Source organism: Thunnus thynnus, chromosome 16 (assembly GCF_963924715.1).
Source record: "Thunnus thynnus chromosome 16, fThuThy2.1, whole genome shotgun sequence".
Lineage (NCBI taxonomy): Eukaryota > Metazoa > Chordata > Actinopteri > Scombriformes > Scombridae > Thunnus > Thunnus thynnus.
Genome location: NC_089532.1, coordinates 28764219 through 28825166, shown reverse-complemented (window position 1 = coordinate 28825166; position 60948 = coordinate 28764219). Strand labels below are relative to the sequence as shown.

Below are 60948 nucleotides of genomic sequence, written 5' to 3'. Positions count from 1 at the left end.
CAACTGAAACTAGCTTTGTCACTCTTGAGGGTCACTCACTACTAAGAGTCTCCCACTCACACTGCACGCACTTCTCAGAGCTGAAAAAGCTAATACAGCCTTCTCCAAACTCCTCAAAAATAGATTAAAAAACAGACTGTTTTAGTCAAAGAAGCCATGACATCATTGTGCCAGAAAGGAAGGATTTCACCATGAAGACTGAGTCACATACTGATTAGTAACAGGTCAGGTGATCTTTCAGTTCCTTTTGGTCTAAAAATGTACTGTAAAAAAAAAAAAACTGTTTCTTTTTTAAATCAGTTTCTGCTGTGAAATTTGAAAGAGCCTCTCTATGGTTTAATTGTGTTTAGTGTTAAATGGCATCATTTCAGAGGGTTCCCAATGCCAAAATAGATGAGGATGTCTTACTATAAAGTGTAAAATTTGCATAAAAGAATTTATGATGTACCATTAGCATTATGAATGAGTGTTTTCTGTTGTAAAGATACACAAAATACCTGCTCTGTTTGTAAAACTACCATCCCTACCAGGAAACAATAAAAACCTAGAACTGAAACAAAATCAACAATCAACACATGTAAAATATAATTCAAACTTGACTAAATGTAGTAAACCAACAATGAAATACCACTTAACCTAAACTGATGCTGAAGTAAAGCAGCAGACATTTCATTTAGTTCCATTCTGACCTCAAGTAAACTTAAGTCTGGCTGCATGCCAGCTGCAGTTTGTGATGTCCATAGATAGAAAAGGAAGGAGACAGGTGTGTTTGGAGGGAGAAGAAGGGCAGGCAAATATCAGGAGACACAAGAGGTGAATAAAAGGCTTAACGGTATATTTCTTTCTCCTTCTTTGCTGTTTTAGAGACACAAGTCAGGTTAATTCACTTTTCTTACTGTTACTCTTCTCACTTTCTTCTATTAGTAGACAGCCATGCACATGCATGTAACATTTTCAGACAGTTACTCAGGTGATCCACAGACCTTACTTTTCATTTGAACTACTCTCTCAAACTCCCAAAGAACCTACCTACGACCTTCTTTGTATTATCCAGAGTAACAGCGACATTGATTCTGGATAGAGATGTCACTTCCATTGTATTGGGGTGGAAGCAGAACTCTCAGAGACATACAGTATATCTAAAAAACCAAAACTATCTGCATGGCAAGATACCACCAGAGTAAGTAAATACATTGTGTTGTAATTTGGGTCAACTGAACTTTTAAACTACAACTGTTAACCAAGTTAATAAAAGCTGGTTACATTCTGTATAGTTCAACAGATCTGGACTGTCACTGGCTGTTAATATGAGGTTTGTAGCCAAAGATTTGTGTGAGCGATGCAGCTTGTTATCAGTCATAACACACACCTGTGAATTCAAATAAATTAACATAATAATAAATCCCAGCAATTAAACTTTGGTTTAATATAATTTACAGATGGCTGTCAAGCACTGCTAATTGATATGTAATTCAATTTTCTACATTGTTGTAGTGTGTTATCAGTGGTGATTCAGTTATTTCTGCTGTCATGAAGTGTTCAGTGTAACCTCTGTGTATTTCATTGAGAGTCAGAGTAAGTTCTGACAGACTGAATGGAAACTGCTGCTGTTCTTTCTACCAATAGGAACAAAGACGCGCCCTGAAGTTTGAATGTCTGGCGCGTGGCGCTCTGGATCAGCAGCTGCTCAGGATCCGTTCCTTCTTCTGGTTCAATCTGGTCTGCTGATGTGTTCAAGTGCTGTCAGAAAACACTGACATAAAATATGACTGCAATTTAGAATTAAAGAGAAGAAATATAGCTGTTATGCATGCTTTTGATAAATAAATGTGTTCAGTGAAAGTCTTTATGGTCACATAATTCTCTCATTTAAATCTTGTGACTACAGTACACAATCCATACTTAACCTTAGATATACCTTATGTACGCACTGATTTTGACAGAGCTGGTTTCAAATACTATTCACCTTTTAATTAGAAAACACTGGCCTCAAAACTGGCCTCAAACCAGATTCTTTCATTCCCCTTGAGGATTTTATAGCTTTATTATCTGATGCTTTTTTAATGACTGTTGTAACTGTTTTTATTAATTCTTTGTTGACTGAGGTTGTCTGGTCTTGTTTATGTTGTTTCTGTATGCTGCTGGTTGTGTGGTTGTCTGATTAAGAATTCTTTTTGTTCTCTGCGTCTCTCTTGAAAAAGAGACCTCAATCTTATTGAGACTACCTGATTAAAGTTAAAATAAAATCAATAAAAATAAATAACAGAAGCAGTCTCCTGTCTGAAGTTGGCATGTTCTCCATGTGTCTACTGAGAGCTTTTCCCTCCCATTTCAGTGTGTATTTGAGTTAGTTAAAAATGACATGAAATGAATACATATGTTCACAAATAAGTTAAATATTTCTTTTATCTCCTTTCCAGGACAGAGCTTTTGACAGATTTTTTTAAAAAAAATATTGTGCTTATCATGTTTTATTTTAGAAAAGTACGTTCTGGTGATGATGAGTAAATTACTGCCATCAATCCAGAATGTCAAGCAACATCCCCCCAAAACATTATTTCATTATTGTAACCCAGGATTCCTGAGTATGATGGTGCTATCCGTTTCTTACAACTTTTATTTTTATTACCATGTCATATTTTGCATGTTTACACAGATAACTGGATGAAAATATGCATTTTCACTCTCTCACTCTTTCTTCCATTCTTAAAGGAAGTCCTGAAATGCATCAATTCAGAATTTTCATTCGCTTTGTACATTTATTTCAAACGCTTTCTATCATGATATGTAAGTTCCTGTGAAAACTGCAGTATCTATGTGTGCTGAAACTTTTGTTCAGTAATAAAAAAGGTTGAACTTTAGTTTTCTCGGATAGTAGCGTAGTTTACGAGGAGTCCTTGAAGGAAGCATGACAGACTGGCTGCAGCCACCGGCGGCCTCGGCTCTACTTCCTGCCCGCCATAACTTCACAGTACACAACACAGCAGGACGTTTGCACTCACGGCTGCTCTCACCTGATGAACACAACACCGTAAGTGTCTTTACTCGCATAAAGCCGTACTTGACCAGTAAACCTACAGCGTTGTTCAGCTAGCTTAATGATAACAGGCCTAACTGTAGCTACAAACGTGGATAATCCCCTGTTGTCTCTTGTGTTTTTATAGCTCCACTTTAGATTACTGAACTAAAATAAGCTGCGTAACGTTATATGACATATGGGTTTGTTGTCTGTTTCTGCCGTGCATATTACCGTAAACTAATGTGGTCGTAACAACGAATCGTCACGTCTAATTTAGCACGGCTTATAGGTGGTTAAAACCAGGCTGAAGTTATATGCTTAGCTTCTGTTAGACTGTTAGTGTCAATGCGAGTTTACTGCTGGAGCTGTCAGCCTGACGCAGCACGACCTCCCCGCCGCTGAGCTCGCTGCTGCGCTCTCACGCGCTCAACGCAGCCTTCGATCCGGGGTTTGGAGGAAAGTTATGAGAAATATAAATAATCATATTTAGCGGCGGATTCTCCGTTTTTGCACCACTTGCACTTCTGAACAAGTGTTAGTCATCGTAGCAAAAGCCTGTTTAAACATATGGTTTAAATCCACTTTCATGTTTGTGAAACCTTTATTTTGCTTATGAAAACATAAAAAAGGGCCATTTCACTGATATATCTCCATCAAGACCACATCGGATCAGTTCTAGATCAAAAACCATTATACTTAGAATAATCAAATCTTAATAATAGTAATTTAGTCCAGATTTGACAAGTATAAGTATAGTGGTTTTAATCTAAACCTGGTCTAATGTGGTCTGGATGGAGAAATATCAGTGAAATCGCCCTTTTTTGTGTTTTCATAAGCAAAATAAAGGTTTAAAAAATCTGAAAGTGGGTTAAAGCAGCGTTAAGTCTTCTACTACGATGTCTAACATGCTTTCAGAAGTGTAAATGGTGCAAAAATGGAAACTCTGCCACTAAATATCATTATTTATCTTTCCCTTAACTTCCCCCTGAACCCCGAATCAGAAGCTGACTTGCTACAATTATACCAGAAAATAAGTTTACAGCACATAATGTTGAGTCATTATGACGCATGTTTACAGTATTCACTTGTTACAACAAACAACTATATGATGTCACAAAAAAACAATCAACAGCATATATGCTGTGAGTTTGTTACAGTTTAAGAAACAAGAGTAGTGTGTGTTGAGCAGCACATTTACATGCATTAATGCATTCAAGCTCTACTTTAGTACTACTGTGAACATTTTCATATAATGTATTTATAAATATAATGAAGGGTATAAAATGTTTTGGTTAGCTTTCACTGAGCACACAGAGGTCTAAATATTACCAACTTTCAGAGTTCTGAGGAGAAACATGCTGATACTGGGTAGAAGGAATGTTGTGGTGGGGAGAATGAGTCATCCAGGAAAATGGCCCATGCCGCCTGCGTTTTATTTCCCCTCTAAGAAATGATGTGGTGTGTCATTGTGCTCCTGCGGTGCCAGGACTCCTCCCTGCCGTACATATTATAGCAGACTCTTGACTACCTCTGTCATTTGTGTGCAGGATTTTTCCTCCCAGCTGCATCTCCTGAGGGCACACTGGCTCTCTGCACAATGCTCTACTGCCATTCCTGGAATGTTGCCCTTAACATGTTCTTGAAAAACAGGACATAAGACAAATTGTTTCTTTTTTTCCCCCAAAAGTATGAAATATGCATTTTATATATAGGAGGTGGATATTATGAATAATTACAAAATAAAAAAGTGGCAGAGAGCAAAAACTCAGGTGCCAGACATTTCTCTGTTCTCTGTTTAAAAGCAACTAAGATTGGCCCTAAAATAAGAATAGCTGGTCCACCTTAAATGTTAGTCCACCTTAAGCCTGGTCGGGTTAGGCTAACCTATTGTTGCTAACTTCAGAGCTAACCCCCTTGACTTTTCCAGCAGTTGGGGAAAGTGGAAGTGGTGTGCCAATGATTTTAGATCACTTGTTGACAGTCTGTACCAGACTGTTATGAATGATGTGTAGAGGAAGAGGAGGAGGAGGAGGAGGAGGAGGAGTGAGTGAGTGTTGTCTCACTCTGAATTTCTTCAGCTGACGTAAACAGAAAAGTCTTTGTTGGGCTCTTTTGTTGATGTGGTCAAGTGTTGAAATCCTATTTGAGTGTATTGCAGATGTGAATGCCAAGGATAAGGCAGTGATGGATATGTCGTTGCTGTTGATGAGTGTGTGAGATTTGGAGTGTGGTTTGAGCTGCAGATTATTGTGTGTGCATCAAGTAACTGCTTGATGAACCTGTTTACATTAGTGGGGGACAAATGAAAGGAAAAACTGGTCCAGGTCTGAATGCTGGACCCCTACAGTAAGGGGATCTGGGGGCTCTGTTATGCTGTGGGGGGCATTTTGCTGGCATGGTTTTATGGCCTTTATGTGTAAAGTATGACCTACGTATGGCGTTCATGTGTAACATGGGTGTAAAATGGTAGTTTTCCTGTTGACAGGCTTGGGACTGATCATGACTCAGCAGGAGGAGCAGGAGTTCATGGAGAACCTGGAGGCAGCCCTCTCCTGGATGCGGGCCATCCAGGAGAGGCTAAAGGCCAACGACAACACCCAGGGGCCCCGGGACGCTCTAGAGGCCAGACTCAGGGAGACAGAGGTGAGATGCTTTCTCTTGTTGTTTGACCCTTCACCTCTGACCCCTGTTGCTACTGGAGCACTCTGTCAATGAAACAATTATCTTACATTATATCCTCAGTCATCTGAAGACACTTAAAGGGGACATATCATGCACATTTCCAGGTCCACATATTATCATCTGGGGCTCTGCTGGAATATCTTTGCATGATTTACAGTTAAAAACTCTTAGCTCCTGTCTTTTTAAGTAAAATAAATACTGTTTATCAATTAAAAGGATCTAAGATTCATGGATACAGTGCGTACCAGTGTTTTTTATATTTTAACCTCTTTTACTTCAGTATATACAATATATGATGGCCATTCCCATGCTCAATTATGTCTCATAAGTTGTTGCAGCAATTTTTGGATTGATACCATTTGTTACACAGATTTGGTGCAAAATTTAACCATTTTTGACCACTTGACAATTGATAAAAATGGTCCAAAATGTTCCAAAATACCACATTAACACACCTTGAGGAACACCATAGAAAAGCTTGTCAGGAGTTTGTGGGACCTACGGTTCAAAAGTTATAGGCCAAAACGTAAAGTTCGTTGTTATAGCGCCACCATCTGGCTGATTGGGGTCATTTTTCTTGGGCAGCACTCGCACATAACTTCCAATCAGTTGGCAAAATCTCATGTCTCTCACAGTTTCCATCTCACAGGAATTAGCACAAACATTTCTGAAGGGAAAAAAAACCAAAGTAGAACAAAAACAATAAGGTTGCAGCCCTTCAGGCTTGAACCCTTAATTAATGAGCATTGAGAAGAAAATAACTTCCAGTGTGTATATTCTCTTCTGTCAAAGATGCTAGATGGGAAAAGGCCAGAGGGACAGGAAAGTAAAGGCAGTGTATGTAGCACTAACTACACATCCTGTGTGAGAAATCTGCTATCAATCTTCACAGCTTAAGTCTGATTTGTAGTTTGAATTGACAGTGTTATTTATTATTTGAATGTTGACTCTACAGGTACATTGTGTATATATTATATACGGACTAAAAATGCTACTTCTTGGGCCCTGTTGAACATGTAGAAAATCCATCAGTCGGAGCATGAAGGTCGAGTGAAGATGGACAAGGCGCTGGTGGCAGCAGAGAACCTTTTGCAGAGTGGAGATGAAGAGCTGAGGAACCACACCCACACTAAACTCAAAGAGCTGAAAAGCCTGTGGGAGGAGACCAGCACCTACATCATCCACTGTCACAGGTGCTCCTCTACTCACTGCTGACTCACTTCAAGTCAGGTGTAACATGTGGAATGATGGTTTCCTCTGAGAGCAGCTTTGGCTAGAATGCAAAATCAGCCAAACTGTAAAAAATGTTGACACATTTCTCAGCTGGATGATGTAAGATTCAATGACTCATGATGATGAGTGGCAGATTCTCAGGCTAGCACATGCTACTACACTTGAACTGCTGCTGTTTGTGTCAAAGGCTGCAGTGAATGATAGTTTTAGGCAACAAAATGTCAAAAAAATAATGAGAATGCCCATCACAACTTCCCACAGCCCAGCGGGACATCTTGGCAGTCGTTTGTTCTGTCTGACCAACAGTCCAGAATCCAAAGATAAGCAGTTTACAGTCATATGAAACAGAGAAACACAGCAAACCCTCACATTTAGCTGAAAGAAGGGAATGTTTGACATTTTCTCTGACTCTTTCTCTCATAAATGACTTAAATCATTCATCAAATTGTTGATTGACTAATCCATTAATTGACTAAATGTTTCAGCACTATTTGTGTCATTCAAGAAGAAAATGATTCTGTTTTACTGCTGGAAAAGTCAAGGGGGTTAGCTCTGAAGTTAGCAACAATGGGTTAGCCTAACCTGACCAGGCTTAAGGTGGACTGACATTTAAGGTGGACCAGCTATTCTTATTTTAGGGCCAATCTTAGTTGCTTTTAAACAGAGAACAGAGAAACGTCTGGCACCTGAGTTTTTGCTCTCTGCCACTTTTTTATTTTGTAATTATTCATGATATCCACCTCCTATATATAATGCATATTTCATACTTTTGGGGGAAAAAAAGAAACAATTTGTCGTATGTCCTGTTTTTTCAAGAACATGTAGAGATCTATTCTATATGGAGACTGGAGGAAGCCACAGTGGTTAATTATGAGTTATTTAATTGGTACATTTCATAATAGTTAATAAAGTTAAGGTAAAATTAGGGACTTAAAGGACAGGTTCACAGGTTCTGCTTAAAATATGCAGGGGGTCTAGTTGAGAAGCACTGGTTTAGCAGACTCAAACTGCTCAGCCGAACTCCTCTTCATGTTGTTGTTCTTCACTCCCAGTCGGATCGAGTGGGTGTGGCTCCATTGGAGCGAGTACCTGAAGGCGTACGAGGAGTTTGAGCTGTGGCTGACGAAGCAGCAGCGCGGCCTGGATGTGGGCGTCGAGCAGCAGCTAGGATTGAAGGAGAAGCTGTGGCAGGTGGATCAGCAGAGGGTGTTGGTGAGCGACATCCACGCCCAGGCGGCGCTGCTGGAGAGGCTGCTGGACGAAGCTGCCGCGCTGTACAACAGAACCCAAGACCCCAGTGTGGAGCCCGAAGCCCAGGAGACATTGCAGGAGGCCTACAATGACATCAGGGACAGAGCTGAGGTGAGGCGCTTAGTTATTGTACAAACAAGGTGTGCCTTTGTATTTTTTTAAAAACCCAACATGCTTCAAAGATGAATTTCTAGTCCATAAACACATTATGCATGATCAAGGTTATATTTCTTTTTAAAAATCTGTCAAATTATTCATTTAAAAGCCCGAGGTGATGCCATCAAATTTATCAAAGTAGGTATTCATTTCCTATTGATTGACTAATTGATTAAAAGTTCCAGCTCTTGTTTTACAACTCAGTTTTGAAACATGGTCTCTCTAAAAGATTAGTGTATAACCAACAAACTGTCAGTGTTCTGAATTCCTTAGAAATGTATTGAATTATGTGCTTTTAATTGACATGCAGAGCTGTGAAATGTGTTTGGATCTCCTATGAGGATGTAGGGCCCAACAGCACTGAGGCAGTCAGTTATGTTTGTGTACTGCTGGTGGAGGTGCTGAACAGTGCACACACAGATCCTATCTGCAGATTTATGTAACGTATTTCATTTCTTTACTTTTAATATTGAGCAGAAGTTGAACATTTCAGCGATCGGGGTCTTCACAAGTTTTGAACTGAGCCTCCCGCCCACCCTGTGATGGCTCTGCCTACAGCACCAACACAAAGGATGTACAACACATGGGCTTATGTAAAAGTGCACTCAGATCAGCCTCTAGCATACTGAAGAAAAGCACAGAAGAGGAGAAGACAAGGACATGAAAAGAACAAAATAAATACTTAAAAAAAATGCAGTTGAACCATGAAATAAAAGCATGTTAATCCTCTAAAATAAACCAAAAAAAAAAAGAATACCTGTGTTTAAATGAGGAAGAGCTGCTTTGTAACAGGAAGCGCAGGGCTTGAGCAACACTTGCAGTTGCAAAAGCAGCGGCTTGAAATACTGTCATTGTTTTTATTGTGCTTCATTCTTTGCTTCCACCACTACTGTACAAACACACACACACACACACACACACACACACACACACACACACACACACACAGTTCACATGCTTGATTAAGTTCAAGAGTATTTTTGCGGAGGATCCAAGTGAACAGAAATTGACCACAAGGTCAGATGGCTGAAATGTTTTGCATCTGTGGGGGAGGGTATTTGGTTGTCTACATGTGTGAGTGTGTTGGCTTTGTATCATCAAGGGACATTTTCAGTTGAACTGAGCGTATCTAAGAATGTGCCTACAAAGCCTTAATTTACATTTACAGCAAAGATTTCAAACTTACATTCATGTTTACTTCTTCACTTCACTTCACTTTTCTTTGTTCATGGTCCTGCTCCTACAGAACTGTACATAGATTTGAGGTAAATGAAAACTGTGCTGACATTTAGCTTTTCAGGTGGGAATAATGTAGAGATACTGCTGCATTAGTCAATATAGTAAATAAATACAAGCTGCTTTTCTCCACTGTTAGACACACATTCAGACTGTTCTTCCTCTTCCTTTTTGTCACACAGCTCTTTCACATGTCAGTCAGATTCAACCACAAACCCACATCAGTCTCTACCTACATCATGCATTCACATAACCTTACCGGTCTGCTGGTAAAGCTGAGCCATTGGCTCCAAATGGAAGGTAGTGATTTAAATAATGCAGTGTTTTATGGGGTAATCTTCCCTGGAAGCACCTCTCACCTGTGAGCCGGCTCTTTTTGGTAGTCCCTGTTTTCTTGTTGTCTTAAATTTGAACAAATTTGAATTTTGCTTTCAAAAATCTTGTAGTTGAAGTAACAAACAGCAGAGCGAGAGTCTCACAGGAGAATACAGTCTCACATTCACATTCAGGCAGTTCACTCAGAAACCCAAATGTGAAGTCTGTGATGTGTACTGAAAGACTTTCATTCATTTTGAACAGCGCAATGCTAAAAATTACCATGAGATGTGTCTCCTGCTGTTCTAGGAGCGTCTGTCGCTGCTTCAGAAGATCGCTGAGGAGCACCAGACGTACCAAGGCTGTGTTCAGAAGTTCCAGTCCTGGCTGCTGTCGAAAACCAAGGAGCTAACGGATCTGATGGAGAGGGAGGATACAGCTGAGAACAAGCTCAAAGCCTTAAAAGTGAGACTCACTGAAACTGAATTGGGTTGCTGCTGTTTGGCGTTGCCATATTCCTAGTCTGAAAGTCTATCTTTATTATTTGCAGCTGTGGAAAAGGTAGAATAATCTATTTGGGGGTTTTACTTGTGTACTCTAGAAGTGCCAGTAGATATCACTATCCACTGCAACAAAACTGGTCTGCCACCATGCAGGTTTGTGTGAGTATGTGTGGTCTAAAACAGGAGAGTAATCATCATTACTAATGTAGTAAAAGAAGAAATACACAACATGGTAGTAAGATTAAAGTCCCACTCCACTCAAAAGTATGTTTCTTCTTGTTGATTCAGAGTTTAAGCTTCACCATTCAGAATGATGTATTTTAGTTATTTAGTCAATGAATTGTTACAAAATGGTGAAAAAATTGCATACACAATTTCTTAGAGGCAAAATATGAAATTTACTGTCATGTATAAGAAAGAAAAATGGCAAACCATCACATATGAGACACTGGAACCATAAACATGTGGCGTTTTTGCTTAAACAATGACTGAAATGATTATTCGACTTTCTAAATAATAATGTAGCAGCTCTGTGCTCATTGAAAATCAGATTTTAAGGGGTGGGTCTATGAGCATGATTTGTGAAATCACAACTAGTTTTGGAGCCAATGGTTGTCCAGCAATGTCAAGTTACATATTGGACCACGATTGGCTCCAAACTGTTGTGATGTCACAAATCATGCTTCTAAGTGCACGTATTAAAATAAGGATGAATGTGAGAACAGCCTTCCAGCATCAAACTCTGCACATACATCATTCTGCACAGTGAAGCTTAAAGGCCTCTAGTGTCACAACATTTAAGATTTGAGACTCCTTTAATGTATTTTTTCCAGCTGTGCCTTTTTGTAGACCAAGCCAACATACATCTGTTGTTCTCCCCCCCGTGTCAGGTGCTGGATGACAGCGTAGCCAGCGAGGAGAAAACCCTGCAACATATCGAGGGTTTGGCAGAAGCTGTCAGGGCTAACACCTCTCCTGCAGGGGCAGAGGTGGTGGTGGAGGAGGCTGAAGAGCTGAGGCTGGGCTGGCAGAGATTGAGGCAGGGCCTGTGTGAGGCAGAGGAGGGCCTGCGCTCCAGCCTGGACTCACACAGTCAGTACATGACCCGGTGCCAGCGGCTGGGAGACGACATCGGACGCCTCAGGGCGATGCTGCAGGGGCTGGACCAGGAACTGGTGGAGGGTCGTGAGAATGGGGACCACACTGACCGCACAGAGGACCAGATAGTGGGCCAGTGGAAGACATACAATGTGAGTTTTTCCCTACTAGGATGATTATTTGTGGTCAATTTTCACAAGATTCCACATAGTTAGCTGTTAAAAGAAACATGGTTAATATCTAAAACCCTGCTAACTGCTCCTAGAAGACTCAGTATTAATCACTGTACAAAATACAACAGTGTTGGATGGAACAACATTGTGATGACTTTGCTATGTTTAGAGCCTTGTCTCCAATGAGGCTTATAAAACAAAACAGACTATAGTGTGTTTCCAAGTTATGTGAGAACGTAGGTGGTAACATCCCTGTCTACAAGTCTGCAGCATTCAATATGCAACATTTATCAACTTAGAGGAGGAGAGGAACACACTTTTTAAATGCTGCTGTGTCATGGTCCAGGATGGACACTTCAGTGAGGAACCTTTAAAAGTCCCTGCATACTTATGTTAGCCACACAGGTGCTTTCACCTATGTTGGAGTATTAGAGCTCTTCTCAAGACTGAGCAGACTGTGTTTGATTGACATTGCCCTCAATTACTCTCCTGCTAGCTTTGTTGGACCTGCCAGGGTGGGACAAATTATCAAATTCACCTTTATCATCCTTACAGGTGCATGTAGTCAGGTGACCTCCCAGAATGCCCAGCATAGCTCTGTCCACCCTCAACCTGAGTTGAAGTCTAATCAGCCAGGATAATTATTCCAGTGAAAACACCTGTGTGGGTGTACAAAGGCTTTTGTAGCTCATTTCAGATTAATTTTAAAAAATCCACCACAACTGGAGGGAAGGTGAAATCCCAGTGACAGTACAGTTGTGTGTAAAAGTTAAAAGATATGACTTGATACAGTGGTTCAACCTCCAGGTCATGGCTGTGAGGTAACAATACAATAAAAAAATAACTGATAAATAATGATATAACTTTATAGGCTATTAAAGGGAACTTGGCTGTGTGTCTTGTTCTGTCAATTCCCAACAACAGTATACTGGTTTGTCACTAAAGTAGGTCATCAGTATGAGGAAATCATTCTGCAGGGCATATTACACTACCTGAGTACTGCTCAGACATCCAGCTTTTAAATTTTAGTGCCCACAATAAAATACAGACCAAATTAAGTGAAGTTTCTATTTAGTTGCTCTCCCTCTCTCTCATTTTTTTAAAGTGAGTATCAAAGCTTATTTGTATGTTGTGAAGATAAAAAGAGAGAGGTCACCCCTGAAGCAAAATCTGGAAAATGTCAAAAGACCTTGTTTCTAACAGTTAAGCTTGACAGATACAGCAGAGAAGGACAAAACTGTTTAAAACAGAGTTCAACAAAACAAACAGCACTACTCTTAAAGGGAAACTAATTGTGTTGAAGTGCTAAGAGTCACATGCTGTATCGACCTTCTGCTGCCGTCCATTTTTGATTTGTTCCATTTCTCTGTTTTGTCTCCTAACTTCTGTTTGGCTGTAGTATATAATGAAATAGAAAGTCTAGGACAGCACTCCAAAGTGACTTTTTAATTGCCACACGGACGTTTCTGGCAAGACGCCCTTCTTCTGTGTGTTTATTGGCAGTTTCACAATCAAGAGACACAGGTGAGGTTAATTATAGGCAACTGGCACAACAGGTCTGTCGCCGCAGGGGGAACCACAATAACATGATGTTGGTTACTACATCATGTTATAATTATAAAACATAAATAGAAGATAAAAAACAAGATAAAACCTAATGATAAGACATAGATGGCTGTCACTTCATAAGAAACAAGGAAATGAAATCTCCACATTCAACCAATTAGGAATGAGGCTATCAAGGGAGTGAGTCCAATACGCTTCCCTCTGAAGACGGATTCTGTCCCTGTTACCACCCCTCTGTAGCATATCCACTGTCTCAATGTAGGGTGTGTGTGGTTATGACTATTAAAATGCCTAGCCACCCATGATTTATTATCATGATTATGAATAGAACACTTATGTTTACAGATCCTGGTTGTTAACTCCTGTTTTGTTTTCCCATTATAATATAAATTACATGGACATTTTAACAGGTAACTATATATTTAGTGTTACATATAATTCTGCCCCTAACCTTGATGTAAACACCAGACTTCAGATGGGTGAATTGATTTCCCTTATTCATAGAATAACAATGTATACTAATATCACAAGGAATATTTCCAGCAGGGATCTGAGACAGGAAGTGAGTGGGCCTCTTAGGCAAATCTGACTTCACTAGGAGATCATGTAAGTTGGAAGACCTCTTATAATAATATCTTTGTGGAGTTTGAAATACACCTGCAATTTTAAGGTCACGTTCCTATATGTGCTAATATCTACTCACTACTTGTTTAACTGACCTAGATATAGGACTCTAGGTAGAGACCAGTGCAAGACCCTGAGAAGAGAGATCTCTGGAAGAAGGTTTGAATTGATCAGATCGCTGAACTTGGCGTAGCTTATTAAAATGATTGTCCAGTAATGCATCCCCATATCCCCTCACTTTAAAACTATCACATGGTAGACTTCTGTTTAATGCTGGTGAATGATGACTAATAAACTGTAAGAAAGTATTTCAGTCAGTTTCCTTTTTATGTACTTCAGTATGTAAAGAGGTTCCCCCTTTTTCACCAAAACATCCAAAAAAGAAATAAGTTCCAGATCATCACACAATGTGCATTTGATGGAAATCTTGAATTCATGAAAGTATAGAATTCTTTTAGGTCTTTAGCATTACACTCCAGATAAAAAAAATAAATCATCTATATACCTCCTATAACATTTAATGAACTTAGAATAGGAATAATGATTGTAAATAAAATCTAACTCAAACTTCCCCATAACTAATTCAGAGCCACTGGTGAGCCCATGGCTGAGCCCCGATGTTGGAGACAGTATTGATCTTGAAACTTAAAATAATTCTTTGTCAATACTTCCTTGGTTGAAGATAAGAAAAACTCAGTAGACAGATGTGATTCGGTTCTTTGATTTAAAAAAAAAATAGTTCAAAGCTTCTAGACTGTCTTTGCGTATACTAGGGTACAGGCCAGAGTCCACATGACAGTCTTTCAACTGTCTGTAGTCTGTAATGTCTTTGAGATAGGAAGGCAATGCATATACCAAGTCTTTGATATGACAGTCAACATACTGAGAAAGCAGCTCTGTTAGAGATCAATTTCCAGATACAGTCAGTCAACCTGGAGGATGGAACAAGTCTTTATTTATTTTAGGAAGGTCGTATCGAGTTGTCTTGAACCATGTGTTTATATTCATCCTCACAGATTTGTCCCTCTCATAAGGCCTGTCTCAAGACGATCTTAATTTCATCACCGAACTTTAAAGTAGGGTCTGAGTGTAGAGGAATATACACATCTCTGTTACTTAGTTTTTGAAGTTTTATCCTGGACCACGACGGCCCCACCTTCGTCTGAATGGCGTATGTCTTCATTATGCATCCACTCTGCTAGAGCTTTTCTCTCTTCTCTCTTTTAGCTTTCCTTTGAGCATACAAATCCATAATGTGTCTTTCCACTAGCTGACAAAAGGTCTCCACTGATGGATCATTCACCTGTGTTGTAAATGTACTTTTAGGTTTGAAAACTTTTTTACCAGTGGAGACCGGTTGTGACTAACTCATACTGTGATAAGACACAGAGTTCCTGACAGTATCCTTGTATAGAAGGCCTTTCATCTTATGGCTCTAAAAAACCTCAATAATCCCACTCTTGTAGTAAAGGAATCTATTTTTTTATAGAGGGAACAAATGAGAGACCTGGTGATAACAACATACATTGATCATTACTTATCTCTTGACTGGACATGTTGATCACATTGGATTCTCCTGGAGAATCTCTTGGCCAAGGCCTTTTCTTCCCCCTCCTCATTTTCCCTCCTCTTCCTCTTGAAGGTGATGTTGGTCTTACTTTTTATGTCTGTAGTATATAAAGTTAAAAGTCTCGATCTGGTTGGAACACACAACCACATATTTGACGCCATGTGACCTGACACCACCACATCTGCCACAGATATCGGATGAAAAAGATGATATTTGGCACAAAGTGACCTTTGCCTTTAACTAGCTTACAACTAGCTGTACTAGCTTCTTTTGTGTTGCTGCAGCTGTTTCTATAATGAAAATCCTGATTCTAACATATCAGTATGATGATGCAGGTTATTAAATTATTACAATTATTTACATTCTTCACAACTGATCACTGAACCAGATGCTTTTGACTGTGTTGGTTTGGAATCTCATTTAGCAAAAATAAATGAAAACATCTTTTCACCCAATTATGTAATATAGCAAATATTTGAATGATAATGCCATTTTGAATAATTAACTTGTTAAACAATAGTGAAGTATTGTATCAGCATATTTTGAACAACCACACTCACACTTCTTATCTGACTCCTCACATAATAAAACACAAATACAAACACTATGATTATAACAGTAACATGATGAGCTGATTCCAGTAATGTGTGGGAGAAATGACTTAATTAGCACTGCTGTGTACATAGCAGTTAGGGTTATAAAACTGGGCGATCACAAGCAGCAGATATCAATGTACACAACGCCTCCTCACTGGTGTAGACAGGAAAAAATAGGAGTCAGAGTACTTCCTTGTTGCTGAAACAGTTAAGGTACATTAAAGGTCCGTTGAACTTCTCAAACTTTTTAACAAAGATTTATAATTTGTACCACCAAACCACTACTACAGCCACGACCCACTGACAGGACATGATTTGTCAGAAGTTACAGTACACATCATGTTACAGTGATAGATGCACATTTCTCTTTATCCATTTACTCTACCATTTTCCATTTTATATGCCCATTTTCTCCATTGTTTCACTTGATACCCTCTCTCCAACCCTTCCCATACTACATAAATAACATCCTCCCTTTAGTCTCAGGGGTAATATCCATGTGCCCTTACATGATGACTCTTGACTGGATTTTTGATCTCCTTCACCGTATATTTAACAACCTCTCTCACATGCCTGACACACAGGAAAACAGAATCCTGTCAGTGAAGCTGCTTTATCGCTTCAGTGGATTAACTGAATGCCTCAGATAGGTGTGGTAGAGTCCCAGTCAGATTACTATTTCTATCCGGGTGCCTCACACTATGACATACCAGGTGCATCTATGACTCCGTGTGGCATGCCAGCACTGGCTGTAGACTGCTAAACAAGCCCTTCTCATCGCATAGCAGAAATATGGGAATTAATGTGACAAGCTTTCCCTCTTTTAGAATGTTTGCTTTCATATGTTTTTATATACACATTTGCAGCATGTGACAGATAAGAATCAGAACCAGCAGGAGACAGTTCACAGAGAATCTTACAGCGTACCTGTCGACCTGCGGAGCCGCTTCTGTTGGCTGTGAATGGAATGCTAAATGATCCGGTGGACTCATCTGTCCGTCATCTGCTGCAATCTAGACAGGCTGTCACCTCACTGTGACACAGTCTCTTTTCACTTTCAGTTGAAGACGTGAAATGGATATCTACATTCCAAATATGCCATTGTAGCTGAAATATTTCACTATGCAGAATTGGCACTGAGAGGTAATGGAAAGAAATGCCAAATTATAGAACATGAAAGAACATCCAGTGTGTGTTCTGTGATGGAAAAGGTGGATTTAATAATTGATGAGAGTACATACAGGAAAGAAGCCATCCAAAGCTTTTTTAGTCCCAGCAAATAGGTGAGAAGGAATGTCATGCCTGTGCCAAATGCCAAATACATTCTTTAAAGCTGCACTAATCAATATCTTTATATTAACAATGAATCAAATGACTGTCTAATGTAAAAACTGTTGCCCACAGTGATGAACCTGCAGAGAATAAAGAGAATAATTATCAACTCTGCAGCTCTATGCAACTTTTCATACAGTATAACATAATTGTACATTTTTGGTTAACATTATACAGGATGGCCAACACGCTCCAATCTCTCTCAAATCTCACACCAAGTAAGAGACCCTGCCTCACCACAACTGACTCAAATCAATGCAACTCTGAGCTCAGCACACCAGGTTAGCTAAGGCTGTTTCTCAGGTGGAGCACGGTCGGATGGGATGAAAAACATTTCAAATATGAAATAGCCATTCTTCTATTAATCATTTCCTGTCCTGAGCCACCCAATAATATACTGTTCCTGATGCATTCTTGGTTTTCATAGCACCCTCAATCTAACTAATCTAGGCTAGTGCAGGTGGCTGTTTCCTGACTTAATCCAAGAGGTTAGCTGGTGTAGAAATGCAGGAAATTTGTTTTAAATTACAATTTTTTTTTTTTTTCCAGAGCTCTGTGACTGCATGTCATGAGCACAGCTGGAGATCAGAGCTGTGCAGCGAGGAGTCAGAGAAAAGTATTTTCACACAGCTTGCTTGGGCACGTGAAACATTTCATGTTAATAAACTGTGAATAAACAAGAGAATAAGGAGCTGCTCAGCTGAGTGTGTGAGCGTGCAGTAGCTGTCCAGGAGTAAAAAAGAGCAGGGTGTTGAAGTGGTGACCGTCCTCCGCTGCTGGAGTTAAACATTTCTCTGAATCTGGAAATAAATAGGATTAATGTGAGTGGTTCTTCTTGCTCAGGATAGAATGAAATTGCATAGAGCCTAACTGGGAATGGCTAAATTATGCATGTAATAGTTAAATAATGAAAAAACTACTGAAAATATTGATTGTGAGTGTTCATCAAACCCTCAAGTCCTGCATGAGTTGTTTCACCAAAAAAACGTTTGTGTCTGATTTATTTGTACTCTATAATAATGAAACCATAAGCATGAGCACAGCCAGCCATCAGAGCTGCACAGTCAGGCAGAGAAAAGTTTTTTTCAAACGCTCAAAGAAATGAAAAGTAGAAAGAGATAACACAACTTTTTTTTATTTAAGAATGGACAGACTCTTAGGCTACTTGTCATGGACAGTTCAGAAGCAGTATGTCTCATATGAGTACAGATCCTTTGAGTAAATATATTCACTCAAATGATCTGAACTGAAGCCACAGAAAATAAATGATCTAGGAGCCTGATATGATCGATCCACTTTATTTTAGGATGCACATTTTTATCAAAAGTTCTGTTATGTATTTTATTTTTAAATGCAGCCCTCATTATACTTGAAATAAGAAAATATTCACTATTACAGAACTTAACATTTGTGTATAATAGAATGTTGATTATAAGCTTAAGGAATTAGGAAGACATTTACGTATGTAAATAATGATGAAAATAACAAGGTTGAGACTTAGATACAGTATCTAGCTGTAACAACAGACAGATTTGTAAATTAAGTTTGGTGTGGTGTGTCTTAGATTTGCTCAGCTCTGCTTTTCAAGAGACTTATTCACAGATGTGTCATAGCAGGGTAATCACAGCTGCAGCTGATAAAAGTAATTATGGCTACATTTCAATAGGTGTGCCAATTAGCAGCCACCCACAATAATACTAATAATACCACTGTTAATGCTTTCACCTTGATACATCTAAAGCAAATTTACTCATTCTTTATTTTCTGCAGCTGTGTCATTTTATCTGCTGTGACATTAGTAATGGCTGCAGTCTTGTGCCAGGTCCAAGGCTGGCACACCTTTAAATGGGACAAAGCCATCATTAATATTAGTTGTACCTGTGCTGTTTCTTGTATGACTAGTCCAAATGGCTACAACAGTGATGGCAGGAGCTGTTTAGAGCTGAAACAAAAGTGTAAAAATAGGAGCTAGTGGAAGCACAGCTCCAGATAGCTCACAGAACACATGGAGAAAGCCTCAGAAGGACACTTTCAAAAGTTTTCAAATTTGACAATGTTAAAATGTTTCAAAGTCGCATTGATCATCAAGAGAGTGTGTGCTGTGACATCAGTTATAGTGTGGAACTGAGACACAGCGGGGGTGTGAAAAGCATCCACTGGAAGTGGACTGATGTTGTCCTGTCAGTAAGCACAGCACTGTTATTTCAACTTGGAGCATTGAGGCGTTATTGGTTACCCCCACTGCTAGCCAGATAAATGAACAATTTTATTGTTACATATTTCAAGCAGAAACAAACAAACAAGTTTTATCCTTGACCTTGATGTATTGGTCTGTAGCTCTTTTGTATTTAGCTGAATGACTGTATTAATGTTAATGTTAATATTGGAAGCCATGCTGGCTCATTCTGCAGTCATTTTGCCTCTGGTCTATTGACATTTGTGTAGTGCATTTATCCTTCTGTGAGAGGAAATATCATCACATATATGACTCAGAATTACAACTTGGAGACTGAAGTTTAAGGAGTGATATGAGATTAAATATGAGATTAAACTGTGATTAGACATTGCACCTCAGGTTGCTTTTTCAAAAGAACCACGCCCTTTGATTTTCTGCCTGTTGTGACTTGACCTCATGTGAACTTGTGTCTTGCAGGGTGTGAGGAATACTCTGGCAGGGGAGGAGTCCCAAGTGGAGCACCTCAAAGCTCAACTCAAGGAGCTCTTCAGATTCTCGGAGGATTCGCGCCACTTGTCCGATGATGTCCTCGCTGTTGTTAAAGAACATCAGAGGTATGTGACAGGAAGTTTACAGCTGTTTTGAAACCCTGATAATCACATTAACCCCCCCCCCCTCCCCTCCCTTCCTGTTGCCTGACAAGACGTGATCTGATCCCACAGTGAACACGCCTATTCAAGTGCCATTCCTTCAGTTGCAGGGTGTCACCATGAGATGCTCTTTGTTCACAAAGACACATTGACATTTCAAACAATGTTTGACAGGTCACAGTACACACACTCATATTTCTCTGTTTAGGCCACAGTTTGTTTGTTTGTTTCCCAGACTTACAAAAGTTGCTGGAACTAATGTTTGCAGCACATCTAGTTTTCAATACTTATCACTCACATATTTTTAACGTTGTAAATCCAGATTTTACCCTCAATTTCCACCTTAATGACTTTGAAAAAAGAAAAGCATTCCTCCACTTGGTCTGATAGTATCTCATATATTGTGTATTGTCTTGTTCCAGCTCCTCATTGATGTTGAGTTATGTGATGTTAACACTGGGTGAAATATTCAATACTTTTTTACAGCTGCACTGTTCCATCAAATGGTAATATTCTTGATGTCTTTTGCATCATTAAGACACATTTCTCCAGATTTCAGCCTGGAACTGGCAGGTCTGAGGGTGCCGAGGGATTACAAATTAAGATTAAGTATGAATAAAATCATACTTTATGTCGCCTGATATGAATGTGATTACACATGTGTGACTATCTAAGATTAGACCAACATTTCTTGCATTTGTAATGCTCCTAGTGGTTGATTTGAATGAAATTTCAGGAAGTTTTCTGCAAGTTTTGTGATAATTGGCCAAACAGTTGTTGACTTTGGTCTATTTATGTGCTGAACCACGCCCTTTTGAAGCTCATTGGTCAATATCTATTAATAAGATATCAATTAGCTTTATGCAACTTTTGAGAAGCTTGGTCCAACTAGAAAAGTCTAGAGTCTGTTACCTCATCAATGACATTCAGGATATTATCATGGCAGTAGGAGAAATAAATGCCTTCCTTTCATTTTTTGCGCAGTTTGAAAAATAACTTGATGTTGCTTCTGGTGGATAAATAAAGGATAGCAGCTGGTTTCCTCACATGGTGCTCAGGAGCATTAAGAAGCCGGCGCCATATTCACTACATCATCAGTTGGGGATCACAATAGCAACCAAGTAAGCAAGGGCAAGGACCATAGGCTGGACTCTATTTATGTAACAGGCCCTGGATGTGAGGCCTGTAGCCAGATTATATTTTGTCCTTTAAAGAACAGGAAATAATGAGACAGGCAACAGGAACCACAGCTGACTGCTGACCACACCAAGCCGTCTCTCCAGGGAGGTGATGACCCCTTGTGACATGAATCCAACTCCAAAATAAGATTTTACACAGCATCACCATAAATAAGGCTCATTTACAAAAATACACTTGGCAACTATACATAATACACAAAAACACTGAGGCAACGAGTGGTCACATTTAGAATGACTGTATCTGGTTGCTCAGTGTAGTTACAGTATGACTACACTGAGTGAAGTATTTGAGTGTTTTTATATCGGCACCAAATTTAGAGGTGCATCACTTAATAAACATTTCCACCAAGCTGTTAATAATAAAGGTTAATATTCAGTCGACATGTGTCATCAGAATCAGGTCATGATTAATGTGCTTCTAAACTAAACTACTCAAAATAATAAAACAAATATTCTGTTCCCTGCAGCAGGTCGGCCTGCTGAGATTATAGTGCTACTGTCAGAGATGTGTGGGGGTTTAATGGAGTGCTCCTGTTTTGGATTTTGAAAACTCCGACATGAATGAGCTGCTGTGAACTATGCAGGGAGGTTATGATTGTGAGATTTTGGTTAAAAAGCCTAAAATAAAGTCAAGTGAAAACAAATGACAAAACTACATGTTTTGCTCTGAGGTACAACAAACCATGAAGTTACTGAAACAGTTGTTGATTTCAGAGTAACTTCTTTAAAAGAACAACTAAATATACATAATTGAATATAATTCTCATAATTGTATGCTTGCCTGTAGATACATTTAACATGTTTGCATGTTCATCTGACCTGCTGTGCATTGACTAGCCTTTTCTCTGCTATCAAAATAGTATTTCACACTTCAAAATAAGAAATGTTCAAATCTAATGGGCAGATTACCCTGAAAGGTTCTGAGCACATTCCTGCTCCCCAGAGAATGAACCCTTTTACATTTTCTTTTGGCAATTCAGCAGCAAGACTAAAGGACAACACACACAGGGGACGCCACGGAGCGTTGCCTGAACTGATGCCCTCAACACACATCAGGGGTGTTCCTGGGTAGAAGTACTGAGGATTAATATCTACAATCAGAAAAATTAGAAATGAAGTAATGAAAATGTCAATATTAAAACACTTAACACTAAGATGTCTCCCCACTGATAAAACACAGCCTATAATATTGTAAAAAAATCTAAAATAAATAACAGAGCTGCTTACTAAATTAAAACTGACTCTTTTGACCAGTTTGTATTGATGTGAGAGGAAAAGAACTTCATCAGTGTTAAATCCATCAAAGCTTCATATAAAATAGTCCACAATGAGAACAATCTCCTGATCTTCATCAGATGGCTGCAAGACTGGCAGCTGTTTAAGCTTCTGCCTGAACTCTTTCACTGTAGAAACATCATTAAAAACACTGTGACGATCTGTGGGCTGAGAGCCTTTATACTCCAAAACTTTCTTCCATGTTAAATCCAAAAGTAGGTGAGTGAAATTGCTAAAATTTCAGTCCACAGGGAACACGGTTTCCTAATCTTCAGACACTGTTAAAACTTCTGCCTAAAGAGGGACCATCCGCAACACAGAACAACCATCCACAAAACAGCTGCGGGCTGCAGGTGTTTGTGCACCTGTCCGGGGAATGAGTGTGTGGATGGGGGCAGCTGTAATAGGCTACAGTAGCCGAGACGCTGCTTCCTGACAGAGAGAGGCAGGCAGGCAGAGAGTGGACAGACTAATTAAGACTTCTACAGACTACTTTGTTTTAGTTTAAGTTTCAGTCAGACTTTGGATGGAATTATTTTTTTTAAATACGAGGACACATCATCCCGTGTGATGATCTCTCTTTTTTTGTTTACATGACAGTTAAGAAATCATCTTTCTGGAGAAAGCAGACTGTAACCCAGTTACTTAACTGAATGTCTGGACCATATTCCATTGGATCCAATATTTGTAGAGATATTTCATTCTGGTCCAAAATGATGGACTGTCTATAACATTGCTAACTCTAAAACCCAACCACTAGCCCAGCTAAAAACTACATTATTAGTCCTACTACTGTAACAGAGCTTTCACACCACAAAGCATTTCTGACCTAGACAACACACATCCAGTTGGAATCTGGCCTTGAAGTTATGGCTGCTTTCAGAATGGATGGAAAAATGTATTTTGTGCATCTCAGAATTCCTCTATTTCTGTTATGATGAACATACCGTGACTTGAGTAAAAAATCTCAAGCATGGCAATAGATTCAGATTCAAAAATGTATTTACATTTTTTACATTCTGTAGCAGTCTGTCCTAACCACTTCTTATTTCTGCACACTCCCTCATTGAAACCATTTTGCACGTTTGGTGTGAAGAAGAGCTGAATCGTCTGCATGTTGGTAGTTTTACTCCAACTTTTCAGCATCTAGGGAGGCTTTAGAATAGTAGCCTTTTTTAAAAATAAACAGATGAAACGACACAGCTGACAGAATTCCACATCACATCATGAGGGTCAAGGAGGCCAGAAACAAAGAGCATTGCATCATATTCACATGCACAGTAGTACTCCCAACACAATTAAACCCAAAACACACAGAGAGCCAGATTAACAGACAAAAGCAGCCCAACAAACCCACAGCAATCTGTGTGCTGGATTATCCGTTTCCATCTGGAAACACTGTGCCCTGATAGATAGATAGAAAGATAGATAGATAGATAGATAATGAGCATCTTATTCAAAAAAAACTCTGAACCTGGATGTGAGCTGCCAGAATCCTAAATCCAACTAGCTAAAAACTCTCGCTAGATAGACTTCATTGTCCCCAAAGGGTAAACTTGTTCCTACACTGTTCATTATGCATGGCCCACAACATAGAGACATTCATTCTCTGCTTGCAGTTGCATGAGCCTCACAATGACAAAGCTTGTGCTTCAGAGAGACAGTAACTGATGGCTGCTTATGGTGTATGTATGGACTTGGACTTTTTTTAATGGAAGAATGTGTGCTTGTACATTTCTTGATATATACACATCTTTTAGAAGTTTTCAAATGATTATTTTTCTGAACAGTTTGATTTGATTTATTGAGGAAATTGCTTTAAGATCCCCTCCAGACACGCTTTACATTTTAAAAACAGTCTGCTTTGAATGATAATTTGTCTGATATGGTTTTTCAACAACAACAAAAAAAGTAGGGAATCACAGATGAACTCACGATATGATACTATCACAATATTCTTCTCACAATAACAATATATCAGGACAAAGGCGATTCTGCGATACACAATATATCACAAAGAAATAATCTGATATATCATGATATCTATAACTGAAGAAAAAAATGTTTCAAAGAGCAGGAAATAGTCAGATAATGTATAATGTTTAATAACAGTACATTAGTTTCACAGAAAAGAAATGACACCAAGTATAAATATCACAACACTGATAACTGTAGCCGTATTTTATATAAATATCACAACACATCCTCAGTTTGTGGCTCTCACAGAGCTGCTGGTAGAGTCGCCGTCATGCTAACAACCCAAACATTTATTCCTTTTCTGTGGCAGTAAACACAACACACGACTCCCAATAACTAACTATGCTGTGCTATATTCACAGCTTTACAAGATATTTGAGGCTGAGGAGTGATGATGGAAGGCAGACGTTAACATGATAAACAGCAGGGACACACACACACACACACACACACACACACCATCATTTTTACATACATCACCAGTCAAAATGTTGGACACGCCTTCCCATTACCTTGAATGAGAAAGACAGTACTGTAAATATGATATGATATATATTATTATATTTATATTTTTTTATAATCTCCTTTATAAAGTTGTCTTTTTGTTACAGTGTGAAATGCAGAGCAACCAGGCTGTGTTCAGAGTCAGAGTCTGGGCTGAGAAACATCCTCCAGGACCCGCTGCTGGTCTACGCCCAGTGGAGCCATATGGTCTCTCAGGTTCTGGAGGCTTCTGCTGAAGTCACTGACTTCTCCCACATCGCCATGTTAGTCCAGAACATTGAGGTAAAACACATTTCCTTAAGAAAATACTCTATTTGATAGTTTTCCTCATTTCATGTGGAAAAGTCTGCTTGAAGTTGAACTAGACTTTAGAGAATGTTCAGAAACGTGTGTTTAAGCTTTGGTCCTGACTATAAATCAAACATCTTTCTCCTGTGCTCCAACACTTTCTAAATTACACAGAATACACAATGCCAGTAATTAGTCATTTGTGATTTTCTGTGAGATGCATATTTCATGGAACTGTGAGAGTTATCTACCAGACAGAGCAGACTAATGAATTTCATACATAGTCTGAAAACGTTTGTCACAAATTATACAAGTGTCACTGTCACAAATATACTAGAATATATTTTCTCCTCTTGCAAAATTGTGGTTTTCTGCCCAATTTGAGTTGTTTTGTTACATCAGAGACACGACAGGAAGAGCACAGTTCTAACCTGATTAGTAGGCATCTTTGTTACATGTCTGCTTCCTCCCAAAGCTCCTGCTACTGTTACATTATCACATTAATAATGTCACTCAGTACATTGTCTTTCTGGATCTGGAAAAATGTCTCCACAGCTCACCAAGGAAAAGGAAAAAGCAGAGAAAGCATGCTGGAAAACTACCTGCCATCCCCCTGCTGCCCACATATTTACATCCTGCTTTAAAAAATCATCAAAAAGATTTAGAACTCTCCAATTTCATGTCGACAGTAAAGAGAAATTTCAAAGTCAATGTGAGAGTTGCGTGTGGCGCTACTACTATATTATAGTCCTAAAAATTCTGTATGAAGTTCTGTATGAAATTCTGTACGGGGAGAGTTTCTGGTGTTGGACTTTAAATTATGTGAAAGTAACTGTGGATTGGATCATAAAATTACATTTGCACTTCTATAATATTAGTGAGTGCCCTTAACTTTTATGAGTAGTGGAGACTATTTAGTGAATAGGAGTTATCTCAAGAAGTTTGACAACAGATTTGAGGTGTTCTTTGTGTCTGTCCTGTGTTAGCGTCTGCTGAAGAACAGTATCCAGCTGCAGGAGCGTTTCAGTCAGCTGCAGGTGAAGGGGGACCTGCTGGACTCTGTGTTTGGTCCGGAGAGGTCTGATGGTCTGCAGGGTGAGCTGAGTGCTGCCATGAGGAACAGAGACCTGCTGCACGCTCAGCTGCTGCAGAGGAAGAGCAGACTCCAGGTGAGAGGGAGAACAGCACCAAGACACCTTCACTTCATTTTAAATATCAATTTGAACTATTCAAACAATAGTTCAAACAATGATGACAATATGCTATTAGAAAGAAGGAGGTTTGGTTTAGATACTTTCTTAGAGATTCTTGCTACACTGGATACCTATTTGAGTAGAAATCAACTTTTAAAATTGTAGAAATATAAAAATACATTTATTCTTCCTTTAATATAATATATAATAACTAAACATAAAGGTATATACATGTGTAGCACTTTTCAAAAAGTAGATATAAAAGCAGTAAAACTGATACATAAGATTAAGAATATAAATCAAGTAAGATAAAAACAAAAATATGAATAATTAAAGGAAAAATAGACATAGAATAAAAACAAAAGGAAAGTCTGAAATGCAGAGATGTAAACAAACTCCTCTGTGGTCTGTGGTTTTATTCTCTGCCTGGGAACTGCTGCCTCTACGCTGTGTGACAACGATCTTACAAGTTGATCGCATGCCAAACTGTGCAAGAGGAGACTAATTAAATGTTATGCAACTATGTGATTAGAGAAAAAAATGCAAGCAGGCATGTTATAAACTCACATCGTCCATCTGCACCAGTGTCATATTGTGAAAATGCAGCAAAATGAAAAACAAGCTTTAGTTATAGAGCTGACATGTCCTAACTTTACTACTAAATGTCTTTTTTTTTCTTTTTTTGTCAACTCTTTTTATATCTGCCATATTTAGATTGGTTGGTTTGTAGTGGTGATTCTACAGTGGCCAACAAAGGCAAATAAGCTGCAACTTAAAACACATGCATATAGACAAAACACAAGCTTCATCAATTTGACAACACATGAGCAGCATTTAGAAAACGCACTGCAAATACCACAACACGACACATTACACAAGTGTTTCTAGAGGACACCTAAGAGTGATGAACACATCAATAACTCATAAGCAAAATGTTGTTAAAACACAAATGACGCCTCTTTCCTACCGTAGTAAGGTGGGCAATGAGCCTCAACCTTATTTTCACCAAAACGAGCCGTCCTTCCGAGCTGGACTAATAACACTGGTCTCTATGTACAGCCGGCTGTGAAATGAGGGACCATCTAAAAAGTGCAACACTGAAAAGAGATACTTCAAACAATATTCAGTGAGCCCTAACCCTTGATGTTTGAAGTATCTCTTTTCAGTGTTGCACTTTTTTTTCTAACAGCCAGCTGTACATAGACCGTTAGTGTTTTAATAACATTTTATTTTAACTTATGAGTTATTGACGTGTTTATCACTCGTAAATGTCCTCTGGAAACACTTCCGTTGTTGTTTCTGTAATGTGTTGTGTTGTGGTATTTGCAACACATTTTCTAAATGCTGCATATGTGTTGTCAAATTGATGAAGATGTTTTCCTAATTTGCTTGTATTTTGTCTGTTTTCATGTGTTTTCTTAAGTTGCATCGTGTTTGTCCTTGTCGTACTGTATGATTCTTAGCAGCAGTTGTATTGTGAGAATTTGATCTCAAATTCCAGAATTTGTCCTACTTTGACAACTTCTACAACATGTCGCATGTCACTGACCAATAGGAACAAAGAATGCACTTTGTTCTCACCTGCAAACATGGACAAGAATAAGAGGAATGATGTTGGTGCTATCAGGTTAAACAGTGAAGTCGCTTCCTGACACATTGCTGATCACCTGTGTACATCAACTCAGTAAGCTGTGAAAGAGGTTCAACATGTCGTGTCATGCTTCTTGGCCAAGGCACAGCAAGAGTTCATATCATAACTCAAATGCTGACCTAATCTGACACAGTGACCATCTCAAAAGACAAATATCACAAAATACTGTGAAATCTCATCCTGGAAGTGGAAACAGAGAAGAAAGAAATGGAATAGATATTAAAGTGTTTGTCCATGAGACTTCATCAGATGTATTCCATTTGTCATGGTCAACTCCACTGGATGGAGGTGGAAAAACAGACACAGCTCATAATATAAGTCCCTGGAGATCAAATGTATCATATTAAATACAATTCATATCAAAATAGGTTTAAAATAGATGTAATGAAGCACTGTAGTTCAGAAGGCCAGTGGACTGTGTGCTCCTTGTGCAGATCTCATTTCTTTGCAGAAGAAGTAGAAACGCTTCCTTACAACACACTTCATGACATTCTTCCCCACTCTCAGGGCTTAATCTCAAGAACCAAGGACTTCAGTGATGCCTACAAGTTGATTCACGCCAAGCTGGCTGGTCTCCGAGACCGACTGGTGACAGCTGATGGTCGACAGCCAGACATTCTGGCCAAGAAAAGCCAGTTGGACCAATTCAGGGTGAGTTTAATCCCAGACCAGACCAGGGCCAAACCAGAGCCACCAAAATGTCTGCTGGAACACCAGATGCTCTGTATAAATTATCTTATCACAGCCTTCAGCAGATTAAGCTGTCAAATTCAGATGATTCCAAGTGAAAGTAACTATAGTCCAAAGATCAGAAATGACTTGTATTGAAGCTGTGATGTTTGAGGAAAGATGCTAGTCCTCCATCCATCACCAACAACATGAATAATGTGTGTTTTGTCATTTCTAGTACTACATATCAAGTCAACTTTACACTACAGTCATTTCTCAAAGCGTGCAGTAGTGTTTTAATGTTCTCCTACCTTCAGGCAGACTTTGGTTTCCGTTCAGTTCAGAGATTGCAGAGAAACTGGAAACTGGAGTTAGTTCATCATCACTGAACACTGTGTCTGCTTTTATTGCTGTTAGAATGATTGATTTGTTCATTATGAAAGATTGTGATGTATTAGCATGTTGGATATGGCAGCATCTCATATCTGAGATTTAAGAGGATATTATTTTATATGAGGTTGTATGAAATATTATACACATCAAATATTACTCAACACACAAGGTTCACATTTATGTTTTGAGTAATATATAATATAATAAATGTATGTTCATTTCAGTTCATGAAATTGCTCTCCTGAACTGAAAGTGGACAAGAAAAGCACAGTTGTGTGTTTCCCATGGCACGCTCTCTCACTACGTGTCCTGTGTGTCCTCAGGTGATCCACAAGGACCTGGAGGACTGTGAAGCCCACATCATAGCGCTGGAGACTCTGGTCTCCTCCAGTCAGAGCAACAGGACTCAGTATGAGAAGCTGTACACTGACTGGAAACATCTTCACAAGGCAGTCAGGGTAAGACAGGAGAGTAGTTTAAAATGGATGAGCTTCAGAATCCTTCCTCTCTGACTACAACTCATGCTTAACATCTGAGGAAGCCTCCACCCGGAGTTAAAGCTGCACTTATCAATCAATCTTTTGATATTAACAATGGATCAAATGACATGTATATGTAATATGAAAGGAGTCTCTTGCTGTGAAGACACTACAGATAAGTTATCAGTAACCAGTTCCCCTCAGCTCTACTGAGTTTACCAGCTTTCATTTTACAGTCCATAACTCTACTGTTTTGCTTCAGTCTCTCCACTCTCATCAGCTTCATTTCCAGCAGCAGCAGGAAACTATAAGCTAACTGTAAGCTATCAACTTAAGATCGGTTATTTTATTGTTACTTTTATTGAACTAGAGAATGAGTTTAGGCATACAATATAATTTTGGTGTGATTTTGCTTGTGCAGCCTCTCCTCACTGTCTCTCTCCTCTGCTGTCTGTGCGGTGTTTGACTGAGCTCGTCCAACACACACCCACACACACACACACAGCAGACAGCAGAGCAGAGAGATCATGCTGAAGAGAGAGAAAAATTACATTGTGCTCGAGTTAATGATAACTATGCTCATTACCGTAAGTGCAATAAAACCTTCACAGGTTAAAAGCCAGTAAGAGTAATTTATCAGAACATCTGTTCAACAAGCATATATTTGCAGAAAATTGATATTTTTAATCACTTTGTCTGTAGTCTCCCATCCACTGCTGGTATAATTTAGCCATAGCGTGGTTGTCAATTACAGATTGTTATAAACAAGTACACAAATGAAAACGAAAGCTGTCTGTATGTAGCTTTATTTAGCCCAATTAGCCACATATCTTGTATCTTGTAGATTGTATGGTTGAGCAAAAGCCCCGACACACCAAACCAGACCCTCCTCCCTCTACCAGCCTTACCTGCTGCACACCAGCAGCAGAGTGAGGAGGGCAGAGGACAGGATGAATGAGTGATAATGACTCATTTCTTCATTCTTTTGAAACTTCACTTAGTGTTTTGATATCTGGAATATTTTTCTCTCTCAACCCAACCGGTCAAGGCAGATGGCGCCCACCCAGAGTCGTGTTCTGCTGGAGGTTTCTTCCTGTTAAAGGGGAGTTTTTCCTTGCTGCCATCACTAAGTGCTTGTTCATGGAGGAATGTTGGGTCTCTATGAATTTAAGAGTACGGTCTAGACCTGCTGTATGTGAAAAGTGCCCTGAGATAACTTCTGTTGTAATTTGGCACTATAGAAAAAAAAATATATATATATTTAATTTATTGAGATTTTAGTTGATGGTAACACTGATTTTAACATTTTATTTTGTCAGATATTCTAAATGTAGCTTAAAACTTGTGCAACAATGGAATGGAAACAACTAATGAAGAAACTGTGTTGTTATTGTTTTATGTTATCAGTTTATTGTCATATCAAAAAGATACAGGCAACATAGTGCACTGATTCAAAAACTCACAGCAGGCATGACTGTGTGACAGAGCTACAGTATGAGGACTTCATGTGCTTTATGAATGCATCACTTCAGTGTAGCTCAGTTGGCAAACATAGGTTCAGATCTAACATGCTTTTATGCATGCTGGCCTCCCACAAAAGAAAGGCTTTCCTCAAACCACTCTCCAAACTAAATAGAATTTGGTCTGTTCTCACACTGCTGTCAAATGTGGCACTGTGAGCAAACACTGCTTTTAAAAGGAAATGTTTTTCAGGCAGAGCTCAGAGTAAAGGTAGATTAAAAGTCTTCATTTAGTCGGGCATATTAATGGTTTAAAAAGCTGGCTGGTTTTGACCTCACAGGGTCTTCATCAGGACAGAGATAATAAAAACACCAATAGACTTGTTGCAACCCTACATCTATTCATTCTATTCATTTAATGAATAAATGAATGAATGGCAGTGATTCACACTGGGAACACACAGGACTCACAGCAAGCAGTAAACATTGAAACTAAACTAAACTTAGAGCAATGTTTATCATGATATTGAAAGTATACACTCTGGAAGTGTTCACATGACATCGCTAAGCAGCTTGCAGAATTTGGAGGGTGTTAAGAGAAACCTGTGAGAAAACGTGTACAAGCAGTCTGTGCACAATGTGGTGAACGAAGCCAAATGCAGCACTTTTCTGTCACAAACCTGTGAGAACACACCATATCTGATTTCATCTGGAGCAAACCGCCAGCATAATTCTTGAATAAGCTGTTTAGGCTCTATGCAGAGCACAAACTGCTCATCACTTGACACTAATCAGACTGAAAATGATACTTGTCAAACATGGCAGAGTACTGTCATCTGTTGCTCTTTATTTCTCTCTGTGAGACAGAGAGGGAGAATTTGCTGTGAGTGTGTGACTGGAGTGTGTATGTGAGTGTGCATGCAGGGTAGTGTTAGCAGACATCAGAGTGTGTCTAAGAGTTTGGGAACATCCCCCTCCTCAGGGGGATTCTTAAAGGGAAATGCAGTATTTGTCAACCTAGTTCTTATTCTCATATTTATATACAGCTTTCCAACAATGTGCAGTTTACCAAAAATGACACTTCTTACATTCTCACATCTTTCAGTCTGTCACACAGTAAACACAGAGTGGTTCTCTGTAAATCCCTGTAGTGATTTCTCCATCAAGATCAAACTGAAATTTGAATTCTCTTCACATATTCGTGTAAGGAAATAAAATATAGTGATGCTGCAGCTATTGTGCATATTTTTCTGTATTTCATCTTATGATAAACTGTTTTTTGGAACTGTTTGTCTCTTTACAACATTCAACATTTTGCAGGACCTGTCATGCTGCAGAGTTTGTATTCCACTCAGACAGTGGAAGCTAGTGCAAACATTAGCACTGACTCCCACCAGAGTCAGTTCATCCTACATTATAAAAAATCGGGGGTTCGTCTTTGTGTGGTGGTTCTAGATGTGGTGATGGCAAATGACCAGACTGTCAAAACTCAGTCGTCAGTACTCTGTAGTTTACTCTGTGATGTCATGTTCAGAGTCACAGAGTAATAATGTATTGACTGCTCTGGTCACAGATGGGTTGAGCGACAGGTAACATCCTCCTCCAGTGTTCTCAAAAGTGCACACAAGTCACTGGTAGTGCAGCATTTGTTACAGTATTGGAACGTGAAGTTACCGTTTGCATAATGACAGCTGTTGCAAATATTGCCAATTCATTGCATGATTGTTTCTCCCTACCATTGACGGTCCAGCTGATAATGGTCTTTTTTTTTGCAGGTGAAGATGCAAGAGAGTGAGGACGGCATCACAGAGCACGAAAGCTTCCACGACAGCCTGCTGAATGTAGAGAAGTGGCTAATGATCATGAAGCAGAAGCTCGAGTCCTTCCACAGCCCCTCAGGAGGGTGGAGCATAGAGGGTCGCAGGCATGAAGCTGAGGTCTGTGTGTGTGTGTGTGTTCTTGTATCTCTGTGTTGATGATCAGCTGGTTTTGGGGAACATTATAGTTAATCCTTATTTATTTATGGAGTTTATTGTCAAGATTTTGGGGAGACCGTTATGCTTACATTACTTCTTCCAACCAGCGTTCATGAGATGGTGATATATTCACCTGAGGAAAATCACTTCTACAACAAAGGGGTTTCATTACTCATCAACTCCAGGACCCAAAACCTAAACGTATGGATACTGGCTGCCATCCTTCCTATCAGCACTCAGCCAATCGTATGAGTGCTGATCATGGTGTAGATTCACTAACCATGTAGCCTTTAATTCAAAACTCACTCAAGACTAAGAAATCAATCCACTGACTAAGTTCAAAGAATCAAGTTAACTGGATGAGAATTAATGGCGCCCAGTTCTGTCAGTCTAGAAAAGCAGAATATAGAAAAAATCCTTCAAAGAGTCATCCACAGATTTATCATTGCACTCCTAACCGTCATCAGACTCACAATGGACAGTTTTCAAAAAAAGGATCAACATTGATGCAGCAGAAGCAGAGATTTCTTTTTTTGTTCCACACATTCTCCTTCCTTGTCAAAGCCTGATGCCAACATTACCCACAATACAACTTGTTTTGATTTACTGGACATGACAGGTTCAGGTGTGTTGTGCTAGTGGTAGCTAATGTAGCCTGCAGCTTGCTAGCACAGTTTAGGTGTGGGCTACAGAGGTCTGGTAACCTCACTTCTTTCTAACTCCACAATCCTAACATGTAGTCTTCAGCTCACACCAACGCTGACATCACTTGAGGTAAATTATCAGATTTCACACCGCTCCCTCTGGAGATGCACCTATACTACTTTTTTCACACATGCAGAAGTACTCTCCAACACCTGGAAACACACGCTGGTGTGTAAAATTGCGGACTTAACCTTTAGCATACTGTTCACTGCACTTGAACTACTGCACATTGAATCTCCCCTGGAATGAAATGCATTACATAATTAAAATTAGCCTCGCTATATCCTGTAAGTCATACAAACACGACACAAAATGTCATTTCAACATGATAGAGAGGTGACACAGATGTCTTTCCACTACATTTCTCTCTGCAGTGAGTATGTTTGACTTCATTGCTAATTGGGAACATTTTCATTTTGCTTGTAGTCTGTAAGTCCAGAGAAGCGTCATGGTATCATGAAGCCTTCCAGTGTCAGGGTTCATGATGGATAAACTCATCAATTTATCCTAATCATTTCCCCCTGCTCTTGATTTAATATCATTGACATGTTTTGTTCTGTCAACCAGCTCTGTAAAAGTGCTGATAGCGGCTCAAACTGACCTGAAGTGATGAATTTTAATGGGGATATCAAGGAGACTCTTTATAATTACATTATTAAATTCATTATCAAACTGACTCACTTGCTGATTTCATCACCAGAACAGGTTGAGATTCTTCACAACGCCCTGAGTTAATTAAAAGCAAAGGTGAAGTCTGGCTGTGCAACTGTCCAGGAGCTCTGCTCTTCTATACTATAGAGTGGATATCAAATATATGTACCAGTGTGCAGAAAAGTTTCAAGATTTCAATTTTCTATTAAAAAAAACATCACCTATCTTATCAGCAGCAACAGCCAGAAGGAGTGAAACAGAGAGAATTCCATTCCCACAAAGTAATACTGTTGGTTCAGTGTGTTTGCCCACATTAAACAGAAGAATATGAACGTTTCACCAAAGACAGGTAATAATGTTTCAAAGCTTGAAAGAAGAAATGTGTACTTTCTCCAAGCAGTGAGTGAGCGTCACAAACTTTGGTTAAACAACCATGACCTTTTAGTAAAATGTTCTATCAACATAGGATCTTATATCCCTGGAACACTGACACTCACCTCTACCCAGTCCAATACAGATATAACACAGGCCTTCCCAAGACAGTAGACTGACACTAGTGATATGCCATAAGAGAGTGAAAACCAAGCAAAAAGAGTTGAGGGTTCTCAAAGGATAATTCTGCTTTATTACAAGTTGGGTCTTAAGTTTTGGATACTATGCCACCATTTCAATAATAATAACAACTTTTTACTCACTGTGAAGGAGTACAAAGTACTGTGACTGCCAGTGGAGCACACAATGACACACATGCACGCTGACATAAACGCACACCTACACACGCTGCACATTCACTCACTTTACGTTTTTCTATGCTAGCACACATGGAATGTACGACTGTTTTTGGTCTGCCTGGTAGATTGCTAAGGGTGCACACTTGTTAGTTCTACAACACCTGTCATTTACTGTTGGTCTACTTACCTCTTTGTGTGTTCCCAGGACTTCCTGATTCAAACAGGCTCAGTCCAATCAGCTGTTAAACAGGATTGTAGCAGGATGCATTAAGATGATGTAATGGTCATGCGACTGCTACTAGTGAAAACTAATAATATTTTCCATGTAAAGATACATTCTTTACACTGTCTGAGAGGTTATTTTTTGGTAATGAGTAAAGTAAAAAAACATTTGATTGACTACGTTGTGGCTGAAAAAACAAAATTAATTTTATGTGTTATGTAATCAGTGGGAGGGGCTTTGCATGGTTAAAGGGGCTCCTCAAGGATGGAGGAGTTGGAGATAGTTTGGTTACAGAGGAGGTAACAGCGACTTTGCCTTGCTGCAGTGAATGTAGCACTGTTGTAAATTGAGTTTCTTTTACCCGTCTCAAACTTTTTGTTTTCCCATTTGTAAATACATTTGTGCAACTAATCTGGTTGGAAACAAATCTCCAGGTGAGCAAAACTCCACAAACAAACACGAACAATAAAATATTTGCCCAAACTGTCTGTTCAGCTTGACCTGCAAATAAATCTATACATACTGTATAAGGTTTGATGAAGGTGTTTACAACCTGTCTGACGGCAGCAGTTACTTTGGTGGTTACAAAGTTATAATTATCCTGTTATGGCCTCTAGACTGACAAAAAAACTAGTTAACTGTATTTAACTGTATTCAAAGTGAGAACCTCCCCCTCAAAATACTGTTATTAAGTTCATTAATTTAATGAAATCAATCAGTCTCAGTAGTAAATTTTTCCTTTTCTTGGTGGTGATGTTTAGGATGTTTTCTTCTCATGAAGGAAATATTAAAGTTTAAAGACTTAAACCCAAATCAAGCCTTCAGGCGCTGAAGTTGTCCTCTGCAGTTGTCTGTTCTTTGGTACCAGATGATGTTTATCAGTCATAGAGTGACATAACCTGAACATTCCTTTTGCAGCTTTAATGCTGAAATTGTTGTTTGTTGCTCAGTCACTGGAAAATGTGTATAAATACAGAAGATGAGCAGTATACTAGATTGATAGTTTCACATATGACACATAGATGTTCTGTGATTGATCACTGAAAATAATCAATGGTGCGTATGTCTTTCAAAACTTTCTGCACAATTATGCAAAGTGTCACATTGTATACAATTCACATAAATGCAATAAATTAACTTAAAGAAATACGTGAATGAAATTGCACATCCCACTGATTGCTGCATGGTACCATTGGCCCTGTCCACAGAGAGCACTGGGAGAGTTTCCAGAGAAGGAGCTTCAGCTACAGCAGATGGATGTCCAGGGTCAGGAGGTTTTGGAAAGGACTTCAGAGGAAGGAAGCGTCCATATCATCAGAGACATGAAACGTCTTCAAGAGTCCTGGTTTGCCTTGTACAACATGAGTCTCAATCTTCACAGGTACTGTAATACAAATGTGCATATACAAGAAACTTTTCCCTCTGTGTTGTTGATCAGGTGATGAGCAGGTGATTTATGAGAACACTTAACCTCTCTCTTTCTCTTCCAGGCTGCTGAATAGCTCCTCAGAGTCAGACCTCCGTACGGATAGAGGCCTGTCTGTAGACAGCACAGCTCCAAGAACAGAGATCAGTTTGAGGGAGCCAGACAGTCAGGGCAGAGCAGGAGGCTCCAAGAGAGGCCAACAAAAAGACCAGACAGGAGAGGCTGATGGAGCAGGAGGGGAAGGAAGCCTGGAGGGAGAGGCAGGAGAGTGGGCAGTGACGGGGCATGGGATCCAGGGCCATGCTGATGATCAAAATGATGAACCTCCCGGCACATCAAGACTAGGCAGGGACAGCGGCCTGAGTCAAGGAGGAGGAGCTTTTATGCTGTTCAGAAAAGATCCAGCCAAGCAGCCATCTACAGCACCAAGTCAAGACACAATGGTATTGTTTTCATACTTCCAGCACCCACAGGCTTATATTCTGTCTTCTTTCCTTTAATTTAATGTGTGTAAAAGCACTACAACACCCATAGTGTCATACTGAATACAGTGTTTCCCTTATAAGGCCAATGAGAACCCCCGCCAGGCCCGGGAAACTCCTGGTAGTGTAGCACCTTTTAAGGAATAGGGCAGTGTGTAAGTGTGTGAGTGGTTAAGTGAGAGAGCGAGCGGCAGAAAAGTAATGGTGAATGTGAGCGGAGGAGAGGAAAAGGTTAATAGTAAGTTGTCAATCTGGCAGTAAATGTACAGACTACAGTGTGTCAGTTAATAAATGCTGCAGCTTGTCAAGACCAAGAAAAGTGTCGTCTGTTCTTTCCCCAACTGTTGGGAAAGAGAAGGGGGTTAGCCCTGAAGTTAGCAACAATGGGTTAGCCTAATCTGACGACGCTAAACAGAGAAATAGAGAACAGAGAGATGTGTAACTCCTGCAAAAACTTTCTGCTGCTCTTTTCTGACGGCTTGTCAGTAAAGTAGAGATGCTTTCATGTCATCTTTTATTGCACATGGTGGTCTTTTGGAGCTATATAACCAGCTCAAAAGTGCTAATTAGGGTAAAATTAGTGAAAAAGAAACAGAATGAATTGAGTTCAGAGCTTACCATTCATGCCAGTGATGGATGCAGCTGTCTAGACATCAGTCTTGAGATTCTTTCGTCTTTCAAATACTACTTGTGGAACATTGGTAAGCTTTGAATGGCTATAATCACCTTCACACCCATTTTGCACTTGTCTGGCAGAACAATCGTTCTTGAAATAAAATAACATCAATAGGAAAACAAAGAGGCACAGAAATCTGCTGACAGATGACTGCTGTGCCCAACCTTTCTGGTGATGGATTTGTTTACAATCTACACATCAGCCACTCCCAGCACAAAAAGAACATGAAACGACCGCTGACTTGTTGATCATGTCGGTGTGTATGTATTTATGTATGTGTGCGTATTTAGAATCCTGTCTTCATTTTCAGGGGAGCACAGGACAGTATGAGTCCAGGAGGAGGGAGTTTGAGGCCTGGTTGAGCAGAGAGAATGCACTCCTCTCAGGGATCCTCAGGTCCCAGGGTGCAACACTCAGCGCCGAAGAACTCAAGACGCGACAGGACACACTCATGGTGAGTTTCAAATCGATCAGAAGTTACTGTCACTACTGACATTAGTTTTCACTGCAGTTCTCTTGGAAGACAGGATACAGGTTTTGGGTGGTTAATAGAAATTGATCAGAGGACTCATTTACCACAAACCACACTGATTTAACATAATTTCTGGCTATTTTCTAAAGCACAACTAGATGTTTGTTGAGATGTTTGATTCTGCATGCATTTTCCTACCTAACAAAACAGATATTGGTGTCCATTCATACCAGTACATGATGACAATCAACTTGACACTTGTTTGAGTTCCACCAAAGTGGATGTCAACTTCATTTACTCGTGGAAAAGTTCTGTTATCAAAGCTGGCTCCTGGTATAGGTAGTATAGGCAAATGCTAGGGGTACTCTGTGATACTTTAGGGGCGCATCATGGCCCACCGATATTCATACTCATTCACAAATGGGCTGGTGTGTGGCTGGTAACATCCAATCACATTCATGCAGGTGTACACCAGATATTTTAACCCGACACTGGCACGTTCACTCTGCCGATTACACTCTTGCCAACACAGTTTGCTGCTGCAGCTGACTTGTCAGTGCTCCTGGTTTTGGACTTTATTTAAAAGTAAATAATCACAATCCACATTCTGAGAGCCAGTGTCAGCTGGCTCGTAGATAGCTGCCGGTTCAGAAGCCAGGACAGATGCTGAGTTTTCCTGTGGTAGGACCACGACCGCTCCGTCAGGGGGCCGTTCACCAATTTCGACTTGTCATTATGACAGGGTCTAAACTAAGTGTCTGCTGCTCAGCTGCTTGTGCCTCAGTCATTGTAATGTGGATTAATGTGCATAGGTCAAAATCATGCTGCAGTTGAGCTCATTTCTTGTGGTGTTATCTGGCATGCGCTGGCCTTGTTAAAGTGGTAAATTATATACTGTATGGGCTGAATTGGTTTTAGGCATTTTGTCTCAAGATACTATAAGTATCTTGCTATATGTTCATCTGAGGGTAATCAATAATGAGTTCCATCTCAAATGAGAAGGGCTTTGCTAGCATTCAAGGAAAATTGCACCATGCTGTTGCTTAAATTCAGGGTGGTGGATTGCAGTGGCTCAGTTGTTTTGGGGGTTTTAATGCACTCAGTAATACTCATTAAGCAGGGAGCAGTCAATTTGTTTCGGGGGATTAGCTCTCTAAGCAGAATTGTCGTCGCTGCTCAGATATTTTGAGAGCTCCCTCAAACAGCAGAGCCTTTTCCCACCAAGTCTAACTGTATAAACATTTGCTGTGAATGGTCATTCCTTGAGGTAAATGTCTCTGACTGAACTATTTGTTGGAGGTGTAAAGTCTTTTCTTTTAAATCCCTGTAGCCATCAAACAGCAGTAGCAATATGTGTTGCATCTGTAATCTAATTTTACAAACTGCACTTTGAGCATTAAAGTTGGGCTCATTCATTATTCAAATCTTCCAACACTCAGGAATCAAACGGCAACCGTCTGTGCAAACTCAAGTTTATACAGGAAGATCATTAGGAGTATATCTGTTTTTTTTACTTAAAGATAATCTACAAAGTCAATTTCCTCTGGATAATCCAAATAAATTCTGTTGTGTTGGCAGGATTACTGCAGAGTTAGTGTATATATCATATAAGCAGCCAGACAATGGCTTTCTCATTGCAGCAGCATTAACGGCATTATTGTACACGTTGAAATGTACCCTGACGTGACCAAGTAAGCCTAGAGCTGGCAGTGTTCGTAATCACTGTGTGGTTAAGCAGTTGAAAGTGCAGATTTCACTCAACAATAAGGTAACTTTAACAAAAGTAAAAGCTGATATCAGATTTAACATCACAAACAGTGATGTCATGTTAATTAGATGGAAAGAGCACATAAATTGAATTTCCTGAGTTCTTGTTAAGTGGAAGTGCACTTAAAGTGATTAATGAGGTCAGAAATAGTACCATGGATCCCATTTTACAGACAGCTCAATGGATGATCACTTGTGTTATTAGTATAATAAAACAGTATGCAGAGACTTAACATTCGCTTACAGTGTTGCTATGAGGATGTTATTATTGTCTGTGTTAACATGTTACAGTTCCACTTATATGTCGGTGTGCAAAAATGCATCCATATGTCAGGCAGTGATAAGGAACCATATGTTTAAACATATGAATAGATGAGAGAGTAGAGAACGGTATAATCCATGCACTGGTAAATCCTGCCCAAAGCAACGTATGTAACACTTCAGAGATGTGGTGACTCTTTCTGAAAATGGATCTTAAGTTTTTTTTTTTGCGAAATGAACTAAACTGAAATTTTAGAAGCAAGCCATTATTGGTATTTTTATGCTGTTTAAAAATAACTGAACCTGAATTTGCTATTACTGTGCTGGGATAAACCAAAAGCAAGACAGACCTACTGGATCTACTGCAGGAACTTAATAGAACATAACATAATGTGTGTCCACTGTCTCTGCTTTTATTTCCACTGGTATCCATCAACTTTGGGGATGAGTTCCTGAACTAAACTCGGGCACTGCTCAGTAGGTGGTGCTAATTAAAAAATTCCTTCTACATGGTGGCATCACTGTCAATTGTGATTGGTCTAGCATGTATGACATCACATTAAGGACAACTATAAGCGCAACAACAGAAACCACCATTTTCCGGCTTTATCTGCAGGACAACCTATTCTTTAAAAATGAAGAACAGTGGAGAATACTTGTTTATATACCAAGATGTCAGAGGAGCTGGAGGCAGAAGAAACGGGGATACAACACACAGCCAATCTGTGTAGGGAAAAAATGGGATGGGAAAAATAAAGGATGTGCACCGTGGAACCAATTGAAGTGCTGAATGCTGTTTTGGGCCACTGAGCCCAGCAGTGTCCTTAATTCAGTGTAAATGTTTTTTAAAAAAATCAATATTTGTCTTTCTTACAACCGCTTACATCACTCACCTCCTGAACAGCATATACAATGCCACAGTCAGTCCTGTTACTTTTTAATGGTGTTTATCCAAAACATCCCAGTTTATAACATACAGGGGAAACACATGAAGCTTGTATCAAAGCCTCACAGGGTTCTTAGAACTTCAAGTCATGACAAGCCCCAAGTCATTGGTGGCTCCTGTAGTGAATAAACTGCTGCAGGACTGGAGAATCAAGCAATACTTTACTATCTTTGACTAAGATAATGCATTCAAGGTTATTAATATTCTGTGTTTTGGCTTTCTGAACTTCCAAACAGTCAGTATTTTCAGATGTGAAGTTTTTTTCACTAGATGTTATGTTTTAGCCTTGTTATGCATAAGCTGACTTGAGAATAACTTAACATCAAGCTGAAAAGCACTGCACCACTGACATCTTGTGGTTAAAAATTTAAATTGTTTTGCACCTGATGCTGCTTGTTTCTTCTGAACTTGAAAAAACAGACACTAGGAACTTCCTGTTTTAGCGCAGCATAGGTAAAGCTCTCTGCTGTGTCCTGGTGCAGGGTCTGAGGGCTGGAGTGACCTGGGGTCAGGAGCAGTTCCAGCTTTTGCTCCAAGAGAGTCAGGGCAGTGAGGCTGGACCTGGACCAGCAGAAGATGTGGGTCTGGAGGAACTTCGCTACCGCTGGATGCTCTATAAATCCAAGCTGAAGGATGTGGGAGACATCAGGGCCAGACTCAGTGTCAAGGTGAGTGGACTGCCACCAGAGAGAGCTGACCCCCTGTCATTGTAGAGTCAGTCCTGCCTGCATTAAAATTCACATATTCACAGAATATTCTTCTTTTTAAGGCTTTTGGTTTATGCATGCAATAATCCTAAATGCGATTATAGAGTAATCTGAGGCTCTGTTCATGAGAAACCTGGCAGCCTGGAGCCCAGCTTCATTTATTGCTATTGTAGTCAACACCAAAATCATAAAGTTCACTATAGTTTCTTTAGATTTTGTCTCAAATGTGCACACTGTCTTTGCTGTAAATTGGTTTATTCAGGCTTGTGTGTATATGAGCTGTTGTGTTTGTCTGACTATGTCTTTGGTGTCTGAGTGATGTTTAGTCAACCTGTCCTTTAATCTTTTAAATTTCAAATGATGTCAAAACATAAATGTAAAGACAAATATGTTTCATTTGGTTTTGTCTGTATACTTAGAAACAATGGTTTCTCAAAGTCTGGACCAAAGTGCAAATGGATCCAGATCAGATGTAGGGATATACAATATTTTCTTGTGTTTGCGCGTTGTTAGTGTGATTGAATGTGTACGTTCACTCCGGTCCAACCACAAGAGCCTTTCGCCTTTTAATTGACAGCTGACAGTGGAAAAGCAGCCAGGAAACAATGGGGGGAGAGAGGGGCATGACTTGCAACAAAAGACCCCAGGCAGAGTCAAACCAGGGACATTGCAGTTATATGGTATGCACTGTAACCGTTCGGCTACCATGTCGCTCCCAAATTAGTATATTTTAATGAATATTTTTGCCTTTTACTGATGGTAGACTAATGAAGATATTATAGTGGTTAATTATGCATTCATGAGTTTGGGTCCTTGGGACAGGTGTTTGCATGTAAACACTGATTACAGAAAAAAAACAGTTTGAAACATTGCTCCATAGTGCTACTAGAGGTCTGGAACTCCACAGGGTACCTTTTAACTGCTGTGTTTTTTATTGTGATCTACTGTCATGGGGTTCCCTCTTAAGTGCACTGTTGATTTTTTACCACAGGGTGGCAGTGTAACATCATTTAGGCTCCAACTTGCACAGTGAGAGGGAAAACTAAGTGTACAGTTAGTTTGTTGTTCAGTAGACTCAATCATTACAAAGTTAAAAGCTACTTCCACAGTGTTCGCCGGGGTTTATGAAGCCCAATTAAAAGTATTTTGGGTACATTATTTTAAGGCTTGTGCACAAAAATGGGGATGCCTGGTAAGAAGTTGAAGAACAATATCACAGGAGGAGCCACCCGTCAGTATAACAGTGTGCTTCTCAGTGAGTCAGTATAGGGGCTGCACTGAATTTAGAGTGGTGAAAATGTCTCTTGAGTGTTGCACAAACTCACTGCTCCAACATACCAGTGAATAGTTTGTGTAAGGCTTGTTGAGTTGTGGAACACAGTCAACATAGTGTATCAACTGACATCTTTTGTCTCTTGGCAGAGAGTCCCAGCCAAACAGGAGGAGCCACCTGTCACAACAAAGGTCCAAAAGGTAACATCAAACTATTTAAGTTTTTAAAAATAGAGTTATCGTAATTGAACAGCTCAAATATGGCTTAAATAGTTATCACTACATATATTTCTCAATAATGAGATTAGGATAACCGTGATTATTCCCTTGTTGTCAATGACAAAGCATTGGAAAATATAAAATAGTTACAAAACTTTCACATTCATTGTATTTAAATACACTGATACAGACAAAGTCTTTCTCAAAAAGTCTTCTCTTGCATGGAAACAATACATTTATAGTTGCATGTAAACAAAATGAATCCCACAGTTGAGTGTGTGAGTTAGTGTACAGAGCTAGTGGAAGTCAAAGTTGTGATCATGCTTATTACTCCATTTGTTAGGCAGGTGTTTGCTGCTTCCTGTATGATAGTGCTGTAAAGCACCTAATGTTTAAGGATGTAGAGGTCAAGTGTACATTTATTCTCAACAATGCTAGCAAACTATTTAAAAGTAGAACTATTTCTTAGTGATCCTCATTGAAAATTACCTGATAAAACTCAAAATGTCTTTGGGCTGTAGAGAGCTAAAGACCTGACCTGACCACCCAGGACTGGCATCAAGTCAAGCGTATCAAACCAACCCCCCTCAACCCACCATTCATTTAGTAAGCAGTGGGTGGTGTGCAGATTAAAGAGTGCCACCCCCCCTCGGCCGCCCTGTTGACCCTTCCGATGCCCCAGCTGAAACAGCCCTCCAAACATTCCTAACTCTTTTCACACAGTCTTTACAGGCTGAAGGTTCTGCTACTGCTTTCTTTCATCAGCTTTTATTTTTAGGGGAGGGGGCTGATTGTTTTATTGACTAGATGGGTTGTTGAGTCACGTCATTCTTTTTCTTTTCTAAAACACCCATGTAGCAGCTACTTATGTCTTTAAGAGAAGAACTGGGGCGCTGGAAAAACTCTCAGGTCTTTCTAATTCTTTGAGTCTTTTAAATCTATTCACTCTGGAGTGACAGGCGTCTTTGTGCTGCTTGTCAGCTCTTGATTAACAATCAACAGTTGTCTGTTTTGCTATAGTTGGTTTCCATGTAATTAGAATAAGGCTAGTTTATCCGCCCTGTTTATCGCTTTCGCTTTTTCTTTTACATGCTCTCACTCTTGGTTACTCACATTAAAAAAATACTCACCTGTCTCAATGACTAATTAATGCACTGTTCGCGTTATCAGAGTCTTTATTTGCACTATTAACAAAATAAAAGAATAAACAATGGATAAAAAAAGCTCACACATGAACTTATTGGTGTATCTCCTGTCATATAACTCATCACTAGACCTGGTTCTTACAAGTAAAATGTATTAAGCTTGACTGTAGACCCTTCTTGTTTGTTGCTATGGCAATCCAAGCAACAAGTTTGGTTGTGTCCCACTCAGAGGTGTGACATCACCTGTTGGTTTCATTGGAGCCAGTTAGAAGCCCAGAGTTCCAGCTTCTGGTCAACGCCCTCTTTTCTGTTTGGAGCCAGGAAGCTTCCAGATAAGGAGTGCGGGATATATTTAAAATGGAAATGTATTAATTGGAAATATATTTAATTCCTAATAGTTAGGAAAAGAAGAAAGTATCTTAAATTCTGCAGTGGTAATGAACAGCATCTTAAATAATGGTTACGTCTCTCTATAAATTGTACTCACTGATTCAAAGTTCAAGCCATACTGAGAGCTGACTCTAGAAAACACACCCCTACCTTTGCCCTGTGGATGTTTGTCATGTGAAGGTGTGATTAGCTAGTTTCACTTCCTCTTCCATCAATTATTAACCTTTACACACACACACACACAGTCCAACACACTCTGTTTGTCTCTGTCTCTCTCTGTCCACAGCAGAGCAAACAGGTTCACTCCCATGAAGTATCTGAACACATTGTTAGGTTTGGATTTCAGTTGTATTCATGTTTCTTTCCTGCAGCTACTGTTTTCCTCCCTGCGGCGAGGCAAGGCCGTCATTAAGATGGCTACAAATAGAAAGGGTTTGGTGTTTACTGAGTGACACATATAGAGACCTGAAGCTGCAGGAAATGATTGATGTCTTCATTGAAGCCTGTCTGACATAGTTACAGGTTGTCTGCAAGAATTCATCAAGTTCTTTGCACTTATATGGAATACTCATGCAAATATCACTGGGGAAACTTTTAAAGAAACTAAACTCTAAAACTGAATCAGCTGACATGAATCAACTCAGTTTAAAACCATTTTAGACTGTTGTGTCATAGGTTAAACACCTGCGAATGTTTAGAAAGATAAAAATTCAAAACTATGTGAACATAATTGGCCATATACTGTAGTTTTCAATCATGATTTTATATAACTGTATGTAATGTAATTTTTTTTTTAATTGCCATTGTAGCTCTCCCTTTTTCCATCTTTGAAATGATACAGATGATTTTTGCTTAACTGATTTGTACTTTTATAAGATCGACAGCACAAAAGCTTAATTATATATGGTAATTATAGTAGAAGTAGTACTCATGAATGCCTTGCCGAAGTGGGGAAAATGATTTTGGGCATTCGCGGACCTTTCCAACAAAGTAAAGGTCTGGTTAATTTTCTGCATAGGCGATGTTGGGTGACTGGCAGCCGAAGCACTTCTGAAGCTTGAATAGACATGAGAAATAACTGAGTTAGAAAATATCAGGTTCTTTCATTAAAGTCAAAGGTGCAAGTCTTTTACAAAAGTAAAGAAATACTTACCTTTTTTTTTATTCTTTCTTTCTGAGAGTGAGATGAGTAGATGGATATCAATCTCACTCATGTCTGTTCTGGAGTCAGGATGCAGTTAGCCTAGCTTAGCATAAAGACTAGAAGCAGGAAGAAACAGCTACCCTGGCTCTGTCCAAAGTTTAAGTTTATGAATTCACATGTTGTATTGTTTGTTAAAAACAACAGTTTGTGCTTTTAGGGAGAGTTATGTGCTGGAACTACTTCTTGTTAACAGCCAGTGAGGTTTCCAGGTTTGAGACCTACACTAAAACTTGTGGTCAGACTGTATCTGGCAACTTGTGGAAACACTGCAGAGTACAGATGGGAGGATAAAGTAGTGTTGGTTAAGAAATAGTTCCAGCACATAACTCCTCCTGAAAACCACAAACAATGTTTTTTACTGTTCTGTTTGCATATTAATGAAACCAATGAGAATTGACCAACTGTTCAAAGCCCAAAGATATTGACATTACTACATCATACTGTATGAAAAAGAAAAGCATCAAATTTGTGCATTTGACGAGCTGGCACCAGCAAATTGATCAGTTTTCTGTCATCTAGTAATCAGCTGATCATCTTAGCTCTAGTATCTAGATTAACACTTCAGTGGTCTCCTGTGGTAAAGTCCACTGTGGGGTTAATGCCTCCATCCATCTCTCCTCCTCTGAATGAAGAAATTTGTCAACTAAACTGCACCACTGCTCTGCATCATAATTACTACAGCAGCTAGATGGCATCTGTCACTCAAACATAACTATGTTGTTTTGGGGGCAACTGACATTACAACCTGTTGTCATTTTTCTTGAGAGGACAGTCTTGTTTTTTGTGATCACTATTATTAATAATCTACTATCAGAACTCTTATTTTAATGTACTATTCTACCATGACATGGTGTTTCAAGGCTCTTGTGTATAAAGGTACTATAGTAGTTACCCTATATTAGTACCACAGTGTATCAGTATAGTGAATTTTAGCAAATTCTATTCACAAAACAATCCTACACAAACTCCCTGAAAGATTTTCCCATTTGTTGCTCTATCTACCTGTATCTGATGCTGGGCCTCAGAATTTTATCTTTGCAAGCAACTGACTGACTATTTTACATAAAATAATTTCCAGTGAGGCAGCCTGACGCAGTGTTCAGAAGGTGAAAGATGAACGTAGGTGGTAAACATTCACAGAATAACAAGGCTAAGAGAAATGAGGAAGAGTGTACAGGCCTCAGCTCAGTTTGCTGTGGTACATGATGTTGTTAACTGCGTGGGTGAGCTTTCATCTTCACATTTCCTACAGTTACCAGGGTTTCTCACTCTATATCTGTTTGTTGACAAGGAACAAAGTCATTTTTTTAAACATTTGTCCTGTTTCCACACAGCAGTAGCAGCACACATAGACATCTTTAAAAACAGTGGCATGCATTATGCATGTAAAGCATTATCTTAAAGGCTAATTCTGCTGATATTTTATACTTTTCTTATTGTCAACAAATCCTATAAACAGACCAACACCGACAATGTGTTAGAAGATACTTTCTACCCTGTCTGTGTCTCTCAGCTCCAAGCCCACTGGTTCCTACTGAAGATATAAATCTTTAAAAACAGCTCACAATAAAATGTAATTTCCTAAAACACCTGGTCATCGTAGTTTTTAGCAAGTGTTACTCGAACAGGAGGAAATAGTCCATTTCTTGGGGAGTATTTACAGCGGCGGATTAATCCACATTTGGTGTTTTAGTGAGGATTTATGGCAGCAGGATGGTGTGTGTGTGTGGGATTGAGTCAAAATAAACTAGAGTGTGTGTGTGTCGTTGGTGATGAAGGAACATGTCACCCAGTGCAACAGTGGGGCTCATTGATAAGTGTTTTTTGACAACAACGGATCTTCTTAGTAGATTAATTCATTGTCGGCTTGGTCTGTTCATGGGATTAATAGAAAATCACCAGACTTATCCTTTAAGATCATTAAAAAAGCAAGAACACAGTTGCCTTGTATTCTTCTGAGTTTTATTTACAAGATGCAGAGCGGCAGATGTCATGTCAATAGTACATTTAGAAGCCAGTAGAGCAGAGAGAGACAGGGAGCTCTGTGGATAAATACAGTACAGTGCAATACATTTCTAAAAGGCCTGTCAGCTTAATGATACAAATCCTAATGCAGAGTGTCAGCTTTACAATGTGCAATAAAATCCAAGACTGTCAACTGCATTCAGTGGCTTAAGAGTAGAAGGAGAAATGTGTGAACAAAGTCACTTTCTGTTTCTTTATTTAGTATTTAAGACATGCCATTTGCTTGAAAGATGATGTTTATATTTTAGCTATACTTCCATCAGTTCTGAAGATGATTCAATCACTGCCATTTTTGTCAGACAGAAATAAATAAAGGGGTTATCCTGAAACATGTCCCTTAAATATAAACTAAATTCCATATTAATAAGTTCATAAATAATAGGATTGGAAACCAGTTAATGTTGCCTCAAGAGTGTTGAGCTTGTGATGTAGTTGTCTTCCATGTTCACTTTTGCACCAAATACACAGTGGTTTGACACTTCCTAGCTAATAAAACTGTCACTGTTTCATCAAATGGCATCTCTTATATTATTGAACTTTATGGGTCTGCCTGGAAGCCCTTTTTCCTGTCTCTGCTGAATAAAATAGATAAACAAGACAATGGGAGATTTTGCAGGGCATTTCCAAAGACTACAGATGTAAATGAGCCCAGCCACGGTTCATCTTACTTGCCACTAAATGAGATCCGATGTCTGACTGTTTTGATGCATGTTCAGTTGTCTGGAAAGTAATGGAGTGCAAAGGAATTGTTTTTATGCTGCTGAACATGGAGCAGCATGGTCAACTGGTCAAAGACATAAGAAATTTTATCTGGGGTCAGCATCGCTGCATCCCAAAACATTTATCTCCCAAACATATTTGGTAACCCTTCCTTTTACAGTCCCCTAATTACTAAGTATTTAATCAGTAATTATATGGTAAATTATAGTACATTATTGGGTAATTACAACTGGTGGTAAGAGGGTAAATACAAAGAAACTACAGTTTAAATACTAAGAAAAACCTCCACTAGTACCCAATCAGTTAACTAACACTTTGAATATATATGTGTGTGTATTCAAAGAACCAAAGTTGATGTAATATTACAAAATACTCACCATAATTGATTTGGAGTCTGAACATTGTAAATTCTTCAGCAAATTGCACAGAAGACCAGTTGGATCAAGCTGTTGCAGACAACATCTCACCAACACTGTGTTCTGATGTTGCATGATGGAAGGCTTCATAGCACACACCTTTCTCCTGCAATATGGGGAGGTTTGAAGAATCCCACTAACAATGTCAGTCAAGGCCTCATCAGACATAGCTGTAGAGGTCAGTGGTCCAGTCTGTGCCTGTACAATGTCCTGCTGATTCCAAAGCATACAGCTATTCTTTGCCAAGGTCATTTGTTCATGTAATATATTGTACTGAGGGCAAACAGGATGTCCACTTCTGACTGTTGGCAGTAGTAAACATATCCCTTTGTCATTTCCACTGATCTTGAGTTGTCATCTGAATTTATGATGGAACCAAAATATACATACAGTGCCTCCAGTGCACCTAAGCTTCCTTCACTGTCACCCCCTGTCACCTCATTGTACAAGTGAAAAAATAGTAATGTTCTCCTCATTACCATTTACCTCCACAAACAAAACAACCTCGAAAAAGAAGGTAAATAAGTGGAAAAATCAATCATGACTACTTTGCTACTGTTCTTACAAAGTGCTGCTGCTTGATTTGAATGCCCCCACATAGCTTCAATTTACTAGCAGTGCTCTGAGAGGGTACAGGCTTTATTTTAGGCTTGTAAGCCAATCAAGGAATGAGGATTGAAACTGTCTCCCTGTTTGATCATACTAACTTCCTGTTGAATTATAGCCTTTCACACAGTACACTTCCCTCTCACATCATAATTTCTTAAACACTCAATTATGATCCCTTACCCTTGCCATTCCTTCTGAGTCACACTCATTTAGTCTAACATAGAGAATCTATGTGTGACTCACGCACAATTTATTATACTCATTCACACACACACACACCATTGTCTCTCACTTACACTATCGTTCTTTCTTACACACAATACTAAACTCTCTCACGTAGACAACAGTTTCTGTCATGCAAACAATATCATTCTTTCTTATTCACACCACTAACATATCTTGCATACACTACTATAGAAAGTATTATGGTATATGTGTGAGAGTATGATAGTGTTTTTTAAGAAAGAACTGCTGTGTGTCCAAGTGAGTGTGATTTATGGCCCAGACAATAATGTGTGTGAGAGAGTATGATTGTGCATGTAAGAGGTTACAGTAGTGCTTGAGTCAGAGTTTATATTGGTGTAAGTGTGATATTATGATGTTAGGTGTCAAATAAGTATGAATCATCTCTCAAGGTGCCTCTCATAAAACAGTGCCACGGATCTTACACCTTCTTTCACGGGTTATAAATTTCAGACAGTTTCCTGTTGCAGTGGTCAGTCTGTGGTGATAAATCAGGCACAGCAGATATTTGTATGAATTTCCATCCTCTCATATTTTGCACCTCTAAACAGAACACCTTAATAGACATTGCATGAGCCCAAACACACAGTTTTCAGTGCTGTTCCTTTTCTTCCATTTTATCTGTGCAGAACCTCAGTACAGTCCTTTGGTAAATCAGAACCAATGCAATATAACTATTTAACACCTTGAAAAAGGTCAGTATAACTCTAGGGCTGCATTCAGACCAAATCCAGCAATGCATGCAAAAATGCAGCCCTCCCATTCATTTGAATGGGGCAATGCATTTACGCTGCAGGATTGGGGACTGTTATAGGTTTAGCAAAAAACCACAGCTGCTGTCCAGCAAGAAGTTAAACTGGACTCAACTTTTGCCAAACACAACCCAACATCACGCTGCGTTGGCCAATCACATACATGCACACACACACTCTTGGTGGATTACTTTGTAATGTGAAGCCGTATTCAGCTCTTCACCTCGTGACGAAGGACAAAGCAGTTGCCGCTGTGATCATTTTCCAAAGCTGTAAAATTCTTTCTGTGAGTTTTACAAACCACTGCGTGGTGTTTTGGCTTCTGATGAAGTCCTTAAATGCATTCATCTTTAACTCCAACTTAACTTCGTGGATCATATTTCATTGTCTCACTGGTATCTTAAACAACATGCCCCCACCATTGCAGCCCCCCTGTGCTGTAGTGCCTGATTGCTGGATTTGGTGTGAATGCAGCCTAAGAGTCTACAGCCATGCTAGCAGCTCTGTGAGGCTGTACTTTGAGCGAAATGCTGACATCAGCATTCTAATGTGCTCACAATGATAACACTAACATGCTGGTGTTTAGCAGGTATGTTTTCCATGTTAGCATGTTGTGGTGGAGCAACCAACATTGCCATTCTCAGAGCCATGCTGCTAGCATGGTTAAAAACATGGTTGTCAAGTAAAGAAATGGGTTGCACTCAGTAGGACAGAGGATTTTCTGACACTGTTCATCCCTGACATTTATTGATGCTAAATACATCACATTATATGTATGTGTGTTAATGTGTGTTGCTGCTGATGTTGCAGAAGCCTGGGTTGCTGCAGCGGGTGTGTCGGCTGGCTCTTCCTCTGTGGCTCCTTCTCCTGGCTCTGCTCCTGCTGGCCTTCCTGCTGCCCCTCATGGACGAAAGCAGCAGCTGCTCCCTCTCCAACAACTTCGCCCGATCTTTCAACATCATGCTCCGCTACGACGGACCACCACCCACATAGGAAACCTCCTGTGGACGGCACAAGATACAGTAACATCTGATCTCACTCCCTACAGCTACTTGTTATGTCTATAACGGACCATGGCTTATGCTCCATTATAAGAAATGTTAACTGGACTACGTAAGATGTCACATTCCCCTTCCCCTGGACCATCACGTGTGACTGTAGCATATTACAAACAGGATCACACAACTCTCAGTTCAATCTAAAGGCTGTGTGACTTCAAACTCATCAGTGTTCCTTTACCACAAAGTTTATACTTAATTTAAGAACTACCCATCTCACTATTTAATAGCTTTGCTAATAACAGCAGTGAATGGCATTTTGTCCTGCTTTAGTATCATCTCTATCATGATGTACCACAACCTAGAATAGCACACACATCTGCAAACATCAAATCCCACATTTCCCTGCTCCTTCCCCACATTCTGGACTACACCATCAAATATCAACCCCCTCAGAACATCACATGCTTTTTGGCAACTTCAATATCATGATCTATAAACTATACGTCAGACTACCTATCATGAAGGATTAATAAAACTCCAGTTGGACTACAAATCCCATGCTCATTCTAAGAATTTTTAAGTACTGTACAAAACATCCTACCACAGTGTCTCCTTAGGCTTTGACTTGATTTTTCTTTTACTCATTTTAACAAGTTTTTTCTTTTGGATAACAACATACCCTCTTATGTTATAATGAGTACGCTTTTTTGTATTAAAAAGATATAATGGTGTTATGCAACAACAAGTTTTTTGATACAAGAAAAAAATTCTTGTTTATACAGAATAATTTGGTATGAAAAAATGATAACATGAAACACCTGAGCTCTCCCCAACTCTGTACAGCTCCTCTGACTGTCATAGTTAGACCTAAATTCCATTTGGTAGGATTAAACACGAACTATATGTAAAACTTGAGACACAAATTGAAACCTGGTTAATACCTCTGGCTTAGTGAGAATACTCAAAGCTCAAAGTCCATATTAGTTGACTGGAATTCATCCTCTGCTGGTTGTTTGATTTATATCACACCATAAATGGAATGAGACACGGTATCCGCAAGACAGCAAATAAGATGAAACACAGCCAAAGTCAGTGGAGGTCCATGGATACAAACATGGAACATCCAAACCAAAGACTACAGCAGCAGGACTGGACGTGATACAGAAGCTAACACTGCATTTCTGTTCCACTCCAGTCGTATCTTCCAAGATGTTTAGTAGTCTTTATTAGCAAAACCAGAGTAGCAACATACACTCTTTAGCTAACGTTGTGCTAATCATATGTAGCAAAGGGAAATAGATTGTTTGCAAAGAACCACAAAGTGCAGCTATACATTATAAATTATGTTTTAATCTTTTAAGATTTTACAATCAAGAAATTAACTTGTGTGTTGTTAGTATTATAAAAATCTACCAGGACTGTTACTGTGTGTTGATACTGAGAGCAACCTAGCTAATGCTAATCCTTCTGCTCTGACTATAACTGCAGACACTATCTCTCTCTCATTCTCGTCACAAAGACCTGAACAGAGAAATCTTGTATTTTCCTTGTCACAATGTTGACCTTGATAAATGTACTTTGAATTAATGTGTCAACATAGCTGGCAAGCACACAGCATTAAATCCCTAACGGTGTACAGTGTTTTTGACCCTGCTATGAATGTAGACTGTGAGCTCCAGTCAGTGTTGCCAGATAGGACTGACAAAAGCCCAATCACAGCCACAAAGAATCAGTCCTGTTGCTCTTGGTCTTCAGTTTTCTCAGTATAATTAGACAAACTCAAAACCAGTTACAAAAAAATGTAAAAATTAAATAGAGGTCTTTTAGATAATTTTATATTATACATTAAATGTTATCACTGGTATGAACAGATGTTAGAAGTGTTTGACCATCCTTGCCTACATAAATGGAATGAACTGCACAGCATACTGTTGAGCAAGTTCATGATCCAAAGCTAGATTTTTTAGTAATATGTGTAACAAATGTCGATGTAATTTTGAAGAAGGTTTTCTTATTTCTGAAACAGAACCCTGAACTTTGGGTTTACCTTCAGCTCTCTGCTGTGGATTCAGACTTTAGAAAAACAGCGTGTTCCACATAAAAGAACACAGATAAATGGCACAGTCACAGAGAGAAAGAGACATTTTTTAATAAATAGAGTTTGAAAAGAACCCTAACCCAAACCAGGCTGAAAGCTTTATGCAAACAAAACAGCCCACACTCCATCCCAGAGACACAACCTGTGAGAATACAGACTATGGGCTCTACCTCCCAACAAGAATTAACATTCAAATCTCTACTGACTTATTGTAAAGCATCAATCCCTCCTTGTTTTAGGCATTGTAGTTTTTCAAATTATAGTTTTAGGACAGTCATTGATCATGTTGCTCACACTGTGGAGACGACGGGTTCAGTAACAGTTTAGTCCAAGGATCACACATGAAGAATCAGAAGCACACAATGTTGATGCCGTTTTCTGATAACTGTCCAATGAACTCGTGTGTGTGTGTGTCCCTACTTAAATAGTTTGACACAGTACTGCTCTGAATTATAATTGAGAGGGATAATTTCAATATTTGTTCAATATTTGCAGAATGTACTTTGAAGCACCAAAAACCCTTTTTAGTTGAGAGAGTTTTTATATCTTTATTTTTATCCTGTCAGCACTGATGTCATGACAGCTACAGTAATCTGTGACTGTTGATGATGCTCGTACTGTCAGTCTACTCGTGTGTCGGTATAGTTAAAGCAGTTTGCCTTTCTTCTGTCTGTGTACCTGTTTTTAACTGTACAATCATCTCATGAGAACAGTTCCAGCTGCTTTTCTTATATGAAGGTGCTATTTTGGCTGGAGCACCATGATTGGTCTTGTTCACACTCTGAACCACTAGTGAAAACAGTCAGAAAGCCGTCAAACGTGGCCCCTGACGTGTTATTGGACTGCAGAGCGCTCCTGATGCCAAGCTGTAAAACTTGAAAACCAATGCTAAGTTTGGCCAAACGCCTTTTTTTTGTGCGAGCCCAAAATAACTCATAACTGCTTTTTAATCCTGCGTTCTCTCTCTCTCTCTCTCTCTCTCTCTCTCTCTCTCTCTCTCTCTCTCTCTCTCTCTCTCTCTCTCTTTACACCACCCGCACACCCCAAAAAACACAAACACCTCCACACACCCTCACATCTCTTTCCCTGGGTTTGTGTGTTCTATTGACTTAACATGTTGCCGTAGCAACAGCAACCAAATCAAGTTAACCTATTACCATCTCTTTATGAAACAAAAGGTTTGTTTGCTGCAACTCCACAAGTAGATGAGCATGAATTTAATGTTAAACTCAGCTTTTGTTTGGGGATGAAAGAGCACAGGTGAAGACACTTTAACTTTTAAAATGTTAGATTTAGCATCAGTAAATCATCATGTCAGTTCAGATGTAAAAGTATAACTCCCATAAAGAAATAAGACACCACTGCCAAGATGACTGGCAGCCTCCAACAGGCTCCACACTGTTTTTATTTGCTACCTGAGGAAAGTTTTGGATAGTTTTATGGCCTGAGGAGGGTGTTGTTTTTATTTCTGCACAGAAAAGGAAAAAGCCATGCTCTTATTATTTGTGGAAAAGCAGCATTGCAATGCACCCATAACGTCCCTTTTAATTAACAACAGCTTACTGTTGTTGTAAAATGGCTGAAAACTAGTGCTAAGTATCTACAAATTGCTATCTGTTAAATTGCTTCCACAGTCTCCTCCACTTCCTCCATGAATCCTGCACTGAGCAAAGCATGAAATGTTTCTTCCTCCATCACAGCGTGTCTACACAGCTGTGTTTTTGAGTTATTCATCTCTACACAAGTCTGATGGAACCTTATGTGCATACCCACAACTCAAACACTTCAAGTCTATTTTCTTCTCTTTCATGAACATAACTACAGTGATTGTGTGTTTACACTCAACACTGTGCCTGAACACATCCTGTGTAGACACAGATGGAGGAATGAAGCTGCTGCTGCTGCTCTGCTAACATGCTGCTTTCACTACACAGCCTCGGTCTGTGTGGACAGCCTGACATCATGCTGTAAAGCGTACGATCATTGGTGCTCTCTCTCTGCTATTTGCTGGTCTTTAGTGCCAAGTCATGCCATACTACAAGAATGCTTGTTTCCGGTTGGCCGGCAGGTGTTTAAAACATCACCATTAACCCTGTGGTTCACAATGTCAAGCAGGTTTGAGTAATCGTTAAATGATAATCCTGCTTTATTTATTAAAACCGGGGTCCACCTCCTGATCTTGAACATGACATAATCAACCAGGTTTATGGGAGAGATGGTTATTATCAACACACTGCTGTGAGACAAATACTTTCAGTAGTGTTGATGGTCTTATTTGTACGGCACTTATTTTGTGTAAATATGCTACATGTAGCAAGTGTACCACATGCTATTGAAGGCATACAGTTATCATGGCCTTGAAGCGTTATTTAAACCATCCAGTTAATCAGCTGTACTCGGTGCCATAACCACATGTATGAATTCACAATGTAACTTTATTAACCACTTGTGGCCAATGTCCTGTATAACAGTTATATAACACTTATAAGTTCAGTGTAAGCTGTAGTCATAGTCCTGTCATGCGTGTTGATGCTGCATTATATACTGTATCAGAAATTAGACTCCATGGTACTGCCTCTTATTGCACTGCTCTACTGTCTTCTATTATGCATGTGTCCCTTTGGAAACCTATGCAATGCCTGGCTCAAACTGTACATTATTGTGTCCATTGATACTTTATGCAACATATGAAGTGACTTGAATCTCTTGAGTAGCCTACAGCTGGTCCTGCAGATACAGAATGTGTGGATAGGAATCCTGTCAAATTGTCTGACTTCATGTTATACAGACATGTCTGCTGTCAGATAGAGGTATTGATTATGAAAATGCACAGATAAAGAGAGCTTTTTTTTGTAAAATTATGCAAGTCTATTTTATTAAAGTTTTGAAAAGGAGTAGAAATGCTTCATATTATTCAAGAGGCTGTGTATTTAACTACTGTTTATATTCTGATGTAATAAAAATACAATTGAAATGCTCTTTAGACTCCTGTTCTCCACCTTCTTGATACATGAGACTGAGTCCTGCTCACTCACTTTGACCTGGAGTTCAGGTATCCTAGGCAACTGATAAAGTCCACTCATGAAGATGCGAGTGAAAGCTCCAGAAAAAGCTAGTAAGTAGACCTTGTCAAACTACTATTTTCATGATCAAGAATGAAAACTCACACCCAGATTTGGAATTATTTGATGTTTTCTTTGTGCTAAGTGAGACTAGATCTGTACTGGATGCAGAACTTAGTCATATTCATCATATCTGACTGTGGCTTCTACAGCAAACAGGTGTATTTTCCAAAATGTTGCACTGCACCTTAAAATCCTGAGAGAGACTAAATCAATGGAATGGAAAACCATGAATCCACTGCAGCCTGTAATAACCAACACTTTATGGCTCAGTTGAAGGTCGTACTAAACACTAAAGCTAGCTGTTTGATCTTGGGGGGCCACATGTTTGAAAAGCCCAACCTGAGGAGCTCAAATTGTCGAAATCACATCTTGAAACTTTTTAAATCATTTTTACAAAAATGTCATTTTATTTGACCTCCACATTTGTTTATGGTAGAAAAACGCTAAACCTGTAAGTAGGGCCAGCTGATATCAGCTGAAATCAATGTCACTATTAATCATCACATTTATGTCAGTAATGATTGAATGAGTTAAATATTTAAATAGACCTGTGCAGACATTCTCGATGCTCAGTGGTCCTCTAGATGATTCTTTGTGCTGAACAATCAAAAAATGTGGATTTTGATTCTGAGTAACATATTTAACACATTTGTCATGAACCCTTTTAGGCTTTTGTTTACTAGAATAGTAACAGAGTCTCATACCATTATGGCTGACATGATCTAATTCCATTTGTGGGCTGTTTAACTCTTGTGCAGCAGACTGCTGCGTCTTAAACGTCCTGCTTCAGCCTCCAGACTGTGGTCGGGAAGTAAAGTTGAGAGGTTTTTTTAACAAGTTCAGGGTTAGTTATGGTTAAGTTTAAACTTCTGGGTTAATCCTTATCAGTGGACACTGTGCGGTTACAGTTACACAGCGTGGGGCTGATCCCACAGCAGCAGGAGTGAGTGTGATGCAGCGTTGAACATCTGCCAGTGTTAGACTACCAGTGTTAATGTGTGGGGTTAAACCTCTGCATGACAGTTGGCCAAATAAATCAAATCCTGTACCTCAGCTGCGTTTACTGTTGTGAAATTGGAAAAGCCAATGGCTAATATTTACTGCCCCAATATAAATCAGGAAGTTGGCTGATGTCGCCCTCATTTCCTCTATGTCTTTGAGTATCCTGTTACTACCTACTGCTACTACAGTCCTGTTTCTCTCGAGACATCATTACAGTTTCATCCTCTAATCTACATGCGTGTGTCTGTTTTTATGAGTGTTCTGGTTGAGTGTCTTGCAGAGTGTTTGTGTGCTTCCATATCCTGTGTGTGCAGCCTCCTACGCTGCTCTCACCTCGGCCTCCCAGCCAGGCCCACCGAGCTGTGCTGCAATCTGGAGCTCTCACTCTGCCAAATGCATGAAGCAAAAATACCAGAGCAGCCTCTCTTCCTCACAAGGTTCCAGTCCTCCTCAATCTGCAGCAGTTTCATAAAAACATCTTTTTCTGCTCTTTAACTCTTCTAGCTGTAACCAAACTGTCATTCAGTTCATTAAAGTGTTTCACATGTTGTGTTCTACAGACTAATCTCACTGTTGTGTTTTTTGTCTGATATAAAGTGAGAAACTATCACCACAACATTAACCTTTAAAAACTAAAACTGAGAAAATATCTGTGGTGACATTTTGTCTAGATGAAAATGCAATTTCATTTCATTTCATTGGTTCTGGTGAATATGGCCATCACTTGTCATAGCATATGATACAAGAAAATGTGTTGCAACAACATTAATCTGACATATTGTACATATTGACACATCGGGTAGAGGAATCCTCTGGCACATAGAGTTGGGTGTTAGCATTAGCAGTGATAGCAACCTTGAACAAACATATAAAAGACAAAAAGAAACTTTATTAACAGAAACTAGTGACAGCAACAAAAAAGTGCTCCCACTCTGTAACTTTATCTTTTAACTACACCAGAAGTGAGGATGTGTTGCATTGGGTTCATTGACATCTGCTGCTTGTGATCACCTTGTGTCTATATTTTAGCAAATATCTGACCAGTTGTATACCAACAGCATGAAAGACTGAAAGAACATGAGAGACTTTCTTCTACAGCAGTCTGACAAACATCAACCGTTTTTTCCACAGCGGTGCTAATTAGATCATTTCTCCCACACAGTACCAGGATACGCTGCACATGTTGTCATGACCAACCAAGTAAAAACCATCTGGTCTACTGATCATTTGTGAAGAATGTAATAATGGTAATAATAACCCGCGTCATCGTACTGATATGTTAGCATCAGAGCTCTTGAATATTTTCTCCATAGAAACAGCTGCAGCAACACAAAGTAAGCTAGCTGAAATATCTTTAAACTGATATCTATGGTGGATGAGGTGGTGTCAGGTCACTACAGCCAGCAACAGCAACCAGAAGTTAAGACAAAACAGGAAAAGGAACATGAGAGAAAATGGTGGACTGCATGAGGTCAATACACAGAATTAATGTAAAACTTAAAATTTACACCTTCCCTGAGCAGGTGGAAGTTACTCCTTATTACCAGTGTTGGGAGGTTACAGTAATGTGTTTACTTTTTTCAGTAATGGGTAGGATAAGGGATTATAATTTGAAATTCAATAATCACACTACAGTTTAATCCCAGTAAAACTCTGTTACTTTGACAGTTTGGGCCTGTTTGCTGTTAGACTACAGTAGGAGCACATAGTTTGTGACAGACTGTACCCCTTTACATTGACACTTGGTATTGTGCAGTGCAATTGCCTTTACTTGTAATAGACAAGAGCAGGAATGTGATTTCATGCTGAGCTGTTCAGGTGACCAATCAAGCAGAATCTTTTATGTTGAGATGGACGTTTTCCAGAGATGTTTGTTGATCGTTGACTTATAAAAAAATCAGACAATGTTACCCTGATTAACATGCAATGTAACATATGAATTAGCATTAGTGTTGACAAAGGTTTTTAGGTTCAGATATATGGTTAGAAATAATCACATAGCTTTTTCTGAATTAGCTACTGTGTGTGATTTGTCATTCAGCCTTAAGTAAGAACTCTTGAATAATAGATTGACATCTTTTTTTTAGCTCACATCCAAGTCTATCATTTATGATGCATCATCTGCCAATATTCACACAGGCATTTGTGTTCCTGTCTTCACTGAGACACACGCAATCATCATATACAGCAGGCTCATCAATCACCATCCACACACTTCACATGTCAGCGTGCTCTACCAGTCGTAGCACAAAGCTAAACTAAATCACTAAATCCATTTAAGAGCATGAATAATTTTTTGCTTTTTGCACTCCTCACTGTAGTCTGTTTTCTTGGCAAAGATCCCTGCAACTTCTTCAAGGATCTGAGATCATCCTCAAAGATCGCTGGGTCTAATTTAAGGATGTTAGTTTCTGCTTAAACATCCCTGGAACTTCA

General features: G+C 39.3%; 1 protein-coding gene across 1 annotated transcript; it reads left to right on the top strand.

Moving 5' to 3' along the window:
• The first annotated feature begins 2912 nt into the window (after nucleotides 1–2912).
• On the top strand, nucleotides 2913–57364 carry syne3 (spectrin repeat containing, nuclear envelope family member 3). Its single transcript, XM_067613775.1, has 18 exons — nucleotides 2913–3031; nucleotides 5505–5662; nucleotides 6722–6894; nucleotides 7987–8296; nucleotides 10202–10357; nucleotides 11286–11645; nucleotides 20008–20144; nucleotides 25243–25417; nucleotides 26410–26592; nucleotides 28775–28918; nucleotides 29653–29787; nucleotides 33044–33205; nucleotides 36763–36935; nucleotides 37045–37423; nucleotides 38449–38592; nucleotides 42067–42252; nucleotides 43714–43764; nucleotides 52097–57364. The coding sequence occupies exons 2-18, from the start codon at nucleotides 5519–5521 to the stop codon at nucleotides 52277–52279; spliced, it is 3195 nt and encodes a 1064-aa protein (XP_067469876.1). The 5' UTR covers nucleotides 2913–3031; nucleotides 5505–5518; the 3' UTR covers nucleotides 52280–57364.
• The last annotated feature ends 3584 nt before the right edge of the window (nucleotides 57365–60948 follow it).

Coding starts and splice junctions, on each gene's coding strand:
- syne3 (XM_067613775.1), top strand. CDS start 5,519: ATGACTCAGCAGGAGGAGCAGGAGTTCATGGAGAACCTGGAGGCAGCC. Junction 25,418..26,409: donor TGTTAGTCCAGAACATTGAG/GTAAAACACATT, acceptor GTCCTGTGTTAG/CGTCTGCTGAAGAACAGTAT. Junction 28,919..29,652: donor GCCAGTTGGACCAATTCAGG/GTGAGTTTAATC, acceptor GTGTGTCCTCAG/GTGATCCACAAGGACCTGGA.